This window comes from Lactuca sativa, chromosome 7, assembly GCF_002870075.4.
Source record: "Lactuca sativa cultivar Salinas chromosome 7, Lsat_Salinas_v11, whole genome shotgun sequence".
NCBI classification, from domain to species: Eukaryota; Viridiplantae; Streptophyta; class Magnoliopsida; order Asterales; family Asteraceae; genus Lactuca; species Lactuca sativa.
In genome coordinates, this window is record NC_056629.2 from 161751717 (window position 1) to 161823805 (window position 72089).

The 72089-nt window shown below is 37.0% G+C and overlaps 2 protein-coding genes across 2 annotated transcripts; one reads left to right on the top strand and one right to left on the bottom strand.

Annotated features, from left to right (window-relative positions):
* Window positions 1-31036: 31036 nt before the first annotated feature.
* LOC111895627 (uncharacterized) lies at window positions 31037-31756 on the top strand. The gene has a single exon (XM_023891704.1). It carries the CDS (start codon window positions 31037-31039, stop codon window positions 31754-31756), a length of 720 nt encoding a protein of 239 aa, XP_023747472.1.
* Window positions 31757-46106: 14350 nt separating this feature from the next.
* On the bottom strand, window positions 46107-46979 carry LOC111895629 (uncharacterized). Its single transcript, XM_023891705.1, has one exon. The coding sequence runs from the start codon at window positions 46977-46979 to the stop codon at window positions 46107-46109; it is 873 nt and encodes a 290-aa protein (XP_023747473.1).
* Between the last annotated feature and the right edge of the window lie 25110 nt (window positions 46980-72089).

Here is a 72089-nt window from a genome sequence, read left to right on the forward strand (position 1 = left end):
GAGCGCACTCAAGACTCATCATATTATTATTTTGATTTACGTTATATTTTTGGTGTCTAAAACTGTACAGAACACGCTTGTATTAAAAATATATATTTAATGCAATGGATGATGTTGTTTGCTTATTTACATTTACTGTGTTGTGATTACCTTACATGACGTCCTCCGTCCCAGAACGTTTCCGCCGTTCTTGGTTTTGGGGTGTGACAATATAACTCATAATAATAGCCCAAGTACTTATTATAAGTTCCTAATAACGTTACTATAATTAAATAAAAGCTATATTAAAAATAGCGTAGACGTAGCTCACTTACAGCGGGTTTTATAGAAACCGGGCTTTGCTTGGAGCAGCGTTCCCGAGCCGAAAAGCTTTTCTTCTCGGAGCCGTCGAGCACTCCGGGGCTTCCGCCTCGTGCTAGGGAGGTTCCCTAGGCTTTTCGGGGCTAGAGAAAGGTTCTAGAGAGAGAGTAAAGAGAAGAAAGAATGGGAAATGTATGAAGAAAATGAGGGTGGGGGAGGTTCTATTTATAGGGTGAAAAATGGTTGAACTTGGTGCCACATGTCACCATCTAGTGGCAAGACTTGGGGAGAAAGCAATGGCCAAGATTGTGCCACATCACCCATTTTCGCACAACACACTCCCGACTTCTAAAATCCATAACTTTCACATACAACCTCCGTTTTTGACGTTCTTTATATCCACGCGTAGGTAAAAATAAGATCTACAACTTTCATTTTGACTTCGTCGACTAATTCTCGACTAAAATTTAACAGTACGAGGAGATTATACTGTTAATTATCCGCGTAAAATTCATAACTTCTACATACGGACTCCGTTTTCGTCTATCTTTTTACCGATGAGTTCCTATTAATGAGATCTTCAACTTTCATTTAGGTCGCGTAGGCCAAAAACCGCTCGAACTAAAATTCGAGTTTCGGGTCGTCCACTGCTATGCCAAATCTTAGAAAATTCATAACTTCCTCATACGAAGTCAGATTTTGACGTTCTTTTTTTTGTATGTTCTTGGTTTAACGTATAATAAAACTTTTGTTTATATTTCTAAGGCTAAAAAGTCCTCCATTGTAAATTCACTATTTACGTCTCCTGGTGTCGTGCCGGTTTTGCCGTAAAATTTCGGCGAACCATAACTTCTTCGTTATAACTTGGATTTCGGCATTCTTTATATGTACGGAACCCTTGAGAAAGATTCTACAACTTAGTTAAGATTGTTTATTCTAAATAATCTTTTGTCGAAAAGTCGTTTTCGACCCCTATTATCTCTAAATTGACTAGCCCGGATCTACGGGCGTTACAATATGTATTCGACCCGAGAGTAGCATGGTCTATTTGGGTTGCACTTCACCGGAACAATTTATATGGATAGTCTTTTAAGAATAGTATGTTTATGATTTATATTAATATATTATAAGTTCTAATATATTAATATGGAATCATATTATTTAATCAATAATGATCAAGAATTAATTTAGTGATAAAAATGAACTAATTAAATATGGACTCTTATATATATAGCATGGGACAAGTTCATTTAGGGTGGGCGAAGATTTCATGGATAATCCATGGAGTTTTAACCCATGGATCCTATGGAAATGAAAGGTCATGGGGATTAGGGTTTACATGAATGTAACCCTAATCCTCCATACTATATAAAAAGGTCTTTGGCACATGAAATGGCACTAGTGTGTGAGAAAACAAGAGTGGGCCAATTTCTAGTGTGCTTACTATTCTCTCAATATTTCCAAGGTGTTTTTGGTGATTTGTGATTCCACTTGAGGCTTCTACACTATTGGGGCTAAGCTCTTAAAGACCAAGACTTCAATCTCCATCAAAAAGTATGTTATCTAACTAAGATTTTGTAGTATAGTTGCTTCATATTATGCTAGTTAGGATTAAAATCTTGGAATATTGAATATTTGCATGTATAATAGAGAAAACATAGATCCAAGGTTTATAGGGTTGCATGTATACCATAAGAGTGTTAGAATGCTTATAATCCTTCAATGATATCAAAGCCTTGGCTTGTTTTCATTTATACTTGATGTAAATTGCTAAAAATCGAAGTTTGTATGCTGTCTGGACAGCTGACTCGCCGAGTCCGTTAAGGGACTCAACGAGTCCATGCCTAAATTCATCCAACTCGTCGAGTTGGTTCCTGCACTCGACTGGTTGGACCCCCTGACAACATATCTTCGAGTTTTAAGACTGGAATTGGTCTAGAATATTTACCTTAAACTATTTTGGACTTATAAAACTTGTTTTTAATGTGGTAATGATTATGGTAAACCAATTTCAAGGTTATTATCAAAATTTCAAGTTTATGTGTGTTTATGTAATTCTTGAAATTGTTGATATGATTGTTCATACACTTATGAGTTTTGGTAGATCATTGGAATTATTTACAATTTGGTTGTTAGTTAATTCTTGATCTAAATGTTTTTTAATGGAGTCTATAATTTGTCCTCAAGTTATGGATTACCAAAAGTCATTTCTTTTGAAGATCCATTAAAATTCACAGGTTACACAATTGAAGAGTCTTTTTGTCTTATGAACTCCGTAACTTGTCCTTAATTTATGGATGTTCAAGAGTCTCTTCATTAAAGTTTTTAAAACCTTGATTAAACTCATAAGTTATGAAAATCCAAAAGTTTTTGAATAGTTCAAAACTTTCCCTCAAGTTTTGGAATTTGTAAAGTTTCCCTCATGAATACTTTAATTCCAGGGTAAACCCTTAGAATTTTAAAAGTTAAAATTCAACCCTTATACTTTATAGTATTATAAGTTAATAATATATATATATATATATATATATATATATATATATATATATATATATATATATATATATGTATGTATAAGAACAAAGTCAGTCTTACCGTTAGTAGGCCTCATTCACGAAGCTGGTCTATAAGGGGGGGTATAAGGTTACTGTCTATAAAATGGCAGTTTAATGAGTATCCACTCTCACTCGCCGCTTCCTTGACTGGTGGAGGTTCGTTAGTTGAACGGGTAGGACAGGACTATAGTTCTCCCTTCATTATAAGTATAATGATAAATATAAAGTAACTAAACCTTTTAACCATGCAAATATACTTGGTACCCTTAATATTTATCACTTAATCGATGTGCCCGTTAACCATACGCGCTCCACCGATCCTATGACAATCATTAAGTTACCCTTTGCCAGCTTGTTATATCCAAGCTAGTGTGCCGGTTAACCACACGCGCTCCACTACCGAATTAAGCAAAGTGCAAAGTGTAATTTCATGGGTTAGCACCAAATTTATATTTTCCTAAAGTAACTAAAATTGGGAATTTATAAAAGGTTTAGTTACTTTATATTTATCATTATAAGTATAATGATAAATATAAAGTAACTAAACCTTTTATAAATTCCCAATCTTAGTTACTTTAGTAAAATGTGAATTTGGTGCTAACCCATGAAATTACACTTTGCACTTTGCTTAAGTCGGTAGTGGAGCGCGTGTGGTTAACCGACACACTAGCTTGGATTTAACAAGGTAGGCAAAGGGTACCTTAATGTTTATCATAGGATCGGTCGAGCGTGTGTGGTTAACCGGCACATCGATTAAGAGATAAATATTAAGGGTACCAAGCATATTTGCATGGTTATTCACATCTTGTTTGTGATCCACGGCATCCTAGTCACAAACTTGAGAGGGAACAATCAAGATTGAAACATGCCATTGAAAAATTCAATGAATCTAAAAAGATCTAGGAGTTTCAAATCCAATTAAAACCTAATAAATTATTTCGTTTTTCATGGTGGAAATTGGTGAATCGTCATTCGCCTACCTTCAAATATTTTATAGCCTGGATTACGACATCCCTCTTCCAAGTTATAAAATATTGTGTTGGGTCCTAGCCTTAATATTTCATATTGGGTGTTATATTAAGGACTTAAATCAACTGACTTGAATTTCTCCCATTATAGATGTCTAGTTCAAACAACTATGATATTCCCAAATCTCATGGAAGTCATACTTCTCTTCCTCCACCACCTCCAATTATTCTCCCTGACCCACAAGCTTGAAGACTTGAAAAGTTCAAGATCACTCAAGCCCTGCTTGCAATGAAACATAAAGATGGAAGACCTGTGTGCACTCATGTCTTAGGAATGAAGTCACACATTGATAGGTTGAGAATGTTGGGTGTCATTGTCCCAAGGAAGTTGGCTATTGAATTGGTTCTTCAGTCACTTCCTGAGTCATATAGTGAGTTCATTAAGAACTACTATATGACAAATCACGACATGACCCTAATTGATCTTAGTTATTTGCTTGTTGATACTGAATCAGAAATGATTTGGCGCAATGGTCAAGCAAATATGGGTGGAAGGTCTATTTCTCAAACTTCCATTGACAATGGTAACATTAGAAGTCCAGAAAAGCTTTCTCTTCCCAATGGAAAGGGATTGGCCTTGGTCAACCCGGTTGACCAAAAGGTAAAGGGAAAAGTTAAGTCTGTAATAGTCCCGTGTACCATCCCCAAAGAGTCTATATGTTTTCATTGTCAAGAGAAGTGGAATTGGTTGCGAAGCTGCCAAATTTACCTGAAAGATCATAAGGATGGTAAAGTCAAAAAGCTTGACTCTACTTAAGGGAAGTCCACTATCTAACTCTGTTAAGTTCCTAATTGATGATTCTTAACACAAAATGTGACTCGGTTACATTTTGATGTTTGGCAGGATCAAGCAAAGGGAAGGAAACTTAAAGAAAGAGTATGATGAATCTGATCACGAAGACGGATTTCAATCGTATGGTTCGAAAATCGGATTCTTGAGCTACTACTTAGGAGTTATGATAGATTGCTAGAAAATATGTAATAACATAGTTTTCATTTAAAGTTGCATTGTAAGGAAAAAGTTTTTTTTCCGCATTTATAAATAAATGAAATTTTGTTTTACTTTATTTTATATCTCCTTGCAATGACATTGATGAAAAATTGATGTTTGTATGTTTCTAGCAATAATGGAAATATGAATTTGATTCTTTCATTTGTGGTAGTGTCTAAATTTATCAAATAAGGAAAGATTCTCATCACCCAAGTTTCAATTGGACAGAAACTTAGAATCATGCAAGTTGTATTGTATGATGAATGAGAATTTTCATCTTTGGAAAATTAAGACTAATTCCTTGTTCATATGTATATGTGAGTCAAGTGAAGGAAAAAGGCTTCAGGTACACTTGGTTGTGCGCTGGTTAGGTCCACCATAAAAGATCGATAAGTCTACTCGTCATGATTTGCTAAATTTTAGTATATATGGTTATACTTACAAGTTTAAGTATAATTCTAAAACATTGGAAAAGTTTCGATGTATGGCAGAATGAATGTGAAGAATCAAATTAGGCAGAAAGATAAAAGTTTCTCAAATCTAAAAAGATGGGAGAGTACTTTAGTGTCATGTTTCTTGATCATCTTAATGATTAAGAAATCATATCACAATTCATCCTCTAAGGACGTCTTAGTGCATTCTTATGGCTAAGAAGAGGAGTCATGAATTGTTGAAGTGGTTAAATCAAGAAGATGAGTCATACTTCATTCCAAAACAAGTCTTAGAGTCATACTCCAAGATTGTAACTTGAGTGACACATCTTAATAAAGGTTTATTAACACTTGTCAAATGTAAGAGTAAAATGTGTTCTACTCTTGTACATTTGAAATTGGTAAGTTATGACGTTTTGGAAAAAAACAAAGACCAACTAAGGCCAATTGTGTGAAGTGTTTGTGTTGATAAAGAATCTGCACTATCTATTGAATATTTGGCAAGAGAGTCTTATATGTCAAGAGGACAGTGAGAGTCTTAAAGATCCTGAAAGAATTTCAAGATCTAATCAAGAATAAAACCTGCAGTTTATCACTAGCACATGACTTGAGGTTTATAACCTATCATGTTCACATATTCCTATTTCTATGACCACTCTAGTTAAAGTTGGCTTTGCATATGAGTTCTGAGAGTTCTCAATTGGTTGCATAACAACTTGGAAGCAATGGTAGGCCCTTGTGCTGCCAGGTGGCAAGAAGTTAAGACTACACAAGTTCCGTCCATATGAGTTTGTATTTGTCACTAACCTTGTCTTGTGATTATGGTTTTGACAAATTCACATGGATACGAACACATACACCATAAAATCTAAGTGTCATAAGGTTTCTCTCCGATTCATGAAAATGATGGTGAGGAAACGCTTTCACTAAGTGATTTTAAATAGATAACAATTGTGATATTTGCATTCTCAAAGTCGTTAGTGGAGCGTGTGTGGTTAACTGACACACTAACATGGACTTGTGAGAAATGGCAAAGGTCTAAACAATTGAGACTATGATTACGACATCCCTTTTCATAGTTCTCAAATTGTTTAGACACACATGTGTGCTATCTAAGGAAAGGTGTATGACTTTGATAAAGTTTTATCAAAGCATCTCGTATCAGAAATCTGAACTTTGGTAAGAAAGTCAATAAAGTATTGATTTCTAGAAGTCCAGCTGATTTCTAGATACATGTCAAGGCTAGTGGGAGCATAAGTGTTATGCTATTAATCATCATGATAATTTTGATAAGTGTTGTAAGTTAGCAATGTTAATTATAGAAAAACAAAAGTTTCAATTGGAAAAAGTTGTTTTACTATAATTAAGGGAGAGGAAATTTTACTTCATTTCAAATCTAAAGCTTAGATCGTGAGATTTTAATCAAATTTAGTCAAGTATATATATGAATGTTATGTTGGAATGGTTCAACATAAGGAAATTCTATATATGAGAACATTATTTGCGTTCTAAAATTCGATTGTGATTACGGCATCCCTTTTCATAATATGAATTATGAGAACATGGCAAATAGAAATAGAAATATTATAGCAAAAGACTGGTCTAGTATCATGTCTTTATGTGATACATCATGAATCATGTCCCATATGCTTCAGATATAGGATCGATTGCATGTGCTATAATATTCATCTGTTCTAAATTTTTCCAAATGCCTAGGGCATTAAGAGGGAAAAGTACTAGAACTGGATATGACTAATTTGATTAAGCAATTGTCGAGGAAAATCTAAGGTTTACCAAAGATTGGTTGCTCAGGGACAGTTGGAAGTATTGTGTAAATTTTTGGAGAGGACCATATTGACATATTCTTAAAAGAGGAAATTCTTGTTCAGAAGTGATAGTCAGAATGAGAATATGGACATGTTTCATAGGTGGAAGTTATCCATTAAATCTGTGTAAGGATAGGAAACTTAATGCAATAAGGATGTTCAAAGCAATGTACTTTGAATTTGAGACTTCGGTTCCATGGAATGATCTCCATTTGAATACTCTGTAATGTCTGTTGACAAGTCTTTGTGAGTTTGTGAATAGTCATTACGAGAGGATCAATGCATATAAGTTTAGAATCTAACAGATTTCGGTAAATGGCAGGAATTTGGAATTCTTATATTTACGGTAAGGATTTGGGTTTGTGAAATGAGCATCATTGGAATCATGTTCAATTGGTCTATTTCACAAAGTAAGGATCATAGACAAACATAGTGTGTATACTTGGTGCATGGTATAACTATTGTTTAGAAAAACATAGTGTACATGCTTGGAGCATGAGACAACTATTGTTTTAATTCGAGTATTAAGTTGATAAATTTGAAACATTATACAATGAATAATGAGTAATCAATATGGTGTTTAAGTATAAGGTGTTCTATTTACTCTCAAAGGTGCTTGGGGCCATATTGAATTATTATTATTCTTGTGTTTCACTTTGCATGTTTTGACTTCCAGAATAACTAGGTCATTCTTCCCGAATGACTACATTATTCAAACCATCCACAGTCGGCCATATGTTGGAAGTAGGTATGAATCAAGATTGTCATGAAGTTGGCTTGTAGATGTCTAAGGTGTTGGACATAGCAAGAGTTGCTACAACATTCATGAATGCTCATAAGTTCTGAGTATTGGATTAAACCCACACTCATTTGAATCACTTCATGGATTTTATCATGTGTGATCATGAGACGATAATATCTTATATTCGTCAAACCTAGAGATATGAGTTGGTTATACATTGATTGCACGAAAACACATTGGTAACTCGATGTTATAAAACATGCCTTTGTTTATAATTCAACAAGTATTAGAACAAGCATATGAGTCAAAGTTTATCCATTCCTTCTACCCTTGGAGGGATAAAAGCGATATATGTGGGCCCCTTGATGATTTAGTGATGACACCCCTAAGTGCTTGGCCAATCCTGGACTGATTTGATTTGTTCAATTAGTCAGTTGTCATAAATCGGAAATCGGGAAACAACAAATGGACAGAGAGATAATGATTATAATCCATGTCTCAGTCTATATGATATCTAGAATGAAGGAATATATGATCCCTTATCTAATGGACAAGTCATTTAACTAGGTCAGAGTTCGACAACGGCTTTAAGAGCTACGATTGCTACTTGGGATCTTGGAGTCATATGTAATAATAGTTTTAGACTTATCCAAGTAGGAGACTATTGTATTAGATGTCTAAGCCCATAACTATTATTGGTATGTATTCGACCCGAGAGTAGCATGGTCCATTTGGGTTGCACTTCACCGGAACAATTTATATGGATAGTCTTTTGAGAATAGTATGTTTATGATTTATATTAATATATTATAAGTTCTAACATATTAATATGGAATCATATTATTTAATTAGTATTGATCAAGAATTAATTTAGTGAAAAAAAGGAACTACTTAAATATGGACTATTATATATATATATATATATATATATATATATATATATATATATATATATATATATATAATAGCATGGGCCAAGTCCATGGAGTTTTAACCCATGGATCCTATGGAAATGAAAGGTCATGGGTATTAGGGTTTACATGAATGTAACCCTAATCCTCCATGCTATATAAAGAGGTCTTTGGAACATGAAATGGCACTAGTGTGTGAGAAAACAAGATTGGGCCAATTTCTAGTGTTCTTACTATTCTCTCAAGATTTCCAAGGTGTTTTTGGTGATTTGTGATTCCACTTGAGGCTTCCACACTATTGGGGCTAAGCTCTTAAAGACCAAGACTTCAAGCTCCATCAAAAGGTATGTCATCTAACTAAGCTTTTGTAGTATAGTTGCTTCATATTATGCTAGTTAGTATTGATACCTTGGAATATTGAATATTTGCATGTATAATAGAGAAAACATAGATCCAAGGTTTATAGGGTTGCATGTACACCATAGGAGTGTTAGAATGCTAATAACCCTTCAGTGTTCGCTTGTACTTACTCATCAAATTACACACAATGATATGTTTTACAGCAACCAAGTTACTGGTTGCGTTTTCATATGTCAATGTGCAATTGACGTGCAACTACAACTCACACATCTCCATTTGAAGAATATAAGATATTATTGTCTCATGATTCACTCGTGATAAAATCCATGAAGTGATTCAAATGAGCGTGGGTTGAATCCAATACTCGAATCTCATTCCAAGAGCACTCATGAACACTGTAGCCACTTTGTCCGAGACAAACTACAGACCCTTCATGACAGTCTTGCCTCAATACCTACTTCCAAAGTATGATCGACCGTGGATAGTTTGAATAACCTAGTTATTCGGGAAGTCAAAACATTCAAAGTGAGACACAAGAATAATCGAATCCAATATGGTCTCAGAACTTATGAATATAAATAAAACACCTTTTATTTATCACCATATTGATTACACATTATTCATTGCATAATGTTTCAAATAATCAACTTAATACTTGAATCAAAACAATAGTCATGCCATGCTCCAAGCATGCACACTATGTTTGTCCAAACAATAGTTATGCCATACACCAAGTATGAACACTATGTTTGTCTATGATCCTTACTTTGTGGAATAGATCAATTGAACATAATTCCAATGATTCTCATTTCACAATCCCAAATCCTTATCGTAAGTGTAAGAATTCCAAATTCCTGCCATTTACCGAAATCTTTTAGATTCAAAACTCATATGCATTGATCCTCTTGTAATGACTATGCACAAAGTCACAAAGACTTGGCAACAAGCATTACAAAGTACTCCAATGGAGATCAATTCCATGGAAGCGAAGTCTCAAATTCAAAGTACATTCCTTTTAACATCCTTCTTGCATTAAGTTTTTCTAATCTTACACAGATTGAATAACTTCCACCTATGGAGACATTTCCATATTACCATTTTGACTATCACTTCTGAACAAGAGTTACCTCTTTTTCAGAATATGTCAATATGGTCCTTTCCAAAAATTTACACCATACTTCCAACTGTCCATGAGCAACCAATCTTTGGTAAAACCTCAGATTGTCCTCAACAATTGCTTAATCATTTTAGTCATATCCAATTCTATACCGTTTCCCCTCTTAATGCCCTAGGCATTTGAAAATTTAGAAAGGATAAATATTATAGCACATGTAATCGATCATATACCCAAAGCATATGGGACACGATTCATGATGTCTCACATAAAGACATGATCCTAGATCAGTCTTTTGCTACAATATATTTTTTTTTATTTTCCATGTTTTCATAATTCGACTATGAAGAGGGATACCGTAATCATAATCAAATTTTGAGAACGCAATATATATATATATATATATATATATATATATATATATATATATATATATATATATATACTTGACTAAAAATGATTAAAATCTTAATCTAAGCTTTTAGAATTGAAATGAAGTATAATTTTCTTTCCCTTAATTATAGCAAAACGACTTTTCCCAATTAAAACTTTTGTTTTCTATAATTAACATTGCTAACTTGCAACACTTATCATAATTATCATGCTCCCACTAACATGAAAATTATTAGCATAACACTTATGCTCCCACTAGCTTTGACATGTATCCAGAAATCAGTTGGACTTCTAGAAATCAATACTTTATTGACTTTCTTACGAAAGTTCAGATTTCTGATACGAGATGCTTTGATAAGACTTTATCAAAATCATACACCTTTTCTTAGACAGCTCACATGTGTGTCTAAATAATTTTTAGAACTATGAAAAGGGATGCCGTAATCATAGTCTCAATTGTTTAGACCTTTGCCACTTCTCACAAGTCTATGTTAGTGTGCCGGTTAACCATACACGCTCCACTAACGACTATAAGAATGCAAATATCACAATTGCTATCTACTTAAAATCTACTTGGTGAAAGCGTTTCCTCACCATCATATTCACGAATCAGAGAGAAACCTTATGACACTTATATTTTAGGGTATATGTGTTCATATCCATGTGAATTTGTCAAAACCATAATCAGAAGACAAGGTTAGCGACAAATCCAAACTCATATGGATTGAACTTGTGCAATCTAAACTTCTTGCCACTAGGTAGCTCAAGGCCTACCATTGCTTCCAGGTTGTTATGCAAGCAACCGAGAACTCGTAAAACTCACATGCATAGACAACATTAGCCAGTATGGGCATACAAACAAGAATTATGTCAGCACGATAGGTTAGAAACCTTAAGTCGTGTGCTAGTGATAAACTACAAGTTTTATTCTTGATTAGTTCTTGAAACTCTTTCAGCAACTTTAAGACTCCCACTGTCCTCTTGACATATAAAACTCTCTTGCCAAGAACCATTCCTTGATAGACAAATATTCAAGAGATAGTGCGGATTCTTATAAAGACAAACACTTTACACAATTAGCCTTAGTTGGTCTTGGTTTAATCCAAAACACACAACTTACCAATTTCAAATGTACAAGAGTAGAAAACATTTTACTCTTACATTTGACAAGTGTTATTAACCTTCTTTAAGATATGTCACTCAAGTTACAATCTTGGAGTATGACTCTAAGAACTGTTTTTGAAGTATGACTCATCATCTTGATTTAACCACTTCAACAATTCATGACTCCTCTTCTTAGCCATAAGAATGCACTAAGATGTCCTTAGAGTATCAATTGTGATATGGTCTCATAATCATTAATATGATCATAAAACATGATACTAAAGTACTCTCCTATTTTCTCAGATTTGAGAAACTTTTATCATTCTACCTAATTTAATTCTTCTCATTCATTCTGCCATACATTGAACCTTTTCCAATGTTTCAGAATTATACTTAAACTTGTAAGTATAACCATATTTACTAAACTTTAGCACATCATGACGAATAGTCTTATCGATCTTTGTAGTGGACTTGACCAATGCACAAGAATGTGTACTCGATCCCTTAGTCCTTCACTTGACTCACATATACATGTGAACAAGGAACTAGTCTTAATTTTCCAAAGATGAAAATTCTCATTCATCATACAATACAGCTTGCATGATTCCAAGTTTCTGTCCGATTGAAACTTGGGTGATGAGAATCTTTCGTTATTTGGTAAATTTAGACACTACTACAAAAGAAAAAATCAAATTCATATTTCCAATATTGCTAGAAACATACAAACATCATTTTTTTCATAAATGTCATTGCACGGAGATATAATAAAATAAAACAAAATTTTATTTATTTATAAAATGGGGAAAAAACTCTCTCCTTACAATGCAACTTTAAATGAAAACTATGCTATTACATATTTCCTAGCAATCTATCATAACTCCTAAGCAGCAGCTCAAAAATCCGATCTTCGAACCATGCGATTGAAATCCATCTTCGCGATCAGATTCAACATACTCTTCCTTTAAGTTTCCTTCCCTTTGCTTGATCCTACCAAAAATCAAAATGCAACCTAGTCACATCATGTATTAAGAATCAATAATTAGAAACTTATAGAGTTATATAGTGTACTTACCTGAAGCAGAGTTAAACTTTTTGAATCTTCCTTCTCTCAGATCTTTTAGGTAGTCAGGGCAGCTTCGCAACCAATGCCCCTTCTCTTGACAATAAAAACATATAAACTCTTTGGGAATGGAACACGGGAGTATCACAGACTTAGCCTTTCCCTTTACTTTTTGGTCAACCAGGTTGACCAAGGTCGATCCCTTTCCATTAGGAAGATAAAAAGTTTATGGACTTCCAATGTTACCATTGTCAATGTCCATGGAAGTTTGAGAAGTAAATCTTCCACCCAAATTTACTTTTCCAGTGCACCAAAACATTTTTGATTCAGCAGCAACATGCAAATAAGTAAGATCAATTAGGGTCATGTCGTGGTCTGTCACATGGTATTTCTTAATGAACTCACTATACGACTCAGGAAGTGACTGAAGCACCCAGTCAACAGCCAACTTCCTTGAGAATTCGACACCCAACACTCTCAGCCTGTTGATATGTGACTTCATCTCCAAGACGTGAGAACACACATGCCTTCCATCTTCATGTTTCATTGCAAGTAGGGCTTGAGTGACCTTGAATTTTTCAAGTCTTCGAGCTTGTGGGTCAGGGAGAATAATTGGAGGCGGTGGAGGAAGAGAAGTATTATTCCCATGATCCAATCGCGGGACATCATCTTCATTAGGAATGGTTTTTCCAAGAGATTTGGGAAGACCATAGTTGTCTGAACCAGACATCTACAATGGGAGAAATTCAAGTTAGTTGATTTAAGTCCTTAATAGAACACCCAATATGAAAAATTACGGCTAGGACCCAACACAATATTTTATAACTTGGAAGAGGGATGCCGTAATCCAAGCTACAAAATATTTGAAGGTAGGCGAATGGAGATTCACCAATTTCCACCATGAAAAACGAAGTAGGTATTAGGTTTTAATTGGATTTGAAACTCCTAGATCTTTTGAGATTCATTGAACTTTTCAATGGCATGTTTAAAAATCGATTGTGCCCTCTCAATTTTGTGAATGGGATGCCGAGGATCACAAACAAGGTGTGAGTAACCATGCAAATTAACTTGGTACCCTTAATATTTATCACTTAATCGATGTGCCAGTTACCTACACACGCTCCACCGATTTGTGATAAACATTAAGTTACCCTTTTGCCACTCTTACTAGTCCATGTTAGTGTGCCGGTAACCCACATACGCTCCACCAACGATTTGGTAAGGTACAAAGTGTAATTTCATGGGTTAACACCAAGTTCACATTTTCCTAAAGTAACTAAGATTGGGAATTTATAAAAGGTTAGTTACTCTATATTTATCATTATACTTATAATGAGAATTATAGTCCTTGTCCTACCCGTTCGACTAATGACCCTCCACCAATCAAGGAAGCGGTGGGTGAGAGTGGACACCTATTAAGCTGCCATTTTATAGGCAACAACCTTATACCCCCTTATAGACCGACTTCGTGAATGAAGCCTACTAACGGTAAAACTGACTTGCTCTTATACATACATATATACATATATACATATATTATTATTATTATTATTATTATTATTATTATTATTATTATTATTATTATTAACTTATAATACTATAAGGTATAAGGTCTGAATTTTAACTTTTAAAACTATAGGGTTTGGAATTAAAGTGTGTGTGAGACTTTACAAATTCCAAAACTTGAGGGCAAGTTTTGAACAATTCAAAAAACTTTTGGATTTTCATAACTTGTGAGTTTAATTAAGGTTTTAAAAATCTTAATGAAGAGACTCTTGAACGTCCATAACTTGAGGACAAGTTATGGAGTTCATAAAACAATTTATGATGAAAAAGACTCTTTAATTGTGTAACCTATGAGTTTTTAATGGATCTTTAAAAGAAATGACTTTTGGTAATCCATAACTTGAGGACAAATTATGGACTCCATTAAACACATTTAGATCAAGAATTAACTTACAAACAATTTGCAAATAATTCCTATGATCTACCAAAACTCATAAGTGTATGAACAATCATATCAACAATTTCAAGAATCATATAAACACATATAAAACTTGAAATTTTGATAATAACCTTCAAATTGGTTTACCATATTCATTACCACATCAAAAACAAGATATATAAGTCCAAAACAGTTTACGGTAATGATTTTAGACCAATTCCAGCACCAAAACACGAAAATCTGCACTCAGGCTTGCCAACTCATCGAGTGCATGAACTGACTCGGCGAGTTGGTTGAATATATGCATGGACTCGTCGAGTTCCATGAAGGACTCGACGAGTCAACTAGGAAGTGTGCATAAATTCGACATTTTTTAGCAATTTGCATCAAGTATAAAGAAAACGAGCCTAGTCTCTGATACCACTGATGGGTTTTGAGCATTCTAACACTCCTATGGTGTACATGTAACCCTAGAAACCTTGGATCTATGTTTTCTCTATTATACATGCAAATATGATTTTTCCAAGGTTCTCATCCTAACTAACATACCATGGGGTACTTGTAATACAAAATTTAGTGGGATGACATACTTTTTTTCTTGTGGTTAATTCCTTGGAGCTTCAAGAGCCTAGCACCAATAATGTGGATGTCTCAAGTGGAATAACAAATCACCAAAACACCTTGGAAAACTTGAGAGAATAGTAATCACACTAGAAAGTGGTCCACTCTTGTTCACTCACACACTAGTGTCATTTCATGTGCCAAATACCTCTTTATATAGTATGGAGGATTAGGGTTACATTCATGTAAGCCCTAATACCCATGACCTTTCATTTCCATAGGATCGATGGATTAAAAACTCCATGGACTATCCATGCAAACTTAGCCCATCCTAAATGAACTTGGCCCATTATATATATATATATATATATATATATATATATATATATATATATATATATATATATATATATATATATATATATAAGAGTCCATATTTGATTAGTTCATCTTGATCACTAAATTAACTCTAAATTAATTGTTGATCAATACGAATTAAATAATATTATTTCATATTAATATATTATAACTTAGAATATATTAATAAACCATAGACATACTATTCTCAAAAAACTATCCATACAAATTGTTCTGGTGAAGTGCAACCTAAATGGCCATGCTACTATCAGGTCGAGTACATACCAATAATAGTTATGGGCTTAGACATCTAATCCAACACTTTCTTCCACCGTTGATGAGTCTTTAAGCAATCAAAGAGGATTTTCATTTTCATCAACTTCCTTCCAATCCTTGATCCACTTAGGTTTGAACTCAGATTCTTCCCTGACTAACCTCATGTTCATTACAAATCTAGACCATTCCAGTTTCTGGGGCAACACAATTGTCATATCACCGATGTAATTTGCACTCTTTTGTTGATATGTAGAAGAATTAAACTTTTGCCACCCGATTGAATGAGCAGATGAGTTGCAAGAAGGACCTTAAATTGGAAATCGTTATTTCTTGTTGTTTGGTCTGTTTAAATTCTTTTGATCCTCAAAAGGTTATTCATTAGGATGACTTGAATGAACCAAGAACACAACACACACATACACACACTTTCTATTTGATTCAACTTTGATTTTAGCTCCGATTCTAGTGGTGCAATCGAGTTGTGGGATGGTTTCAACTTCGATTTGATTCAATGTCATCATCTACTTTGATTTCATTAACCCTTAACCTAGAAATGATATGAAAATACAACATAAATAATCAATTTTATAAACCCATAAGATTTTTTTAGATTCAGAAATGATTTTTAGTTCTACAAACAAACATAGAATTCAATTGTTCTTGAAGAGTAAACCCAAAAAATCAATTGTTTGTTTGTGTGTATTAAAGAGAAAACCCAGAAAACCGAATATGTTGATGGAAATCCTGGTGGTGTTTTTCCCCATATTCAAAATCCCTCATTCTTCCCTTAATTGTCAGTGAAGCCGGGTATAGCCGAAGATATGGTGGTGGTGGTGTGGGTTTGATTGGTGGTGGTTCCAACTGGGAAACCGACGTTTGAAGGGAGAGAGAGAGAGAGAGAGAGAGAGAGAGAGAGAGAGAGAGAGAGAGAGAGAGAGAGATACGAATGGCCCCACATTTGTTATTAATAAAACAATAAATGAAATAGGAAAACATAAAAAATATATCATAGGGGAATTTTAGTCTTTTCAATTTTTCGAAGGACCAAAAAACATACAAACATGATCAAAATGACTATCAATCTAAAGAAATTGTGGTTTGGACCAAATCCCGGAAAAAATACCCATCACATGAACTATTTTTGTAGTTTTGTCTAAAATATATCTAATCATATTTAATAAACTAAAATTAAATAAAAATGAAACTTGAAGGACTAAAAGTAACACATGAACTTTGATATTATTTTGGCAACAAATACTATAACACCAATTATAATATTATTTACAATAAATTAATGTAAGAAATGGAGTGAGTTTGGAGAAACATTTATATCTTTTAGATGTAAAAATTGAGATTTGGTTCCCGGATGGTATCCACCCCTGTCAACCCACTTGTCACATCATATACACATAAGTTTTTTCCTCTTTCATCTATTTCATATTTCCCATCTCACAACACATAAAATTCGTCGATCACATCTCTCTCGACCCATTCATTTTTAAAAAAAAAATTAAACTGTAACTAATTTAAGACAAAATACTTATAAAATAAAAAAAATAAAAATAACATTTAATTAAAAAATACACTACAATAAAACATTAAATTAGATTCTAAAGCAACAATTAAAATGAAGATAAATACTTAAAATACTACAAACCATAAACTAAAAGAAAACCGACAAATGAAATCCAACTACAATCATTAAAAAAAGAATGATGTTTTTTTAAATATTTCACCACGCCCTTGTATGAAAATCATTCATGTTGAAATTATAAGAGTTTAATGTTACAAACTTATAATTCATTATATCCTTTTGAGTATCCTTTTACATATTTTTTTAGTTTATTTATTCTATGTATATATTGCTTGTGTTTGTTATGATTTGGTGCAGAAGGGTATATTTTGTATAGTTTGCAGAAGTATTGGACTGATATATGATGTGGTGAAGTTATGAAACGTACGGGTCAAATCCGATCCATATTGTTGATCAGTGACCTCGTTGACTAGTCAGATGTATAAATTAGTGATTATGTGAGAGTTGGAGGATATATGCGTATTCATCTTCCTACTGATAACTTCTTCTTTCTCTAGTCATTTGGGTTCTTGTTCTTATGTTTAACCTTTTGTTCTTGATCATTGATTCACAAAGAGTGTAGATTAGGTGAATGATTTTGTAGCGATGTTATTTTGTAGTGTGAAGAGAGTTTATGTAGTGAGGTTTTGGATTGTAAGTATTCAAGAAAACCTTCTGGTTCTTAATGAATAAGAACTGTTGATGTTGTGATTTCTTGTGTTCGTGTTTCTTTTGAATTCATGTTATGGCGTTCGTGATACTCATTTGTGTTGTGTTTTTTTGTTAGACACTCCGGCCTCCTGCGTATTCATCTTGTAGGTGAAATATTATTAAACTCTTTCACTTTTAGCTGCATATCTTTCCATTTAATAGCAATTTGATGTGTTGAACGATCTGAACCTACCAAGTTATTGTTGAAATTGATCAATAACTATTTGCCAAAAATATGACAAATATGTTGAATAACTTGATTATTTTCGAGAGTGTTAGTGTATTTTATGGCCAACGTCACTTCTTCATGTTCAGACCATCCTATGCATCTTACGATTGGCATATCATCCTTTGTATAACATATTTTTGTGTTTCTAAGTTCAAAGAATAAAAATGAAAATAAATGTTTTATAGGTTTTTCAAGTTGAATCGGAAGAGAAAAAGTAAGCAACAATTTACCATTATGCTCCCAGCGATTTTTTATATCTTACAACTATAGTTTCTATCACACTCCTCCGATTCACATGACATATTAGCATACTATGTTAACTTTAAAGTCATCTCATTTTTTTAATCAAAGTTCTTACCACCAGTTTCTATCACACTCTTCCAATTCACATGACATGTTAGCATACTATGTTAATTTTAAATTCATCTCATTTTCTTTATCGAAGTCATGTCTCGAACGTTATAGGTTTTTATATGTATATTTATATATACATTGAATCTCTAAATTTTTTCTTTTGTACAAATTTAATCAATAATATTTTTTATACAAATTTAACCACTATTTTTTTCATGCACATTTTACAATAATTATTACATAATTTGTTCAAAGATATTATTTCGAAGTATATATATATATATATATATATATATATATATATATATATATATATATATATATATATATATATATATATATATATATATATATATATATATATTTCAAAGAATAAACATAAATTTACATATAAATGTAGTATTTTTTAAAAATAAATATGTTTTTATATATACATATTTTGACATATAATCTGTATTTTTACATTTAAATCTTAATAGTCAAAGGGAGTATCCATAATAATTGTCAAAAGGTAAATCTTAATTTTGATTTTAATTTTGACTATTTTGTTGACTATGTACATATAACATCTTCTACCAGTTGATTTAGGTAACAAATATTAAAAGGTGAGGTCAAAACCTACTTTATACCCTCCAAAAAAAAAGGTTTTAGAACTGAGTATTTAATTATAATAATATAATAATATCAAATGCAATAGAAAAATCACACTCTGATATGATTTATTTTTCTTAAAGATTAAATATAAGTTACGTGAAAAAGACAATAACACGTTTTACTACAACAAAAGACCCTTATGTCGACGACATTTATTACCCATATGCTGACGACATGTTGTCGGGAAAGCCTATAATGACGACAAGTCGTCGGTGGAAGTGGAAAAAGTCGTCGGGATAGGCCCCCCATTACCGACGACAAGTTGTCAGAAAAGGGCCGTCGGAAATGATTTCCGAGAAAAAACTTATTATTTACTTTTACAGACGACTTGTCATCAGTATAGAAGCAATTTATACCGACAACATGTCGATGGGACACATTGACCTATTGTGATAACATGTCGTTGGGATAAGTGGGTAACAATTTTTCCATTTGAGCTATAACGATGACTTGTTGTTGGTATAGGTTAAAACCGTTTTTTATATGTAGTTAAGACTTATGCCAATGACATTTCGTCAGTATATCCTATTTTTTTTTAAAAAAAAAATTTATATAGATTTTGTTATATATACAAAACCTATTTTTTTAAACAAATCCAGACAATATATAGCATAATGTCAAACACTAAATAAGTATAACAAACCATCATAATTCAAATTCAAGACTTAAAGTCTACTACATACCAAAATAACAAAAAATAAAATAAAAATACAAATCTTCAACAAACATTGTTCAAAATAATATGAAAGATCAATCACCACAATTGTCATCCATCTCCTCGGCTTTGTTGGTTGGTTCGGGGGTATTTTATGGAACATATTGGGATTGAATTGAAATTGTGGAGTTTTGAAAGCTAGGACTTACAGTCGTGAATGGGTTATTATACCATTGTTGCATTTATTAGGTTAATGCAACAAATTGGGTATTATCCATATTTTGAGATTGAGATTTAAAAGATTTGGAAGGAGGTTGATTTGAAATTAAATGATTGTTGGTTTTTGGTTTCCTTCCAACTTCACGCGTATGTTTGTGTCTCTCACTAAGGGCACGAGTAAGACAATGAGACTCATTTACATGTTCGTCCTCCCCGACCTCTTCTTGCATCTTTGTATACTTTGCTTGAATCTTTTTCTAAAATACAGAAAACAATATACATACATTAATTGAAACAAATAACTAAACTTAAACACTAAAATAAAACTAATATACCTTAAAAAACCATAACAACAACAACAACAACATATTTAACAACATATTAACTTTGTTTATTACTTACCCAATCTTTTTCTGCTTACGATGTACACCAGCTCCGACGTTCCTTGAAGCACATCTGTCTCCAACCCTCAATATGTTGCGGGCTTAGTCCTTGTTCAAGCTATAATACCCGAAATCAACGAACCTTAATCAGAAAACATGAACAAAATCAGTTTCATAAAATTATACACAAAATTGGTTTCATACAAACATACAAAACATCTAAACATCAGCAAAAATAGATTTCCAACCAAAATTAGAAAAAAAAAAAACAAAAATCGTGATTGGAAATCAGTGAACTTACCTTCGGTGTAGGGATAGACGATGGTGGTCGGTGATGGTTGGTCCAATGATGATGAATGGTTCAGAAAAACCCCAAATGTGAAATCAGACAAAGAAGAATATAGGTGAAATCAGAAACAAAGAAGAAAAGGACCAAGAAACATACCTGATCGTCACCACTCCATTTTTTTTTTTTGCAAAATTAAACCCAAAATCCTCAAAAACACCAAAAACCTTCCTAAAACATTATAAATCAAGAAAACATGAAGGAATGAAGAAGTCACAGGTTAAAAACCGGTGGAATGCGTCGGAGTCGAAAGTTTGTCGAGAGATAATATGGATTAATGTGGCGTCTATGAATGGTATCGATTAGGGTAGCTGAAGAAGATGAAGCCATATGTTGATGACATGTCGTCGACATAGGGTTAATAAATACGATGTTATTTGGTTTTTTCCTGTTTAATCTAAAAAATATTAATAAACGGGTACTGATGACAAGGCGTCTAGATAGAGGTTGAAAAAAAAAACAACTTTGTTTCACTTTTATTTGCAACACTACAAATAAAAAAAAGTAATTATTTTTATAAAATCTATACCGACGACGTGTCGTCAGTATAAATTTTCACGAACCTGAGATTTTCTTTATTATTTCCAAGTGCTACCTGGCAACATGTCGTCGCTAGAAAAGGTGAATTCACTGGCACTTGGTCAACCCTATGCCAATGATATGTCGTCAGTATAGCCTGACTTTTACCGATGACTTGTATCGTCGACACAAAGGTATTTTCTTGAAGTGTTTCTAGTCAACCACAGAGATCTAGAAAATAATTTAATCATAATAGAGATTCTAATCACAATAGGTGAAAATGGTATGATCTTTATTCGATGGGTTCGCATATACCAACTACAAGAATTAAAGGCATTAACGACGACTCTAACAATAGGCACCGCTAATAATGGTTGTCGCCGTTAATGTCTTTAAACCACGATCCGCCTTAAGATGATATGGTAAACCCTATCTGTAACATCCCGGATTCCCAGGTATTATTATATCCTTTTATTTTGGGTGATTTGTGAGGAGACTCGGCGAGTTGGAGTCCAAACTCGCCGAGTAGGATCGCGGTTTTGGGCGTGGGTTCGCGTCTGGACTCGGCGAGTCCAAAAGTGGACTCGGCGAGTCCACGCTGTTTAATGAAACCCTAATTTCCAGGGTTTGAGACCTATTTAAAGGGGCTTATGGCCGTCATTTGCGGCCACCAACCCCTAGAGAGAAACCCTAAAGAGATTTGAGCATTTTGGGAGAGAGAAGAGGCCATTGTTGACCCTTGAAGCTTTGTTTGGCAAGGCAAAGGAGATTCTAGCTAAGAGAAGGCAAGGGAGGTGGACATCTTTCGATTTTGGAGCTCAGAGCATCATCTTGGAGGTATATTTGGCTCCCTTTTTCTGTTGTTATGATGAACATGGGGGTTTAGGGTTTCTTGACCCCTTTGTTGGTTAGATTTGATGTCCATTCCGTCCCTATTTGTGATGAGGCTTGAAATGAGATCCATAAAAGTCCAGAGAAGCTTTATTCCTTAAGCTTTATGAGGGTTCATGAGAGTATTGGCCTATAGTTATGACATATAGGGCTAAAACATCATTTATGAGCAAATAGTTGTTGTTTGAGCACCAAGGTTTGGACTTTACGTGATTATCATGCCTGGGGAGGACAGATATATGATTGTATGGAACATATCTGACCTCAGAAGTGAGTTTGAGTTTATGCATGGCATGGACTCGCCGAGTCTGAAGAACAGACTCGGCGAGTAGCATGGAGTTTGCCCGTAACCACTTATCGAGTGGTCTTGCCGAGTTGAGGGGTCGACTCGGTGAGTCAGGGAGAGTCAAGGGGGGGCTGAGTTAAGCCGGAACTCGCCGAGTTGTTCTTGAGACTCGGCGAGTTGAGTCGTGGTGGCCCCGCGATTCATGCCAGGTGGAACTCGTCGAGTTAGGGAAGTACTCGATGTGTCAAGAGAGGATCCAAGGGAGTCAGTGGACACGTATAGACTCGCCGAGTCGCCCTAGTGCACTCGTCGAGTCCGGTTAAAGTTGAGCGTTGACCTGGTTGACCTTTAGGATTGAGTTCAGTTGTATTTATGGGTGTATTACTTTGTGTGATTAGGCGGAGGCTAGATCACATTCATTCTCAGACAGATATTTACCGAGACACCCGAGGTGAGTCTTCTCACTATACTTTACCTAGTGAGGTAATAGAGTTCAGAGACAGAGTATTATAGAGTTATATGCCAGTGTGATTGCATGTTATTATGTGTTGTGATTTGCTGTGATATGTGATATGCATGATTATAGAGTTACAGAGTTGGGACTTTCGGGTCCCGAGAGTTAGGGCCAGAGGGCCCACAGAGAGTTGGGGCTGGAGGGCCCCACTGAGAAACATTGACCAGAGGGTCAACAGAGTTACAACCTAGAGTGGCTATTATGTGATTAGTGTGGTATTTTGGGGAAACTCACTAAGCTTATGCTTACAGTGTTCAGTGTTATGTGTTTCAGGTACCAGTGATGACCACGGGAAGGCGCCGGCTTGATTCGTACACACATATGGAATTGGATGTATTTTGATCTTGGGAGGCATTGTGATTTGAAAACTTGATGTTATGACATTTTGTGAATGAATGTTTTAATTAAAAATGTATTTTTCAAAAGTGAAAATTTGTTTTAATTTTTATGGTGTTACAAGTTGGTATCAGAGCCTAGGTTTGAGGGATTCGGGTGCACCTTCGGGCGTATCTGAACTCAAACCGAGGATTTGAGAAAATTTTTGATAATAAAACAAGTTTTCAAAAGAAGAACTTGCGAGATAAACAGAGCGAGTCGTGTGTACGAACAGCCATCGCCCGAACGGTGATTTCCCAAAATACCATCATTATAAGTGTTATAATATATGATGTGATATGTTATCTGATGAGCTATGATATGCATGCTAGAGTAGACTATGTATTCTTATTAGGACTAGAGTGGCCTGATATGTGATGCCTGAGTCTAGGAGTCTTGCTGCTATGAATATTTCAGAGTGGTTAGGTAGCAGTGAGGAGATTTTGAGAAATCTGTTGCGAGTATCATATGATTAAAGAGAGTAGAAGTGCTTGGGACTTGGGACTCTGGGAGGAGGACTTGGGGTGGATGCTGATGCGGTGTGGACGGTAGTATTGGGCCCGTACTACTGAAGACACCGGGTCAGTGCATAGTCCAAGTAAGAATCTTTGGAGTACCAAGGAACAAGTAGGATGGAGTACTCGAGTGTGAGTATACTCGAGCGAGTCCCTGATATTATTCTTATGTTGTATTTCAGAGAGAGAGATCATGGTTGGGACTCGCCAGACATTAGGGACCAGTGACACGAGGGATGAGGAGATCCGTAGGATCATCCAGGAGGAGGTGGCTGCGGCCATCATGGCAGAGATACCAGAGATGTTCGGGTCTATCAAGACCACGTTGATAGAGACATTCGATGAGAAGTACGCTGCTCTTTCTGAGGCTGTTGTTGCTGTAGCCACTGCAGCCATAGCTGCGACGAGGCCGCAGGGTGGTGATGTGTTGCTGTTCCGAGAGTTCAGCAACACGAAACCACCGGAGTTTGACGGGACCCAGGACCCGATTGCGGCGATGAGATGGATTTCAGACATAGAGGGGTGTTTCTTCACTTGCTCGTCTCTTGAGCATTTGAGAGTCCGGTTCGCGCTGAACCAGCTTCGCTTGGGGGCGAAGCTCTGGTGGAAATTTGTGACGGCGCACTATACGCCTGCTGAGCTTGCAGCAGTGACCTAGGAGAGGTTCACTGCTATGTTCCGAGATGAGTACTTTCCCCTGGTGGAGAGGGAGCATTTGGCCCAGGAGTTTCTGACCCTCAAGCAGGGTACTGAGTCTTTTACGGTGATTACGAGGATGTTTCATGAGCGGGCGATGTTATGCCCAGAGCACGTGTCCTCCGAGCAGGCACGTATGAGTTGATATTTGAGCATTCTGAGGAGGGACATACGTGAGTTCGTGGCGAACTCGACGTACCGGACATTTGTTGAGCTTCAGGAAAATGCCCGGAAGAGGGAGATAGAGCTGGAGACTCAGGCTAGGGAGGAGGCTGAGTCTCAGGGGAGGGATCGGCAACCGGTGCAGTCTCAGCCGGTAGCCAAGCGGGCCAAGCCTGCCGATTCGAGATCAGGGAGCCAGAGGAGCCGCACTTGTGGCAAGTGCAACAAGAGCCACGACGGAGTGTGTAGAGCAGGGTCTTGCTACAAATGTGGCAAGGAGGGGCATATGGCCAAGGACTACCCCAAGGGGTTTGCAGTATGTTTTCACTGCAACCAGACTGGACACCGGAAGGCAGAGTGTCCGCAGTTACGGGGATCAGCACAGGGAGCACCTCAGGGATCTGCCCCTGCCGCCATCAGAGCTACCGAGAGTCGGCCAGTGAAGGCCGAGGCGCCGAGGGCACGAGGGAGAGCCTTTCAGTTGACCACGGAGGAGGTCCGCAGCGCCCGATGTCGTGGCTAGTATGTATTCTTTCGTGTATTTATTTTGATGTTGAGATAATGTGCTTATATTATGTTATGCGTAGGTACTTTTCTTGTGAATTTTGTACCTGCGTTGGTGTTATTTGACTCGGGTGCGAGTCGGTCTTTTGTATCTCTGGCTTTTAATCAACATATCAGTGTTAGTCGTGAGGCGTTGAGTCGACCTCTGAGAGTTTCCATAGCTGACAAGAGAGTGATATATGCCACGGAGGTGATCTGTGGGTGCGTATTTGAGATTTTCGGTGTTGAGTTCCTGATTGATTTGGTTCCTATTGCGATGGGTGATGTCTGTGTCATTGTGGGCATGGTCTGGTTGAGCAGATTCGGTGCGGTTATCGACTGCGAGCAACAGCTGGTGACCATACGAGACCCTAGTGGGGGAGTTCTTACGGTGTACGGTGAGGGTACACGTTCTGGCTCAGCGTTTTGTTCGGCCGCTAGGGTGAGGCAGTGTCTACAGCAGGGTTGTAAGGGCTTTGTGGCGTATGTGATGGATACGCGGGTTGATTCAGGGAGACCGAGGTCAGTTGAGGAGGTTCTGATAGTACGTGAGTTCCCGGATGTATTTCCAGAGGAGTTGCCGGGTGTGCCTCCCGTGAGGCAAGTGGAGTTCAGTATCGATTTGGTTCCGGGGGCCGCGCCTATCGCCAAGGTGCCCTATCGCCTTGCACCTCCAGAGATGCAAGAGTTATCCTCGCAGCTTCAGGAGCTGTTGGGGAAGGGGTTTATTCGGCCGAGCAGCTCGCCGTGGGGAGCGCCTATCCTTTTTGTCAAGAAGAAGGATGGTTCACACCGGATGTGCATTGATTACCGGGAGTTGAACAAGCTGACGGTCAAGAACCGTTACCCGTTGCCGAGGATCGATGATTTGTTCGATCAGTTGCAGGGAGCATCTTGGTTCTCCAAGATCGATTTGAGGTCGGGGTATCATCAGGTAAGGGTGCGAGATGAGGACATCCAGAAGACAACGTTCAGGACTCGTTATGGGCATTATGAGTTTGTGGTGATGCCTTTCGGACTCACCAATGCCCCGACAGTGTTCATGGATCTCATGAACAGAGTGTCCAGGCCAATGTTGGATCGGTCGGTGATCATGTTCATCGACGAAATTTTGGTGTATTCGAGATCCAGAGAGCAGCATGAGGAGCATTTGAGGGAGATCCTCAGAGTTATGATATCGGAGAGGCTTTACGCCAAATTCTCCAAGTGTGATTTCTGGTTGCAAGAGGTCCAGTTCCTAGGGCACCTCGTTAACCAGAAGGGGATTTTGGTCGACCCGGCCAAAGTGGAGGCAGTGATGAGTTGGGAGGTGCCGAGGTCACCGTCCGAGATCAGGAGTTTCTTGGGGTTGGCAGGCTATTATCGGAGATTTATCAGGGATTTCTCCAAGATCACTGTGCCACTCACTAGATTAACTCGGAAGGGTGTCGTTTTTTCATGGGGACCAAAGCAGTAGACCTCTTTTGAGATGCTTTGCCAGAGGCTATGTGAAGCCCTAGTGTTAGCCCTCCCAGAGGGGATGGAGGACCTTGTGGTGTATTGTGATGCGTCGATCTTGGGATTGGGAGCGGTGCTGATGTAGAGAGGGCATGTGATAGCATACGCATCGAGGCAGCTGAAGCCTCATGAGACGAGGTATCCTACCCACGATCTAGAGTTGGGGGCAGTGGTGTTCGCCCTCAAGATTTGGCGTCACTATCTGTACGGGGTTCGGTGTACGATATACACAGACCACAAGAGCCTAAAGTATTTGATGGATCAGCCCAACCTAAACATGCGACAGAGGAGGTGGTTGGATGTGGTCAAGGATTATGATTATGAGATCCTGTACCACCTGGGCAAGGCTAATGTTGTAGCCGATGCACTGAGCCGCAGGGCAGAGAGCACCCCGTTGTGAGGTGTATGTTTGAGGTTGACTGTGATAGCTCCAATATTGGACGCCATTCGTGGGCACAGGCTGAGGCTGTGCTACCCGAGATGCAAAAAAAAGAGCGAGTTGTTGGGTTGGTTTCGGAGTTCGTTACCGATGGTCGGGGGCTTATGACATTCCAGGGGCGTATCTGGGTACCGTTTGTGGGAGGGACGCGTACCACTTTGATGGAAGAGGCTCATCGGTCGAAATTCTCGATCCATCCTGGGGCCACTAAGATGTATTTAGACCTAAGAAGAGAGTATTGGTGGCCCTGTATGAAGAGGGATGTCGCGTGGTTTGTTGAGAGGTGCTTAACCTGCCGTAGGGTTAAGGCCGAGCACCAGAGACCGCATGGTAAGTTGCAGCCGTTGGAGGTTCCCGAATGGAAATGGGAGCAGATTACCATGGATTTTATCACCAAATTTCCAAGGACTGCTAGGGGAGTTGATGCAATTTGGGTGATTGTGGACAGGTTGACGAAGAGCGCCCACTTCCTTGCTATCAGCGAGAGCTCTTCCGCAGAGAAGTTAGCAGAGGTGTACGTGAGGGAAGTGGAATCACGGCATGGAGTGTCGATCTCGATTGTCTCAGACCGAGATGTGCGTTTCACTTCCAGATTCTGGAAGAAGTTTCACAAGGAGTTGGGTACTAGGCTGCATTTTAGTACCGCATATCACCCCCAGACTGACGGACAGAGTGAGTGGACGATTCAGACGCTCGAGAACATGCTACGGGCATGTGTGCTGGATTTTGGGGGGAGTTGGGACACGTATTTGCCCTTGGCAGAGTTTTCCTACAACAACAGCCATCATTCGAGCATTGGTATGCCACCCTTTGAGCTGTTGTATGGGAGGAGGTGTCGGACTCCCATTTGCTGGGGAGAGGACGGGCAGCGTGCTATGGGAAGTACCGAGATCGTGCTTCAGACGACAGATCAGATCCAACAGGTCAGACAGAGGTTGTTGACCGCTCAGAGTCGTCAGAACAGTTATGCGGACAGACGCCGTTCCGAGCTTGAGTTTCAGGTCGGCGACTTTGTGCTCCTGAAGGTCTCTCCTTGGAAAGGAGTGATTCGATTCAGGAAGAGGGGCAAGTTGGGTCCCCGATATATTGGTCCATTTAGGGTAGTCGCGAGGGTAGGCAGGGTAGCCTATCGTTTGGAGTTGCCAGCAGAGTTGGGTCATATTCACGACACTTTCCACGTGTCGCAATTGCGGAAGTGTATAGCCGATGAGTCGGCAGTGGTACCATTATAGGATATTCAGGTGGATGCGAGCCTGAATTATGCTGAGAGACCGGTGGCAATTAGAGATCGGAAAATCAAGGTTTTGAGAAGCAAGGAGGTACCTTTGGTTTTGGTTCAGTGGCAACATCGGAAGGGGTCCGAGATGACTTGGGAGCCGGAGAGTGAGATGCGTGAGCAGCATCCGGAGTTATTTGCAGAGCGAGACTTCGAGGGCAAAGTCTAATTCTAGTGGGGGAGAATTGTAACATCCCGGATTCCCAGGTATTATTTTATCCTTTTATTTTGGGTGATTTGTGAGGAGACTCGGCGAGTTGGAGTCCAAACTCGCCGAGTAGGATCGCGGTTTTGGGCGTGGGTTCGCGTCTGGACTCGGCGAGTCCACGCTGTTTAATGAAACCCTAATTTCCAGGGTTTGAGACCTATTTAAAGGGGCTTATGGCCGTCATTTGCGGCCACCAACCCATAGAGAGAAACCCTAAAGATATTTGAGCATTTTGGGAGAGAGAAGAGGCCATTGTTGACCCTTGAAGCTTTGTTTGGCAAGGCAAAGGAGATTCTAGCTAAGAGAAGGCAAGGGAGGTGGACATCTTTCGATTTTGGAGCTCAGAGCATCATCTTGGATATATTTGGCTCCCTTTTTCTGTTGTTATGATGAACATGGGGGTTTAGGGTTTCTTGACCCCTTTGTTGGTTAGATTTGATGTCCATTCCGTCCCTATTTGTGATGAGGCTTGAGATGAGATCCATAGAAGTCCAGAAAAGCTTTATTCCTTAAGCTTTATGAGGGTTCATGAGAGTATTGGCCTATAGTTATGACATATGGGGCTAAATCATCATTTATGAGCAAATAGTTATTGTTTGAGCACCAAGGTTTGGACTTTACATGATTATCATGCCTGGGGAGGACAAATATATGATTGTATGGAACAGATCTGACCTCAGAAGTGAGTTTGAGTTTATGCATGGCATGGACTCGCCGAGTCTGAAGAATAGACTCGGCGAGTAGCATGGAGTTTGCCCGTAACCACTTATCGAGTGGTCTTGCCGAGTTGAGGGGTCGACTCGATGAGTCAGGGAGAGTCAAGGGGGGGCTGAGTTAAGCCGGAACTCGCCGAGTTGTTCTTGAGACTCGGCGAGTTGAGTCGTGGTGGCCCCGCGATTCATGCCAGGTGGAACTCGTCGAGTTAGGGAAGTACTCGATGTGTCAAGAGAGGATCCAAGGGAGTCAGTGGACACGTATAGACTCGCCGAGTCGCCCTAGTGCACTCGCCGAGTCCGGTTAAAGTTGAGCGTTGACCTGGTTGACCTTTAGGATTGAGTTCAGTTGTATTTATGGGTGTATTACTTTGTGTGATTAGGCAGAGGCTAGATCACATTCATTCTCAGACAGATATTTACCGAGACACCCGAGGTGAGTCTTCTCACTATACTTTACCTAGTGAGGTAATAGAGTTCAGAGACAGAGTATTATAGAGTTATATGCCAATGTGATTGCATGTTATTATGTGTTGTGATTTGCTGTGATATGTGATATGCATGATTATAGAGTTACAGAGTTGGGACTTTCGGGTCCCTAGAGTTAGGGCCAGAGGGCCCACAGAGAGTTGGGGCTGGAGGGTCCCACTGAGACACATTGACCAGAGGGTCAACAAAGTTACAGCCTAGAGTGGCTATTATGTGATTAGTGTGGTATTTTGGGGAAACTCACTAAGCTTATGCTTACAGTGTTCAGTGTTATGTGTTTCAGGTACCAGTGATGACCGCGGGAAGGAGCCGGCTTGATTCGTACACACATATGGGATTGGATGTATTTTGATCTTGGGAGACATTGTGATTTGAAAACTTGATGTTATGACATTTTGTGAATGAATGTTTTAATTAAAAATGTATTTTTCAAAAGTGAAAAATTGTTTTAATTTTTACGGTGTTACACTATCTGATGACTAAGCTAACTTTTAGTGGCGGTTTTTGTCGTTGCTTATAAACGCTTTTCTTCTAGGGATCATAAACCAACCAATCCTATAACTAATTTCATTATGGTTAATTCATGATTTAACTAAAATATATTATCATTAAGGACATTTATTATCTTTATCTTTCCTATAGTTATCTTTATTTATCTTATAATTATCCTGTTTAAATATTTATTGGATTCTAGGATTTCAGTTTAGTGTTCATATCCTATATAATCTCCTCTGTAAATTGATTGTTGAATAATGAAAAACACATTTTCACTTCTCTAAATTTATTATGGTATCAGAGCAAAGTCTGGGAACTCAAACCTAGCTTTGTTTTAACGATGGCTGTTGGTGAAGGATCAACACCACCACCATTAACAAGGAAGACAATCGATGTATCATCACCTTATTTTCTCACTTCTGCTGATCACCCTGGATTAAACTTCGTTGGAGAGAATCTTCTCCATGACGGTAACTACAGTGATTGGAAGAATGAGATGATGAATGCCTTGTTTGCCAAAAACAAGGTTGAATTCATTGACAACTCCCTTCCCATGCCAGAAGAAGGATCTGCAGATTTGATGAACTGGAAAAGATTTAATGCCATGGTAAGAGGTTGGCTTGTTAGCGCTATGGAAAAGGAGATTAAGAGCAATGTAAAATACGCTTCTACTGCTCGTGATATTTGGCCGGAACTTGAAGAAAGATTTGGAAGAGAGAATGCTCCAAGAGCATATGAACTAAGAAGGACGATAACCACAATCCGCCAGGAAAATATGACAGTATCAGGGTATTACACAAAGCTGAGAGGAATTTGGGATGAAGTACAATCAATTAATCCGTTACCAGCATGCACCTGCCAAGGTTGCAAGTGTGAAATCACAAAAGAGATTGCAAGATCAAGGGAAAAGGAGCGCTTGTATGACTTTTTGATGGGACTTAATGAAGAATTTGGTGCCCTAAGGACACGAATTCTGAGTACTGATCCTCTACCAACACTAAACAATGCATACCATCTACTGAGTCAGGATGAACAACAGAAAAAGATTGGCGCTTCTTGAAGTGTAATGGGAGAATTTGCTGCTTTCTACACCAACAACAAAGCAGCTCCAAAAATTGGGGTCAAAGGAAACTCTTCAAGTAATCTAAACAAGAAGGAAGAAAGAAGCAAGAATGGAAAGAATGAGGATAAATGGTGTTCATATTGCCATAAAATTGGACACACACTTGAAGGGTGTTTTGAATTAATAGGTTATCTTGATTGGTGGTCCGCCAAGTCCACAACAAGCAAGAATCAATCAGGTAAGACTCGACAACAACAACCACGAGCTGCTACTGTTACCGGAGAAACCTCATAACAATTGTCGGTTCTTGCTAAAGAAGACTATGAAAAGCTTCTTCAACTTCTAAAAACAGCAAAACTAAGTGAGCAAAAGATCAATCCCACAACCATTATGACTGGTAAGGTCGAAAGACTAGACAATTGGATCATTGATTCGGGTGCCAGCGACCACATAACTCATCTTACAAAGTGGTCAAAAACCATGAATAATAAGAGAAACAACTATTTTGTTTCCATACCTAATGGAAAGCTAGTAACAGTCAAAGGAATTGGTGGTATACAAATATCACCAGATCTCAAATTAAAAAATGTGTTGAATGTACCAAATTTAAACTGCAATTTACTTTCAGTTAGCAAAATAACTCGTGATTTAGGTTGCTCATTAACATTTTTTCCCGACCTATGGTACATACAAGACTTACATTCAAAGAACCTGATTAGGATGGGTAAGGAACGTGATGGGCTTTACTATTTAGAGTCGATGGAAAAGAAGAAAGCTGCAATGACGATTCTAAGAAAATATGATGTTAGGCATAGAAGAATTGGTCATACTTCAGAGGGAGTACTTCGTAAGATACAACAAATAGGAGATGTATTCTGGAAGCACACTCACGTGTATAAGTTTAGAACTCATCCTTCTTTCATCCCTTTTCACCCTCCCAAGTCTAAAACTCGATTCTCTCTCAACTAGCATCCGATCTTCAGCCTAGATCTTCAAGAATGTAAGTGTTCTTCCCTTGATTTGTTGTTAATCTTTTTAAACTAGTTACATCCTTTGATTTCATCCATTTGAAATCATATTTTGGCTACATCTTCAAATCTCCATCCACTTCACCAAGAACACACACTTGTTCTTGGTGATTGTGAACCCTTTTCAACCTTCTAATCGTAAGTACTCCTTCCTTTTGCTTAGTACATATTAGAATACTGGATTAACACCTTAGAAAATGCCCAGAACATGATCATTAAGAAGTGTACGGCCATACACACCCCATGTGGCCGTACACCCCTTTGTTTGGTGCTATTTGGCTTCAAACTCCTTTTTATGCTAAGCACATGATCAAGAACACTTAGGGGATTCAAGTTAGAGGCTTGGGACCAAATTTTGACCACTTTTTACAATTTGTTAAGGTGTGTACGGCCGTACACCCATGTGTGGCCGTACACCCCTCAAAACACCCATTTAAGGCCTCTAAAATGCAATTCTAGCTTCACCACTTGAAGAGCAATAGTTCCACATGCATTTCTACCATTGGAAATCGTTTTCATGCACTTAGTATCATGACTTTACGGCCGTACACTCCCTGGACGTACACCCATGGCCGCATATGGCCGTACACTCCCTTTTAGTGAATCACATGTGATTCCAACACTTGGTTAAAGTGTTTCCTAGTCCCGTGAGGTGTTTCCTTGCATTTGGTTGCTTCTAAACCCTATATTTAAGTCAATATATGCCATTATATGTCATTTAGGACTCATTAAGTCTCGGGACTTCATTCGTGGAGCTTCTCATCCCTACGCACATATTCGTTTGAATCACCCACATCAGGTGAGTTCATACCCCGTAATGAATCTTTTAACCGTTTTAAATGCTTTTAAGGGGGGGGGGGGAGGGATACAAGTTGAACACAATGATAATTTTGTAAATGTTTGTTATAAAACATCTTTCAAAAGATTACTTATGTCTTTTATAAGTGATCAAAACATTTCAAAAAGTCTTTTAAAGTTATGTTGCTTTATAGTCAAACAAAACTCCGTTTTTAAAGTACAAGCATAACTTAGTAGTAAAATGATTCTTTTCGATAACAGTTCAAGTGAAACATTAGTAAACTATAGTAGGTATAGTTTAGAGGTTCAGTTCATACTAGATACAATACTCGATAACATAAGAGAACAAAAAATAAGGAGAAGCAGGGAGGAACATACTATAACAAGTACAGAGATAGACATACTATAACAAGTTCAGAGAGGAACATACTATAAAAAAGTACCGGGAAAAACACGTTAATATATCTTTCTGGGTTTGCGTTGACACCAGTACAATTTCACGTACCATGGTTAGCAGACACGAGGTGATAAAACTTAATAATATATCTTTCCGGGTTTGTGTTGACACCAGTACGATTTCACGTACCAGGGTTAGCAGATACGAGGTGATAAAACTTAATAATATATCTTTCCGGGTTTGCATTGACACCAGTACGATTTCACGTACTAGGGTTAGCACGCACGAGGTGATAGTTATATCCAACCTAAGTGATTTATTTATAAAGGGTACATCTGTAAAGTACCTGACGATAATAAATAAGATACATAAATTATTTGTATCATGAACATTCAGTAGAAAGGGACCATAATGCTAAGCTTATAATTCCTTAATGTATACGTCAAGGGATATATATAAATAGGATCCGACAAGTAATAGAGTGTGTGCCTTCCGCTTCATTTCCTGTTCCTTGTTTGGTTGTGGGCTTAGAGCAGATTTACCCAGCCTATTATCCATTCGATCTTAGTTATATATATGTTCCGTATACATTAAGTCATCATAAGGGGTACCAGGTATGGGTCAAGTCATAGGACACTAATACAATGCACAACTTTCTAGTACAAAACATACTTTTCAAATCAGAACTGTTGGTATACAAAACTAGAAACTTAACAGTAAAGGGTTTAATCCATTTTATTAAACCAGTGTAACTTAAAGGACCTTAGGTGATTAATTCTATAATACCTCAGTTTATACAGAAGGGTTATATAATTAATATTCGGTAGGTAGTTGGATGTGTGTTTTCCGCCTCATTCCCTGTTCCTTGTTTGGTTGTGGGCTTAGGGCAGATTCACACAATTAACTATCTGTTCGATATTAGATTATATATAGCTAGTATAAACTAAGCGATTATAGAAGGAACCACTGTGGTTACTATTTTATTATAAGAAATAAGGGTTTTCTTAAAGAATCTTTGCATCAAATATAAAAGCACTATTATAGTTAACTCCGTGAGTACCAAGGGAATACACCAGGGTTATATACAACAAGGATCTAACAACCAATGGGATGTGTGTCATCGGCCTCATTTCCTGTTCCTTGTTTGGTTGTGGGCTTAGGGCAGATACACATAATAGATTGTTTGTTTACTCTAAGTTTTATAAAACTTGTATCCATTTAGTACTCATATAAAGGATTGTAGAGTCATTTTACTTATCTTTCATCAAAGCAGGAAATATAGGATTTTCTGGAGGAACAGACATACTTTTCTAAGAAGAACTTACAAACTTACTACAACTTTCTACAACATACTTACATCACTAAAATCTTATGAACTCACCAGCTTAATTGCGGATCAACTCTTTCAAAATAACTTGTATTCTCAGGAAACTAGTAGACATGTACTCGTGCTGGGAATTTAGAAGATAGAGCATAATAGTTTCAAGTCTTGTTTTGTTATTTGCATATGTATTCTATGTTTTGTGAACACATACTTTGTAAACACTTTCTTTCTAATGAAATGGTTGTTCATTACTTTGATTACTATGATACATGTCTTGTGATACTAAACATGATGTCCTCCACCCCTGAACGTTTCCGCCGTTCCGGTTTTGGGGTGTGACAGATTGGTGTCAGAGCATTGTTTATAGTGAACAAAGTTTATCAACTAATAAAAGATATACAACTATAAATACAATGGGGCTTAAGTGCTCTGGATAATAATATATTTTAAGAATATAACAATAAGTTATAAAAATATACCCACTTGCTTATACATGTATACCTACTAGAACAAGTATCACAAGAAGAACAGAACATAAGTATTTAAATGTTGAATACTACGGTCAAACCTGTGCAGTTAGGTAATCGTATCTGGGATTAATATAGCCTGATCATCTATATTCATTTGAGATGCGATCGACATGTGCTTGGGAGTGATGTGGTGTTGTAATGGTGTTAAAACTTACCTAACTCTATACAAGGGATCTCTAGATCAGAACATGAAAGTTAGAATACTATAGGAGTATTCTGTGATACTAAAACACGATAACAAGTTTGAAACATACTAAGTACATTACATTAAAATACTATAGGAGTATTTTAGGCACTATATAAATAACTTATGTGATAATTTAGAAGACCCTTACAGATAGGTCTATAATCTTGCAATGTATACTCCCAAGGTTTTATATAATTGAGATTTTATGGACTTAGAATTTGTGATCTACGCTTCACTACTTGTTGCTTGTTTGGTTGTGGTTTTGGAGTAGGATCACTTATTTGAAGGCCTATTAAATCTTAAATTATATACAACTTGTATACATTGTACAATTATAGGAGGACTCTGTAAGGATCACCCCATAATGTTTCACTTAAATCTCATAGATTCTTTAGTCACATCCATTCTCGCACGACAAACCCAGATAGATGTAACCACTTCCTCATAGCAGTCAACATAAGAGTCAAGGAGGAACAAGAGCAAGTTCATGAGAAGTTTTCGAAGAAGGATCAACCGAAGTAACCACAGCGTCATATGCGTCACACTAATAAATAATAATCTTGGTTAACTTAATGAGTTAGTGGAAACACTACTCACCTTATGTGTTAGGATTATTTTCTTTACATGCAACGGGTAACAGTTATTCAGTTCACAGATATTCATTTGAGGACAACCATTCAAATTCATAAAGCTTATTTGGTATAGAATTTATTATGAATCGTTTCCAAAACGTTGTGGAAGTCAGGACCCGATACACTCAGAACCAGGATAACCTTGTCTTTCAGCTTTCGGATTATATCCTCTGCAATGGACTTATCCCATCTCATCTTTGTATTTTTAGCAAAAGATGCCTTGCGGTAAACCAGTAAGGCACGTATTCAACAGTACGACAGAGAATCCACCACTACAGTTCGACCTAGCTGCTTTTCAAGCAGCGGTAACAGCAGCAACGACAACCGCCCTAACCCAAATTCGCGCAAGTGGTATCAGTGGTTCTGGTAGCGGTGCTCATCTAACCAACCATGAAGATACCTATGAACACCTAAGGGAGTGTTCCTACAAAGACTTCATGAACTGGGAACCCAAATCCTTCAATGGAGATGGAGGAGTCATTGCTCTGATGCAATGGTTCGAGAAAACAGATTCGGTCTTCGAAATCTTTTCGTGCCCAGAAGGGAGCAAAGTCAAGTTTGCTGCCTGCACCTTCTCTGGCAAAGCCCTAACATGGTGGAATGGCCATGTTAAGTCACTGACTCTATCAGTGGCTAACTCTATGGGCTGGGAAAACTTGAAGGAAATGATGATGGGAGAGTACTGCCCAAGGGGTGAAGTACAAAAGCTGGAACAGGAACTACGGGAGGTTAAGATGGTCGGCTCAGACATAGTGTCCTACACTGACAGGTTTAGCGACTTAGCAATGCTTATGCCCCGGGATGGTTACCCCGAAAAGCAAGAAGATAGAAAGATACATCTGGGGTCTAACTGCCCCGACCCAAGGAGATGTGTTGTCTTCTAACCCAGCCACATTCCATAGTGCCAAATGCCTGGCACAGCGACTCATCTACCATGGAGTTCACCATGGTGTAGAAGTCCCAGTTCCCGAGCCATCAAAGGGAGAGGACTATAAATAAAAGTCGGGGAACAAGAGGAAGAAGAAGCGAACAACACAGGAACCCCCGCAAGAGCAAGAAACGAGTACTATGTACGCCGCTACAACGCCTGCTGCTCCAGAACCTGCCAATAGATATGTTGGAACCCTTCCGACGTGTGGAAAGTACAATTATCACCACACCGGAGTATGCCGGGAAATGCAGTGTCTGAAGTGCCACAGAAAGGGACACACAGTCTGTTTCTGTAGGGCACCGGCTCAACCGATCTCCCAAGTCCCTGATGTCGAAGGAAACCAAGCCTGCTATGGCTGTGGTGAGACTGGACACTACCAGAGGGACTGCCAGAAAGCAAAGAACTCAGGAGCGGACGGACGAATTCTGATGATCACCGCAGGAGAATCAACCCTAGAGTCGTCAACGAGCAGCGGTACGTTTTCGAAATAGTAATTACTTTCAAAATTAACTTATATTTATATAAGATTAAAACTTGGGGAAAACACTTAAAAGTAATTTTAATAACTCACGTATTGAACAAGTCACAATATCAGAGAGAACCAAAAGAACCGTTCAGAGAAGCTATGATGGCTTAGTATGTACATAAGGGTTGTGCATAGCTAAGATGTTGCAAACTTAGAGTGAGTGGTTCCGCCTTAATTTCTATTCCTTGTTTGGTTGTGGATTTGAGGCAGAGTTACTCAGTCGACCGTCTTATTCATCTTGATTATTCATAACTTGTATATAACAGGCGATCATACTGGTACCAAGGAGGATCGTAGTATAAAGTATTAACACTAGTTATTAAGACACTTCCATTTGTATGTACTCGCTCATCGCGGTACGATACGTAGAAGTGTTAATATCAAAGGGAAAACAGAAAGCACTAGAACAGTTACAAAGAGTACATTGTCGAACACACTAGGAGTACATTGTCAAACACACTAGCGGTACATCTTTGTAGAACAAATGTTTCTTTCAAATTGGCCAAAGACTCTGTTCAGTAAAGAGTCCGTTTCCATCTTTCGTCATGAGTTGGCGTGGTCCTCACCATACTAAGTTCATATGTTTCTATCGCTTCGACCGTTAAGTTCACAAAACCTTCGTCATTCGTATCGGCAGTCCGACCTAAACCTCAGTTTTGTCTTTTGTATTCTAAATCCCGAAGTACTCGTGCGAAGGGTGCTTTGTCCTTCGAAGCCTTGCCACCATATGTTCCATAGACCGTCACGAAATACCGCTCGTCCAGCAGACCAAGTTTGAGCATAGAGGCTAAGGACGAATACAGCCCACCTATCACTATACAATGTATACACGAGGGTGGTATATGATTATGATTATGCAGATCTAGTATGTGTGTTTCCGCGCTATCTCCTGTTCCTTGTTTGGTTGTGGACCTGGAGCAGAGTCGCACATCCGACCGACTTACTAATCCTAATTATATGCGACTTGTATACATGAGGTAATGATAGATGGACCGAGTATGAGGCCTAACATGAAAACTAGGGAAAAGTTACCAGGTCTACGAGTGGGTATTCTGCAAATCAGAGGAGCACAACCCTAGTAGTACTTCTAAGAAAGCTAATTTCGGGGCGAAATTCCATCTAACAGGGGGATGATGTGACAACCCGAAATTTTTTCCTTGTAAAGCCCAGTCAATCAGCTTAACTGAGTGTCATACTCGTTTCTGCTATCGTTTAGCCTTGTTTAGAGTTCATTTAAAGGTTCAAAGCTCCGTACATTCAAGCATTGAGCATAGGAATGGATCACGTACACTTCTAGCACCAAAATTGAGCCTTACACTCCAACATAAGGAGTGTACGGCTGCACGCCCCTCACCTGGCAGCACACTCATGTGTATCAGTTTAGAACTCAGCCTTCTTTCATCCCTTTTCAGCCACTTAAGTCTAGAACTCGATTCTCTCTCAACTAGCATCCGATTTTCAGCCTAGATCTTCAAGAATGTAAGTGTTCTTCCTTTGATTTGTTGTTAATCTTTTTAAACTAGTTAAATCATTTGATTTCATCCGTTTGAAATTATGTTTTGGCTAGATCTTCAAATCTCCATCCATTTCACCAAGAACACACACTTGTTCTTGGTGATTGTGAACCCTTTTGAACCTTCAAATCGTAAGTACTTCTTCCTTATGCTTAGTACATATTAGAATACTGGATTAACACCTTAGAAAATGCCCAGAACATGATCATTAAGAAGTGTACGGCCATACACACCCCATGTGGCCGTACACCCCTTTGTTTGGTGCTATTTGGCTTCAAACTCCTTTTTATGCTAAGCACATGATCAAGAACACTTAGGGGATTCAAGTTAGAGGCTTGGGACCAACTTTTGACCACTTTTTACAATTTGTTAAGGTGTGTACGGCCGTACACCCATGTGTGGCCGTACACCCCCTCAAAACACCCATTTAAGGCCTCTAAAATGCAATTGTAGCTTCACCACTAGAAGAGCAATTGTCCCACAAGCATTTCTACCCTTGGAAAGGTTTTTGTGCATTTAGTACCATGATTGTACGGCCGTACACTCCCTGGCCATACACCCATGACCGCACACTCTTCATATTGGTGGTACACTCCCTTTTAGTGAATCACATGTGATTCCAACACTTGGTCAAAGTGTTTCCTAGTCCTGTGAGGTGTTTCCTTGCATTTGGTTGCTTCTAAACCCTATATTTAAGTTAATATATGCTATTATATGTCATTTAGGACTCGTTAAGTCTTGGGACTTCGTTCTTGGTGCTTCTCATCCGTACGCACATATTTGTTTGAATCACCCACATCAGGTGAGTTCATACGCCGTAATGAATCTTTTAACTATTTTAAATGCTTTTAAGGGGGGGGGGGATACAAGTTGAACCCAATGATAATTTTGTAAATGTTTGTTATAAAACATCTTTCAAAAGATTACTTATGTCTTTTATAAGTGATCAAAACATTTCAAAAAGTCTTTTAAAGTTATGTTGCTTTATAGTCAAACAAAACTCCGTTTTTAAAGTACAAGCATAACTTAGTAGTAAAATGAGTCTTTTCGATAACAGTTCAAGTGAAACATTAGTAAACTATAATAGGTATAGTTTAGAGGTTCAGTTCATACTAGATACAATACTCGATAACATAAGAGAACAAAAAATAAGGAGAAACAGGGAGGAACATACTATAACAAGTACAGAGATAGACATACTATAACAAGTGCAGAGAGGAACATATTATAACAAAGTACCGGGAAAAACATATTAATATATCTTTCTGGGTTTGTGTTGACACCAGTACGATTTCACGTACCATGGTTAACAGACACGAGGTGATAAAACATATATATTTTCGGGTTTGTGTTGACACCAATACGATTTCACGTACCAGGGTTAGCAGACACGAGGTGATAAAACTTAATAATATATTTTTCCGGGTTTGCATTGACACCAGTACGATTTCACGTACTAGGGTTAGCACGCACGAGGTGATAGTTATATCCAACCTAAGTTATTTATTTATAAAGGGTACATCTATAAAGTACCCGACGATAATAAATAAGATACATAAATTATTCGTATCATGAACATTCAGTAGAAAGGGACCATAATGCTAAGCTTATGATTCCTTAATGTATACATCAAGGGATATATATATATATATATATATATATATATATATATATATATATATATATATATATATAAATAGGATCCGACAAGTAATAGAGTGTGTGCCTTCCGCTTCATTTCCTGTTCCTTGTTTGGTTGTGGGCTTAGAGCAGATTTACCCAGCCTATTATCCATTCGATCTTAGTTATATATATGTTCCATATACATTAAGTCATCATAAGGGGTACCAGGTATGGGTCAAGTCATAGGACACTAATACAATGCACAACTTTCTAGTACAAAACATACTTTTCAAATCTGAACTTTTGGTATACAAAACTAGAAACTTACCAGTATAGGGTTTAATCTATTTTATTAAACCTGTGTAACTTAAAGGACCTTAGGTGATTAATTATATAATTCCTCAGTTTATACAAAAGGGTTATATATAATTAATATCTGGTAGGTAGTTGGATGTGTGTTTTCCGCCTCATTCCCTGTTCCTTGTTTGGTTGTGGGCTTAGGGCAGATTCACACAATTAACTATATGTTCGATATTAGATTATATATATAGCTAGTATAAACTAAGCGATTATAGAAGGAACCACTGTGGTTACTATTTTATTATAAGAAATAAGGGTTTTCTTAAAGAATCTTTTCATCAAATATAAAGGAACTATTACAGTTAACTCCGTGAATACCAAGGGAATACACCAGGGTTATATACAACAAGGATCTAACAACCAATGAGATGTGTGTCATCGGCCTCATTTCCTGTTCCTTGTTTGATTGTGGGCTTAAGGCAGATACGTACAATCGATTGTTTGTTTACTCTGAGTTTTATATAACTTGTATCCATTTAGTACTCATAGAAAGGATTGTAGAGTCATTTTACTTATCTTTCATCAAAGCAGGAAATATAGGATTTTCTAGAGGAACATACATACTTTTCTAAACAGAACTTACAAACTTACTACAACTTTCTACAACATACTTACATCACTAAAATCTTATGAGCTCACCAGCTTAATTGCTGATCAACTCTTTGAAAAAAACTTGTATTCTCAGGAAACTAGTAGACAGGTACTCGCGCTGGGAATTCAGAAGATGGAGCATAATAGCTTCAAGTCTTGTTTTGTTATTTGCATATGTATTCTATGTTTTGTGAACACATACTTTGTAAACACTTTCTTTCTAATGAAATGGTTCTTCAGTACTTTGATTACTATGATACATGTCTTGTGATACTAAACATGACGTCCTCCACCCCAAACGTTTCCGTCGTTCCAGTTTTGGGGTGTGACAGTGCACATTATTTTTTATGAATAGTCGATGATTATAGTCGTGGAGTGTGGGTGTATTTGATGAAAAATAAGTTTGATGCTGCTCAGTTACTAGTCACGATTTATAAGTTGATAGTAACACAATTTAACAAGAACATCAAAAGAATAAGAACGGATAATGGATCAGAATTTAAGTTTAGTTTCATGCTTGAGTTTTACCAGGACAAAGGCATACTACTAGAAACCTCATGTCCATACACACCACAACAAAATGGCGTTATAGAGAGAAAGCACAAACATTTATTAGAAATGGGAAGAGCATTGCGATTCCAAGCCTCACTTCCAATAGAATTTTTGGGGTTATTGTATACTAACCGCAAGATATATAATAAACAAGTTGCCCACTCCAGTCGTAGAAAATAAAACTCTACATGAAATACTTCTTGGGAAATCGCCCACATATGAACACCTGCGGGTCTTTGGCTGCTTAGCTTACGCAAATAACGCATTGGGAAAATACGATAAATTTGGTGACAGAGGGAGACCTTGCATTTTCATAGGGTATCCAATGGGTCAAAAAGGGTACAAACTCTATGACTTGAAAGATCAAGGAATATATGTTACTCGTAGTGTCACTTTCATTGAGAGTAAGTTTCCTTTTGGAGAAAACTATGAAGGACATAAGGTGATAGCAAATGATCACCTGGTTGATGCGTTGGATAATATACAAGAAGATGTTGAAGTTCTAGTTGAAAAATTAGACGAGAATAATGAGACAAGTGACAGTGATAACCCTCAAATCCCTGAACCACGACCATTAAATTCCAATGCACCTACCACCACTAGCAATAATAACACAGAAGTGCAAACAGACCAAGAAACGGGAATTAGACATGGCACTCGCATACAGTCAAAGCCCAAACATTTGGAAGACCAACTTCGTGATCGAGTTACCACCATCACTTGATAGCTCTACGCCCATCCCCTCTTCAGGTTCTTCAGCATCTGCTAACAATATGGTATATCCTCTCTCTCAATTTATTTCTTATGATAAATTTTCAAAAACACATCGAGTGTTCTTAGCAGCAAAAACTTCAAACAATGAACCAAGAGATTTCTCTCAAGCTATGAAAGATCCAAGATGGATAGAGGCAATGAAAAAGGAGATTACTGCACTTGAAGAAAATGGTACTTGGTCCTTAATGGAACTTCCAAAGGGAAAGAAAGCCATTGACTCAAAATGGGTTTATAAGATTAAATATAAACCTAATGGAGAAGTAGAAAGGTTCAAAGCTCGATTGGTAGCAAAAGGATACACTCAAATAAAAGGTGTCGATTTTCATGAAACTTTTTCCCCAGTAGCTAAGCTCATGACTGTTAGATGTGCTTTGGCTGTTACTGCAAAGAAAGAATGGGAAGTACACCAGATTGACTTAAATAACGCCTTCTTGCATGGTGATCTAGAAGAAGATGTTTACATGAAGGTGCCTCAAGGTTTTCGTGAAAAGGTTGAAAATCGGGTATCTAAATTACACAAGTCTATCTATGGTCTTCGTCAAGCTTCAAGGAATTGGTACCAAAAGTTTACAAAAGCTCTTGTGGAGATAGGCTTTCTACAAAGCAAGGCAGACCATTTTATGTTCATATTTAGGATGTGTTATGTCCATATTGTTGCCCTCATTTATGTTGATGACGTCATGTTAATGGGAAATGACATCAATAAAATAAATGAGGTGAAAAAACATTTGCAGAATAGGTTTAGAATTAAAGATTTGGGTCCTCTAAAATATTTTCTTGGTATTGAAATTGCTCGGTCGAAGGAAGGTTTCGTGATAAGTCAAAGAAAATACACCCTTGACATTCTAGAAGATTGTGGTGTTTCTACAAGCAAGCCTAGTAATTTTCCGATGGAACAGAATGTTAAGCTAATAAAAGATGATGAAAGCCCAGAAGTTGATGCCTCACATTATAGAAGATTAGTGGGACATCTACTTTACCTCACATTTACTCGACCTGATATAACATTTGCAGTGAACCAACTAAGTCAATTCTTGAGCAACCCTAGAAAATCACATATGGATGCTGCTCACAGAGTCCTACAGTATTTGAAAGGTACACCAGGTCAAAGGTTTATATCTTCCTTCAGCTGGTTCTTTATATCTTATGGCCTATTATGATGCTAGTTGGTTAAGTTGTCCAACTACTATAAGGTCATGCACGGGATATTTCATTACTCTTGGAGTATCACCAATTTCCTGGAGAACGAAAAAGCAAACAGTAGTGTCTAGATCTTCAGCGGAATCAGAATATAGGTCGATGGCAAGTACTATATGTGAAGTTTTATGGCTCAGGTGGCTTCTTCAAGATTTGGATGTTGTGCAAAGTGGCTCAACTCCTCTTATGTGTGACAATGAAGCAGCTAGACACATTGCAGCTAATCCAGTTTATCACGAACGAACAAAACACGTTGAGATGGACTGTTATTTTATGCGAGAAAGAGTAAACAGTGGGGAGATTAAAACTTTTGTTGTACGTTCTGATTTTTAGGTTGCAGATATTTTCACTAAGGCTCTTGGTGCATATCGGTTCAAATTTCTACGTGGCAAGTTGGGTGTTCGTGACTTACACACTCCAACTTGAGAAGGAGTATTAAGATTAAGGATAGTTATTATCTTTATCTTTCCTATAGTTATCTTTATTTATCTTATAGTTATCCTGTTTAAATGTTTACTGGATTCTAGGATTTCAGTTTAGTGTTCAGATCCTATATAATCTCCTCTGTAAATCGATTGTTGAATAATGAAAAACACGTTTTCACTTCTCTAAATTTATTAAAATATAGTAGTATAATCTAGTTCTAGTCGATGTATAAGTTTTATCTTAAAGAGTGTTTGAATGTTCATCTAAACAAAAAATAAAAATAAAAATATATGGATATAGAAAAAGACATTTTAAAACAATTTTTTGTTTAGTCTTTGAAAAAATGATTTCAAGAAGTCACAGTGTTTAACTTTTTTAAACAACTTGTTACTTGTGACTTATTATGTTTACAAATAGATAAAAGACAAAATTAAACAAAACACTTTTTAACTTATTGAACTTTTAACTTTTATAACTATAAAAACTAATCCAAACATTTAAAAAAAAATATTTTTCTATATTCATAAGTGAATAAACACATTTAGAAAAAATCATTTTCCCATATTTATAAAAATGCTTTTTAACTTTAAAATAAAATCTCAAGCACACTCTTAGTTAACAAACCTATTAACACGATTTAAATAACCGAGCATAGAAACATTTTTACATTAGCAAACAAAACGAATGACACAAACATGGAGTACTATTTTCACCTTCATATATAAAAGACGTTTTACATCGATATTATATGAATAAGTAAGCTAATAAAACCAGCTAGAAACAACAATAAAAAACTGAATCCTAAACACGAGCTATGATAAGATTCATACTAAAACAATATAATACATATGATAGAAGTACTCACTAACATAAGGTTTGTGAGTTAGATATATATAGCAGACACTCTCATGAATCAAAGTAAATACTCTAGTAATTAATCAAGATTGATCAATGTGATCATTCACGCTCAAAGGGTCCATTGGGGTCGACTTGCTTACACAACCCTAAATACGTCAAGAACAGAACCCTATCTTTGGCCCCAGTTCGATGATTCTTAGTATGCTTACAGAAGTACTTCAACTGCTCCAAAGTACAACACCCAAGCATCTGTCCAAGAAGCAAGAACAGCCAGTTAATCTCTTTCTTCTTCTCCGCCATCACCGGCTTCATAACATTATCTTGACCACAGTGATTGCACTTTGGTAGAACCGGATTCATCCATGTCGCCGGAGCTCTTTCACGGAACTTGTATTTGTTCTCCGCAACATAACATGCAATGTCATGAAACTTTTGTTTCAGATCGTATTCGATCTTGTACTGCCTGTCACATCGCTTGCAGTGCATGTTGCCGGAGATGACGTTGATGCCGGCGTCCGTCAGGTGTTTGATGCTGTGGACAGTGGCACGGTGGTTGGTTGCCCATGGGAACGGCGGCGGGATAGTTGGTGATTTACCATGACGTGGAGCTTGTCTTCCATTTCTACGGGTGCGGGGTGCGGCGGCTGGTGGAACTACCGGCAGCGGCAGTGAAATAGTGTAGTTTAGTGGGTCGATTTCAAGGTGAGAAGTAGCTTGTGTTGCCTCCATTGATATTGCTTTAGAAGAACGTTTGAAAGCCCTAGCAGATGGATCGATTTCAAGGCGGGAAGTAGCTTGTGTTGCCTCCATTGATATTGCTTTAGAAGAGCGTTTGAAAGCCATAGCAGATGGATCGATTTCAAGGCGGGAAGTAGCTTGTGTTGCCTCCATTGATATAGCTTTAGAAGAACATTTGAAACCCCTAGCAGATGGATCGATTTCAAGGCGGGAAGTAGCTGGTGTGGCCTCCATGATATTGCTTTAGCAGAACATGCATTTGAAAACCCTAGTAGATTAAATAGGAACAAATGAGAAAAATAAGGATTATATACAAATATTTCGAATTTCAAATTTCAAATTATTTATCTTATCTCTATCTTCTTATGTATTCTTAATTAAAATCTAACTAATCTAGATATGTTTTATCTAAATGGTTTAATTACTAAATTTTTGAAACCTATCTAATAAAATTCAGATTTCACTATTAAATTATAATCTAGTTTTATGCTACAACTTATATCATATTACACAATTCAAGTTAGAAATTACTTTACTTACTTTTGGAACATTATGTTTTACTTCGTCCACGTTAAAAAGATCAACTATGGAAGCTTCATATTAAAAATTTTACCTTTTTATATTTTCATATTGGTATGAATTCAATGAGTCAAGACCGTGAAGCACATATCAACTAATTAATGTAATACAATGAATGTTTGTGTTGTTTCGGAATTCCTGTTGTGTCCGATGTCTAATATTCACGACGATGTTCAAAATGGACACACTAAATTCACATTGAATCGTGTCAAAATCAACATTAATATTATTTATTACTAATCAATGTATATTACATAGACGTGTTCTGTAAAACTAACCGGTAACGGATAGAGGATAGCAAGTATGGGGTACACTACAAGAAAAACCACCATTAGTGGCGACCTACAAGGTTACAACATTCACGTTATATGTCGTTGCTAGGTGGCCGCCAACTCTAATGGTTGTTAACCCCGATATGTGTAAATTCCTTATATTAAACCCCAGCCGTTGATATTGTTCATAATCTAACAGTTGACAATACCCGTCGTACATCGCAATAGCGACGATTGTCGCCGCTGATGCTAAAAAAAAGACCACGATATATACCCTCTAAAACGCATCGATGCTAATTTAATCGTGTCGTCGCTAATTGCTGCTAATGGCTTGACGAGATATACACATCGATCGCAGTTGATTCTTTTTCCTATTCTGCCTTCATTTTCTCTGTCGATTCCATCGGCGTAAACCAAGTCATTTTGTCGATTTCGTCGGCTTTTACTACCATTCCGTCGAAGGTTCCCATCACCGGCAATGAGGAAGCGTATCACTGGCGACAAAGCAGAATCGTCGACCACAAGTGCATTTTATTTTCCTTCTTTGTTGATTTCGTTTTCATTTTCTTCTCTTAGTGACTTATGAGTCGGATTATTGCATCCCTCTGCCGGAATTACTAGACTTGTTGGCGTTTCTTGTTTTCTGTTGGAATTTGGCCGGAAAAGATCCTATTGGCCGAAAAGTTGTCGCAATACCACCACCACATCCCTTCTCCGCTGGATTACACCACCAGGTTCCTTTATAATCTGTGTATTTGTGTGTGTGTGTGTGTATATATATATATATATATATATATATATATATATATATATATATGTGTGTGTGTGTGTGTATTTATATTATGTGTATGTATAAATGCATGTATTTACAGTGAAAACATAAAAATTATGTATGTTTATATATGTTTATTTGTTTGCCATATGTGTATTTGTATTTGTATGTATAAGTGTATATGTTTATATATGTGTATTTGTTTGCCATTTGTGATTCTAATGTATGTATAAGTGTATTTTAATATGCTGATTTGTATGTATAGATGTGTATTATGTTGATTTGTATATGTGTATTTTAATATGTTGATTTGTATGTATATGTTTATCTGATGAGATTTGGAATTTATGTGTATAATGTATGTATATGTTAAGTGTATTTGTATGTATATATATGATCATCTAATTTTTATGGGATTATTTGGAAAGTAAAATGTTAATCAAATTTTCAAAATATAGAATGCTTTACTCAAAAAGATCAATCAAGAAACTTAAGTTTCTTTTGAAGCGAACGGTCTAACATCAGAGGATATAAAAAATTGTTTTGAAAGATTTTTGGGTGCTCAACGCAGCCATATCATAGGCATCAAACTTAAATCTTCTACGGTTGTGTCGATATACGATCAGAAACAACCACTAACACAGCCACCGCCCACCGCGACAATCACAGGTAACAAGACTATTTAATTTCAAAATCTCATATATATATATATATATATATATATATATATATATATATATATATATATATATATATATATATATACACTTTGGTTATAGTTTGATATGAATGCTTTTGTAGTTTGGTAATTGTTAGTTTGATTATATTTTGGTAATTTTTAGTTTGGCTATGTTTTGGTAATTAATTGTTAGTTTGGTAATACTTTGATATACTGGTAATTGTTGGTTTGGTAATAGTTTCAAATATTGGTAATTGTTAGTTTGACAATAGTTTATATATTGGTAATTGTGAGTCTGGTTATTTTTTGATATATTGGTATTTTGTAGTTTGATTATAGTTTGATATATTTGTATTTTATAGTTAGGTTATTGTTAGTTTTATAAAAGTAAACTAGTTTATAACCCGTGAGTACCTTAATTATAAACTTAATTAAACTTTTATATTAAAAACTCAAAATTATTAATCAATTATTTTAAATAAATTATTACTTAAGAGATATTTTTTAGTTATATAAAACTATAATTGTTGATTTAAATAAATGCGTGAAACTATATCACCTTATAATCTGTATTAATTTAATTTTATTTTTAATCTAATGTTATTAATTTAATATAGTTAGAGCGAAAAATTTTGAATTTTGAAATTCAAAAATGAAGAATCAATTATTAATTTAATGTAATTAGAGTGGGAAATTTAAAATTTGAAATTTGAAATTGATAATTAATAAGTTGACAAGTGAGATGATAGGTGACATATAATATTAATGATGAGTTCTAATAGTATGACACTTGTCTATATGAGCATAAACCTATTCATTTATTAGAATAGGAAGAGGAAGATGTTATAATGGAAAAATGAAAAAAAGTACAATGCTATAATGTAACGCAATATGTGTAGGATGCATGTTTAAATGTATTTGGAAAGTACAATGTTATAATGGAAAAAGGAAAAAAAAAAGCAGGATGTTATAATCATCATGACCTTAGTTTGTAAAGTAGAATGTTATAATGATATGATGGTAACATATTTTGTACTTTGCTTATATTTTCGTAAGTTTAGTTATAGTACAGTGCTATAATGGAAAAATGCAAAAAAAGTACAATGCTATAATGTATATGCAATATTTGTATAATGTCTGTTGTTTGTACATCGCTTGTATTTTCCTAAGTTGTTGGTTTAACTAATAATACTATGTTGTTTTTTGTTGTAGTTGGACATGCTTCACACAATATTAAAAGACTAGGTATGTAGTGTCACACTTTAAGAATGGTTTCGTTCGTTGCCACAACGAAATGAAACCAGAGGAAACGAGGAGAGTGATGATGACGAGTAGCTAGTTTTAGGATTTATGTAATGTTTTATTTGTGTTAGTATTTTAGACTAGTATTTTGGATATTAATTTTGCATTATATTTGGATGAGTATTTTGGAAGGATATCGTTTTTTCCCTATATATTTTAAATTTTAATATTTTGGGTTAGATTAGTATCATAACAGTTTTTTTTTATACTTTTAAACAGTTTTTCTAATTTTAATGTTATATATAGAAAAATGGAAAATACAATTATCAGCGAAGCCTTTTGTGGCGACGCTCGTGTATTAGTGGCGACAACCCTTTAGCGGTGACAGACTTGTAGCAACGACGGATAGCATTAGCGACGACTTTGGGAGTATTTGCGGCGAGACATCAACGACGACCTTTTAACGGAGACAACCCATACTTTTAGCGGTGACGCCTGTTGCCACTAACACTCTCTATTCTTGTAGTGGTAGCTGGTAGCATTTTGTTAAACGTTACGTGAGGTAGCTTTTAGATTTGGAGCGTTTTGTTTTAATTAAATGGTAAAAGTGTGTATTGCCAAATGAGGTTTTTTGTTTCAAATGGAGCGTTTTGTAAAATGCTAGAACCTAGAAGCTCCCAAATTCTCCGTGTCGAACACGCCTTTAATAGAATATGTTGGGTTTTTATTCAAAAATTAGTTTCACAAACAAGAGATCTAGCAACGGAAGACTTTGATTTTTGAACAACATAACACAAGTTTATAACCAACCATAGATCTTCTTGCAAATTTTGGACATAAAACAAACACCAAGGAAGAAGATGAAGAAATAAAAACATTTATCTTTCTTTGGGCCATATTAGGAAGCTTAGAAGTCAATAGAGAATGTGGAACCTTTGAGACACAAACAAGTTACCAACTTGATGTAGATGCTAGTCTATAAACACTTATACTCTTGAGCTTGAAGTTCATAACCAAAGTATGAACTTCAAGAGAGTTAAAATGTAAGTAATCTTCAAGTCTTAAATGCAAAACATGAGAGAATGAGCAAGAAGAAAGGGGATATGGTTTTAGCTCTCTAAAAGAACTAGTGATAATGGAAGCCACTAAAGTGGTCTTAAAACTTGAATGAATATTCAAGAGTCCTTATCCTATTAAGCACTTTATGACACAAGACCATCTTGTTCCCGATGCACTCAAGCCATGATTTACTTTCCTTTAAAATAATCAAAACATCATCCCTTGTCTAGCAAGAGGAAGCTATGATGTTGAGCATAAAGAGAAGTCAAATATTTGTAAATTTTATGAACTCTTATATAAAATATAAACCTTAACTTTTTGGTAAATGACAAAAGTTCCTTTCTAGTCCAAAATTTTACACATAACTTAATAAATCATACCATATGATATATATTATGTAACTTGCTAATGAAAATTATTATTTCCAATAAATAAATATTTTCCAATTAATTAAAAGACTTTATTGAATATTTATTAAATCAATTTCTAATAAATAATTAATTGTATCAAGTTGTTGTTAGTATGACCCTTAGGATCATATATTAATTAGTAATATCACTTTAATACGACTTTTAAGCATACTATATCTTTCAATCTCCCACTTGCGTAAGACTCGTATTAGACTGATATAGATAGTGGTTAATGTCTAACAACATTTCATTGCACCAATCAACATACGACTTTGTGCCATTCTATCAACGCCGAATTCCTAGAAACTCAAAGCTATAGTTGGTGTATAAGGTAAGTTTATCTTTTATACCTTGGTCACAAACATCATGTTGAACATGAGATACGGACCGTCGTCAATCTCATCTAGTGTTCAACTTTTTTTAAGGTGCGTTAGATGTCCAACTCTCAACATATAGACGGATAAATCCCATCTTGACTATATAATTTTCTTGCATAGTTCACACTATACCTGAAAATGGTTTTTATAACTGTCCGGTTAAGGATCAATATTTGACCATATTAAATCACATCACTCCCTACACTTAAGTACCACTATGTATCTCAGGTGTTAAAGATACAAATATAGTACCTTTTAATCAAGTGTCACTCATGATAGCAATCTATGATGTGATCTTTATACGAGTCAGTTCAATACTAGTTCTGTGACAAGTACCTATGAAACTTAGTTACAACCACTTGCCTACTTTCATATGATGAAAGTCAACCAATCCAGTTCATATTAGTCTTACTTTATAATTGTTGCCATAATATTAATCGACTATGAACTTTTAGAACAACAAAATTATTCATGGATTAAACATGTTAATATAGAACATAACAAGTATTGATGTTATGATCATATCTTGGTATATCAAAACATTTTAGAATAATTATTGTCACAATGTTCCAATATCAAAATACAAAATCTAAACCAAACTCCCATTTCCAGAAAAATAAATTCTTACAACTGAAGTGTGACCGTTCATACTTAGCTCAGAAGAAGGACTTTATTCATGGACAAACACGACGAGTTGGTGAGGGGGAACTCGACGTGTTGGTGGATGGATGAGAAACCCTAAATTTTAGGGTTTTGCACCCTATATAATCCCCTTAAGTCCCTAGGAATGATCTTTTATCATCCTCCAAACCCTCATATCGGCCCTTGTGAACCCTAAACAACCTTCCCTCTCATATTGTGATCTAGTGTGGTATTTTGGAGCAAAAGAAGAAGAAAGTTGGAAGAAGGAAGCAAGGATCTAGCAAGCAAAGATCTCATCTTCAGCTTGGCACTCTTCTAGACCTTTCTAAGTGTCCAAGATCAAATTTTTATTCCTATATGTTGTTAGATATTGAGTTTTGTCCCGTTTCACCTTATTCTTGGATGTTGTAATGGGTAGATCTCATATAGTTTGCAACTTTATGAATCTCCAGGTCAAGGTAACCTTGAAGTGGTTTGGATCTGGTCTTAAGCCAAGTTTTGATGCCATGCATGGGGTCATATATTCCCCTTTTTTTTACCCATTTTGGGTTCAAGACATTCATGTCTATAAATCACCAACCTTTGGGTCGATTTTGAGGCTAGAATCTCTTCTGGAAAGGTTGGGGTCCAGATTTCAAGGATTTTGTGCTTATTGGTTAAGCCCTTGAATCTTCAAGCCTAGTGGATGGGTTTTTAAGCACTTGGAGTAGCCCCAAAGGATAAAGTTGGAAACTTTATCCTTTTTGATAGCATTTGAGGTTAGATCTGAGTCTTGGAGTCCCTAGAATCATAGGATCAGCCGAATGTATTAAGCTCGGGCAAACTCAACGAGTTTGCAAGCCAACTCGGCGTGTTGGCTAGGATTTTCCCGACCTTCTGATTACGGTAGGAACTCGATGAGTTTATTCGTGCACTCGACGAGTTGGGTCAACATGGACTGTTGACCTTGACCATTGAGTGAATTGGAGGAACACACGTGTGAATCCAGTCTTAAACTAAGGAAAAAGATTTTTCAAACAATTTTCAAATGGTTTTCAAAATTATCAAGGAGGATGCGATGTGTATGACTAGCCAGAGCTTGTAAGTAGACCCCAAATTACCACATAATTATTTGGTATTATGTTATGTTACGATTAGAACAGCATGCTAGTGATAGAATAGGGATCTTCATGAATCTTATGATTGAATTGCCTGATATTTGATGCCTTATCTCTTGTAGAGTACCCTATTGATTGTTGTATCTCTCTTTTGTGTGTGAACTAACTATCGAGTGAATACGCTACGTCACATACTGCATGGGTTACATGGTCTTAGGTGGGGGATTTGGTCCTTCTGCGCAGCTCTTGTCTGATTCCAACCGTTGTAGGATTGAGTCCTTTAGCCTAAGATTTTTTAAGTTGTGTAGTATGTGATAGTGTTCATGCAATAGTTATATGGCACCAATGGAAGGTCGTGTAGCAGTTGGTGGTAGGATGAGTTATTTGGGGTCAGCCAACTAGTGATTTTATGTTTCGTCTTCCTCTAGGAAGTGTGGATAGAGTGTATGTTTATGCTAGCATGCTGGTATGATTTAGCATATGGGAAGTATTTTAGTGCGATTGTTTCGCAGTTGAGCGGGTATTAGGGGTATTATCATGAGGCGGTCTTAGAGGATCCGAGATGATTCATGAGGAAAGTATGGATAGGTATGGAAGGTAGTATTGGGCTCGTACTACTAAAAGCACAGGATCCATACTCGAATCGAGGAGAGTTTTGGGGATTCTAAAGACCGGTCAGGAGAGATTAGCATGGTTGGATACCATGATCTGTTACAGTAGCTTGGTATTTGTCGATCTTGGTCGTGGTTGCTCAGATATGAGGTTGGGTCTGGTAATGGTTTGGCTCCAACAGCGATATTGGTTTAGATTGATTGGTGGAGGCATTGTTGAGCTTGTTGGCTTTGAGGTCTCGAGGGTTCTGCTCAAGACCAAGCATTTGAGACGCGGGGCTCAATGATGGATCAGTCGTTATGATCGGTTTGGGGATTGCAGTGGAAAGTAGAGTGGTTGATTGTTGGTTGGTATGTTGCTATCTATGGTGGGGACTTTGCCCTTTCAGTTTCCGAGTTTATGGAAGAAGTGAGTAGGCTTGTGACCTTCATGGTTGGGAGATAAGCCCAACTTGGGGTCAGTTGATCACTGTGTTTGGAGACATGATGTCAGCGTAATAGTGTGCAGATGGTTGGATGTATTATGGATGCTTTGTGATGTGATTAAGGGTCCGTGTTCTTTGGTTATCGCAGGACAGGCACCGGTCTGGCGGTTGGAAGTGCAGGCTAGGAGTGTATATTTTGGGATCATAAGTCGGTATTGGTTTATGTTCCTGTAAGGGATCCTTAATGTTAAGTGGTCATGATTAGGAAATTTCAGAGGTCTTTAACTGAAATTTAGGATTCTCTTGGAATTTGTTTGATCCTCATATGGAAGATCATCATGCGCGTGTTATTCTTCCAAGGTCAGGGGTGGTTGTACCTGGTTGAGCCGGTTGAGTTATAGGTTTGTTTCAACACCAATAGGTGGTAGTTCAAACCCTAAGTGGGGGAGAACTGGGTATTATGTTTGGAAGATCATCAATCTATTCGAGTTTGTGGTACTGGAAGGATGAATCATAGGGATTTGCAGTACGAATATATGGAATCTCGGTTTTGGATTCGGTTAAGGTAAGGGAATATAGTATGTGGCAATCAGATGTATGGGTCAGGAGATTCCTGGGTTGTCTCTCATCAAAAAGTGTTTTGGTGACTTAAGGTCATGTGTTCACGATTGTTGGTCGCATCATTTTGTCGTGCAACAAAGGATTTGAAGGATTTTGTGTGACAGTTGAAGTTCCATGGATGTGTCAGCTTATCGTCTAATTTAGCATGTTTTATGTTCCTTTGGTCTCTAGGTAGGCTTTCCCTCAAGGATGGTGTGGAGTTTTAGTTCATATCAGGCTTGGGTTTGGTGACATTCTCGAGTTGTCTGGAAATTGGAGGAATCTATTCAATCTCAAGCAAGTATGGGATCTTGCTTCTAATTGGTCATGAGAATGTACTTCGTTAATGATTGAGGTTCGTCGTTCGATAAAACTTTGGCATTTCTACTTTTCTAAATGAGGTTATGGGTTCCTTAAGACTGTTCATGGTGGTGATTCATTTTGTGTATAAGGGTTGGGCAGGATAGCCTTGGGGCTTAGATCGAATTATTCTCTTGGTTCTTTTGGATGATAGCCTTTGATTTGGATCAATGGTGCAACCGTTATCCTATTCCCGGGTCATGGATGACCATGATTGCATTGGCTTTTGCATTGGTAGCAACTTGTTCTCTGGAGGAATTGGGTGTGGTATAGTATGGCATTGTTATGATAGGTTAGCGTTGAAGAGGACGATCTTTAGGTCCCTGCAAGGTAGTGGAAAGAGGATGAAAGCATGTGGCCCGTGATGTGGGTCGGGAGTGCCAGGTGGAATATGTTGTTGGGTTTTGAGCATTCTAACACTCCTAAGTGTACATGCAACCCTAAATACCTTGGATCTATGTTTTCTCTATTATACATGCAAATAAGAACTTCCAAGGTATTATCCTAATCTAGCATACAAAACAATGAATGTAACAAGATAGAATACATACCTCTTTGATGTAGAAAGTCTTCATGAAGCTTGAGTGCCTAGTGCCCCAAGTGTGACACCTCAAATGGAATCACAATCATCAAAACACTTAGAATAGCTTGAGAGAATTCTACACTTCATGAAATCGGCTAGCCCTCTCTAGAATAATACTAGTGCCGATTTTGCCAAGAATAATATCTTTATATAGTGTTACAATTAGGGCAAACCCTAATTGTCATGACTTTCCATTTCCTTGGATCCATGGGTTCAAATACACCATAGAGCATCCATGGAGCATCATATGGGTTTTGGCCCAACTAGATAATCCATGGAGCATTAGCCCACTATACAAGTATGGATGATTTACACAATCAACCCATATATTTAATTAGTCTTCTTTTGATCACTTAATAATCCTAGATTAATTCTTGATCAATACTAATTAAATAATCTCATTATTCTTATTATTAATATACTAGAACTTATAATATATTAATAACCATAAGTGTCTTATTTCTCTCATTATAGTCTATCCAAGTGCATGATGGTATGCAACCCAAATGGACCATGCCGGGTCGGGTCAAGTCTTACCAATTATAGTTATGCACTTAGACATTAATCCAACAGTCTCCCACTTGGATAAGTCTAAAACTATTATTGCGTATGACTTCAGGAACCAACTGGCAATCGTAGCTCTCAAAAGCTTCTGTCGAACTCTGACCTTGTAGATGAACTCTGACCTTTGTCAATGACTTGTCCATTAGATAAGGGATCATATATTCCTCCATTCTAGATATCATATGGACTGAGACATGGATTATAATCATTCTCTCTGTCCATTTGTTGTTTCCCGATTTCCGATTTATGACGACTGACTAATTGAACAAATCAAATCAGTCCTGGCCCGGCCGAGCACTTCCATTTGTCATCATCAAATCATCGAGGGGCCCACAGATATCGCTTTTATCCCGAAGGTAAAAGGAATGGATAAACTTCGACTCATATGGCTTGTTCTACTACTTGTTGAATCATACACAAAGGCACGTTTTATAGCACCGAGTTACCAAATGCGATTTCGTGCAATCAATGTACTACCAACTCATAGTAACAACTCATATCTCTAGGTTTGAAGAATATAAGATATTATCGTCTCATGATCACTCGTGAAAAAATCCATGAAGTGATTCCAATGAGCGCGGGTTGAATCCAATACTCAGAACTTATGAGCACTCATGATTGTTGTAGCCTTGTCCAACACCTTAGACCTCTACAACCCATCATGACAGTCTTAATTCATATCTACTTCCAACATATGACCGACTGTGGATGGTTTGAATAACTTAGTCATTCCGGAAGAATAACCCAGTTTATTCGGGAAGTCAAAACATGCAAAAATGAAACACAATAATAATTGAATCCAATATGGTATCAAACCCTATGAACATAAATAAAGCACCTTTTATTTATCACCACATGATTACACATTATTCATTGTATACTGTTCCAACTATCAACTTTATTCTTGAATTTAAAACAATAGTTGTCCCATGCTCCAAACATGTACACTATGTTTTTTTTTCTAAACACTAGTCATGCCATACACCAAGTATGCATACTATGTTTGTCTATAATCTTTACTTTGTGAACTAGATCCATTGAACATAACTTCAATGATTCTCTTTTCACACTCCCAAATCCTTACCGCAAATGCAAGAATTCCAAATTCATGCCATTTACTGAAATCTGTTAGATTCTAAACTTATATGCATTGATACTCTTGTAACGATTATGCACAAAGTCATAAAGACTTGACAACAAACATTACAGAGCATTCCAAAGGAGATCAGTTCCTTGGAAACATTCTTCTTGCATTAAGTTTCCTTAATCTTACACAGATTGAAAATTCTAACTTTGAAACATTTCCAGATTCCATTTTGACTATCACTTCTGAACAAGAGTTGCCTCCTTACAGATTATGTCAATATGGTCCTTCCAGAATTATCACTATACTTCCAATTTTCCTTGAGTAACCAATCTTTGGTAAACCTTAGATTGTTCTCGACAATTGTTTAATCCTTTTAGTCATATCCAGTTCTAAACCTTTTTCCCTTCTTAATGCCCCAGGCATTTGGAAAATTTTAGAAAGGATGAATATAGCACATGTAATCGATCCTATATACGAAGCATATGGGAATCGATTCATGATGTCTCACATAAAGACTAAACCAGTCTTTTGCTATAACATTTCCATTTCAATTTGCCAAGTTCTCATAATTCAGATTATGAAAAGGGATGCCGTAATCATAATCGAATTTTAGAACGCAAATAATGGACCCATATACAGAATTTCCTTATGTTGAGCCATTCCAACATAAAATTCATATATATGCTTGACTAAATGATTAAAACCTCACGATCTAAGCTTATATATTTGAGATGAAGCATAATTTCCTCTCCCTTAATTATAGCAAAACAGCTTTTTCCCAATTGAAACTTTTGTTTTCTATAATTAACATTGCTAGCTTGCAATACTTAACATAATTATCATGCTCCCACTAACATGATGATTATTAGCATAACACTTATGCTCCCATTAGCTTTGACATGTACTCAGAAATCAGCTGACTTTCTTACCAAAGTTCAGATTTCTGATACTAGATTGTTTTGATAAGACTTTATCAAAATCATACACCTTCCCTTAGATAGCACACTTGTGTATCTAAACAATTATGAAGAGGGATGCCGTAATCATAATGTTTAGACATTTTTGCCACTTCTCACAAGTCCATGTTAGTGTGCCGGTTGACCACACGCGCTCCACTAACGACTTTGAGAATGCAAATATCACAATTGCTATCTAGCTAAAATCTACTTAGTGAAAGTGTTTCCTCACCATCATTTTCATGAATCGGAGAGAAACCTTATGACACTTAGATTTTTATGGTGTATGAGTTCCTACCCATATGAATTTGTCAAAACCATAATCACAAGACACAGATAATGACAAATCCAAAACCATATGGATTGAACTCAATCTTAATTTCTTGCCACCTGGCAGCTCAAGGGCCTGCCATTGCTTCCAAGTAGTTGTGCAACCAATTGAGAACTCTAAGAACTCATATGCAAAGTCAACTTTAACTGGAATGGGCACAGAATATGTCAACACGATAGGTTATGAACCTCAAGTTGTGTGCTAGTGAAGAGCTTTAGGTTTTATTCTTGATTAGTTCTTGAGACTTTCAAGACCTTTAAGACTCCCACTGTCCTCTTGACCTATAAGACTCCCTTGTCAAACATCCAAGAGATAGTGCGGATTGCGGATTCTAATCAAGACAAATACTTCACACAATTGGCCTAAGTTGGTCAAAACATCACAACTTACCAATTTCAAATGTACAACAGTAGAAAACTTTTACTCTTACATTTGACAAGTGTTTTAACCTTTTTTTTTTTTGAGACATGTCACTCAAGTTACAATCTTGGAGTATGACTCTAAGACTTGTATTGGAACGAAGTATGACTCATCTTCTTGATTTAACCACTTCAACAATTCAAGTTCCTCTTCTTAGTCATAAGAATGCACTAAGATTTTCCTTAGAGAACTAATTGTGCTATGGTTTCTTAATCATTAAGATGATCACAAAAATGATACTAAAGTACTCTCCCATCTTTTCAGATTTGAGACACTTTTATCCTTCTGCCTAATTTGATTCTTCTTATTCGCTCTGTCATACATTGGAACCTTTTTCCAATGTCACAGAGTTACACTTAAGCATGTAAGTATAATCATATTTACTGAGCTTTAGTAAACTATGACAAATAGTCTTATCAAAATTTTGTGGTAGACTTAATCAGTGCACAAGAATGTGTACTCGATCCTTTAGTCCTTTACTTGACTCACACATCCATGTGAACAAGTAATTAGTCTTAATTTTTCCAAAACTTGAAAGTTCTCATTCATCATGCTATACAACTTGCATGATTCCAAGTTCCGGTCCACTTGAAACTTGGGTGATGAAAATCTTTCCTTATTTGTAAATCTAGACATTACCACAAATGAAAGAATCAATTTCATATTTCCACTCTTGCTCTTAATGGAATCATATAAGCAACAATTTTTCCTCAAATGCCATTGTAAGGATATTTTTAAATAAGTAAAATCAAAAATTTTCTTTTATTTTAAAACTTTGCGGGAAAACTAATCCTTACAATCCATATGAAAACTTGTTGTTATCTATTCCTAAGCAAAAATATCATAACTCCTAGAAGTAGCTCAAGAATCCGATTTTCAAGCTATGCGATAGAAATCCATCTACGCGATCAGATTCAGCATATTCTTTCTTTAAGTTTCTTCACTTTTCTTTGATTCTTAAACATCACCATGTGACCCAGTCACATCATGTATCAAGAATCTCAGAATAGAAACTTAACAGAGTTAGATAGTGGACTTTACCTGAAGTAGAGTCAAACTTATTGACTTTAACACCCTTAGGTAAATTTTGGCAGCTTCGCAACCAATGCCCCTTTCTTTGGCAATACAAACATATGGACCCTTTGATAATGGTACATGAGACTATCACAGACTTAGCTTTTCTCTTTACCATTTGGTCAACCGAGTTGACTATGGCCGATCCCTTTCCATTGGGAAGAGAATGCTTTACTGGATATCCAATGTCATCATTGTCAATGTCCATAAAGTTTTAGGAAGTTGATCTTAGCAAATAGATAAGATCATTAAGGGTCTTGTCATAGTCTGTTTCATAGGTGTCCCAAAGGAACTCACTATGTGACTTAGAAAGTGATTGAACCACCAACTTTCTCAAGACTTTGACACCCAACTCTCCCGGCTTGTCAATATGTGACTACATCTCCAAGATGTGACCACACCTAGACCTTGCCTTGCCAATAGGGCTTGAGTGACCTTAAACTTTTCAAGAACTTGTGGGTTAGGGAGAATAATTGGAGGAGAAGAAAGAAGTATGATATCCATGGGACATCATCTTCATTAGGAAACCTTGTTTCAAGAGATTTGGGAAGATCATAGGTGCCTAAACCAGACTACTTTTGGGAGATATTCAAGATAGTTGATTTAAAGTCCTTAATATGACACCCAATATGAAATATTAAGGCTAGGACCCAACAATCTATTTTATAACTTAGAAGAGGTATGCCGTAATCCAAGCTATAAAATATTTGAAGGTAGGTGAATGACGATTCACCAATTTCCACCAAGATAAACGAAATGTATTATTAGGTTTTAATTGGTTTTGAAACTCCTAGATCTTTGAGATTCATTGAACTGTTCAAAGGCATGTTTCAATCTCGAGTGTGCCCTTCAGGTTTTGTGACTGGGATGCCGAGGATCACAAAACAAGGTGTGAAGTAACCATGCAAATCAATTGGTACCCTTAATAAATTACCCCTCAATCGATGTGCCGGTTAACCACACACGCTCCATCGATACTATGATAAATATTAAGTCACCCTTTACCTACCTTGTTAAGTCCAAGTTAGTGTGCCGGTTAACCACACACGCTCCACTAACGACTTAGACAAAGTGTAAAGTGTAATTTCATGGGTTAGCACCTTATTCACATTTTTCCTAAGTAACTAAGATTGGGTATTATTAAGATTTTAGTTACTTAGTATTATCATTAATACTTTTAATGAAGGAGAATTATAGTCTTGTCAAACCCGTTCGGCTAACGACCCTCCACCGGTCAAGCAAGCGGTGGGTGAGAGTGGACACCCATTAAGTTGCCATTTTATAGGCAACAACCTTATACCCACCTTATAGACCGGCTTCGTGAATGAGGCGTACTAGCGGTAAGATTGACTTTACTCTTATACATATATATATTATTAACTTATAATATTATAAAGTATAAGGGTTGAATTTTAACTTTTAAAATTCTAAGGGCTAACTTGGAATTAAAGTATTCATAAGGAAAACTTTTCAAATTCCAAAACTTGAAGGCAAGTTTTGAAACTATTCAAAACTAATTAATTCCATAACTTATGTGTTTAAAGTAGTTTTAATCCAAAAACTCTTCAAGTTCCATAATTTGAGGACAAGTTATGGAAGACTTTAAACTAATAAAAGAATTAATTTTTCTTTATTTTATAACTTATGGATTTAATTATGGTTACATATTTTATTACTTAATGAAGTGACTCTTCAACCTCCATAACTTAAGGACAAGACTCTTCATCTTTTGTAACCATTGCCAACTTTTATGAGTTTTATGAGTCTTAAATGTGACTTTTCATGTAACTTGAGGACAAGTTACACAAACACATTTTATACTCAACTCTTAGATTAAAATGGATTGAAAACAACTATTTCAATTAACTTTTCTATTAATCTAAGCAACTCATAAGAACAAGATAATTTAAATCAAACTTTTTCATGTAATTAGTCTAAACCTTAAACTAATACAAAACATGAATCTATTGACAATTATCTTTGAAAATGGATTAGCATGAACATTACCACATCAAAAAACACGTTTATAAGTTCAAAAACAACTTAGGGTAATGTTCCTAGTCCATTTCTAGCCAAAAAACTCGAAAATATGCTGTCTGGGGGTCCAACTCGTCGAGTGCATGAACCAACTCGGCGAGTTGGATCGAATTGATCACATTTTAGGCATGGACTCGCCGAGTCCTCTAATGGACTCGCCGAGTCTGATGATCAGACAGCACCAAATTCGTTTTTTCAGCTTCTATTGCAGGTATAACAAGAAAACAAGCCTAGGCTCTGATACCACTGTTAGGTTTTGAGCATTCTAACACTCCTAAGTGTACATGTAACCCTAAATACCTTGGATCTATGTTTTCTCTATTATACATGCAAATAAGAACTTCCAAGGTATTATCCTAATCTAGCATACAAAACAATGAATGTAACAAGATAGAATACATACCTCTTTGATGTAGAAAGTCTTCATGAAGCTTGAGTGCCTAGTGCCCCAAGTGTGACACCTCAAATGGAATCACAATCATCAAAACACTTAGAATAGCTTGAGAGAATTCTACACTTCATGAAATCGGCTAGCCCTCTCTAGAATAATACTAGTGCCGATTTTGCCAGGAATAATATCTTTATATAGTGTTACAATTAGGGCAAACCCTAATTGTCATGACTTTCCATTTCCTTGGATCCATGGGTTCAAATACACCATGGAGCATCCATGGAGCATCATATGGGTTTTGGCCCAACTAGATAATCCATGGAGCATTAGCCCACTATACAAGTATGGATGATTTACACAATCAACCCATATATTTAATTAGTCTTCTTTTGATCACTTAATTAATCCTAGATTAATTCTTGATCAATACTAATTAAATAATCTCATTATTCTTATTATTAATATACTAGAACTTATAATATATTAATAACCATAAGTGTCTTATTTCTCTCATTATAGTCTATCCAAGTGCATGATGGTATGCAACCCAAATGGACCATGCCGGGTCGGGTCAAGTCTTACCAATTATAGTTATGGACTTAGACATTAATCCAACATATGTATATCGACAAGATCGGCGTGATAGTGGGGGCATTCCAGACTCATGTTGTGGGCTCAGTGGCAATCTAGATCTATTACTCAATTGGCCACATATTTCTTCAAATGGTTTAGACCTGGGTGGGTCAGTTCGTAAGCTTATGATAGGGCCACAAGATGTTAGCATCAGAAATTGGTAGGTCGTTGGGGATTAGGTATGATATGAGACTGCGATTGGTCAAGCAACATTCTTTTAGCATTGGATTTGATGGCAAGGTGGCTTAGGCAATATTTTTTTTCCAGATAAATTTTCTCTCTGGAGTCGCGTGGGGCGACTGTATATGTGCGTCCTTTGACGCAACAATCGGGCAGGAGTCCGGTGTTGCAGGTAGTTGTCAAACAAATTGGTACCATCGAGGTCCCGACTACTTTTGAAAGCAGCTAGAGGTCCGCGAGATGAGTCAGATTGGTTTCAATGATTTGGGGATTCATGAGTGGGGTCGCTTGTTATTCAGGGCATATGTTAAGTCGCTTACAGTGGATTAAATAATCTAAGAATTATTGATTTGACCCTGTTGCGCAGCTCTCGTCTGAGTCTAACCATTGCAGGGATGAATCGTCTACTCGAAGGATTATTTGAGCCTTCTGTCAAGTATAAGTGTTCTGCAGCTGTTTATGGTAAGTGATTTTGCTCTCTTTGGAGGCATAAATAATCAGGATTGGAATTGTTTAGGTTTATCATGGTATTCAATAAGGATTCGATAAGGTAATGATTCAGTATGGGCGGTCTGTCAGGGAGTCAGACCCATTTGAGAATTTGAGATTTTAGGTTTCAGGTAATGTAGAGTTAATTGTTTGCAAGAGATTAGGGAATCGTCTTCTTTGGTTTTGGAGAGTTTGTTATAGTTGGGTTCGGTAACCTTGGGAAGGCCGTTGTTTGAACGGTATTGTGGTTCTGTGTTGTTCATGCTGTCTGGCGATCATAGGAATGGTAAGGAATTATTTTGAGGACGAAATCTAGTCCAAGTGAGGGAGAGTTGTAACATCCTGATTCCCATGTATGAGATTTAATTATTTAAGCATGTTTTTCCATTAGAACACGACGAGTTGGAAGCCTCAACACGAGGTGTTGAAGGACATTTGGGACGTGTATTTTCATGGACCAACAAGGAAAGTTGGTGAGGGGGAACTCGACGTGTTGGTAGCTGGATGAGAAACCCTAAATTTTAAGGTTTTGTACCTTATATAATCCCCTTAAGTCCATAGGGCTTATCTTTTATCAGCCTCCAAACCCTCATATCGACCCTTGTGGACCCTAAACAACCTTCCTTCTCATATTGTGATCTAGTGTGGTATTTTGGAGCAAAAGAAGAAGAAAGTTGGAAGAAAGAAGCAAGGATCTAGCAAGCAAAGGTCTCATCTTCAGCTTGGCACTCTTCTGGACCTTTGTAAGTGTCCAAGATCTGATTTTTATTCCTCTATGTTGTTAGATCTTGAGTTTTGTCCCTTTTTCTCCTTATACTTGGATGTTGCAATGGGTGGATCTCATAAAGTTTGCAACTTTATGAATCTCTAAGCCAAGGTGACCTTGTATTGGTTTGGAACTGGTCTTTAGACAAGTTTTGATGCCATGCATGGGGTTTAGGTCATACTTTCCCCTTTTTGGCCCATTTGGGTTCAAGCTATGCATTGGACATGCATTTCTATAAAGCATCAAACTGTGGGTCGATTTTCAGGCTAGAATCTCTTATAAAAAGGTTGGGGTCCAGATTTCAAGGATTTTGTGCTTATTAGTTAAGCCCTTGAATCTTCAAGCCTTGTGGATGGGTTTTTTAGCACTTGGAGTAGCCCTAAAGGATAAAGTTGGAAACTTTATCCTTTTTAATAGCATTTGAGGTTAGATCTGAGTCTTGGAGTCCCTGGAATCATAGGATCAGCTAAATGTATTAAGCTCGGGCAAATTCGGTGAGTTTGCAAGCCAACTCGGCGTGCTAGATGGGATTTTCCCGAACTTCTGATTACAGTAGGAACTCGAAGAGTTTATTGGTGCACTCGACGAGTTGGGTCAACATGGAATGTTGACCTTGATCGTTGACTTTGACTTTGACCAGGTTTGACTTCTAAGGGCATTTTGGGTATATATTGGGTTTTGATGGAATCGGCCACATGGTGGTTGTAGGCATTTCAGTCGAGAGCTGAGATTCGAAGTCAGAGCTTCTCAGTTCCGCACTACTTGAGAGGTGAGTGTTCCTCACTGTACTTGTTGGGTCGAAGGCACCAAGGCCGACCCTTTTGGATTGTTATCCTGATTATTTCATGACCGAGTATTATTGTGAACTGTTAGATCAGTATCCTAGTAGATAGGATGTTGCCATGATGTTATTATCTGTTAGATCGGTATCCTGGTAGATAGGATGTTGCTATGTTGTTATGATCTGTTAGATTGGTATCCTAGTAGATAGAATGTTGTTATGCTTAGTGATCTGTAACATCTGCCTGCTTTTCTGCTGCCTGGTTATATGATTATGTGTAATGTATATGTCAACATGCTATGTGTGGTTGGGTTGAGGCGGTCCTGCTTTGTGCTGAAGGCCAACACACCCAGGGCGTCCCATATAGACTAAAGGCTAGTGGGGCATACCAGTCAGGCCAAAGGCTCGGAGAACGTTCCAGATAGGCTGAAGCCCCGAGGTGGCATACCTGTCATGCTGTAGGTTCTATGAGCATACCAAAGTTTGTGGTGATTTGTGATTTCCATTTGAGGCATCCACATTATTGGTGCTAGGCTCTAAAACTCCAAGCAATCAATTACAACTACAAGGTAAGTAATTCTACTAGCTTTATTTTATTCAAGTTCCCCATGCCATGCTAGATAGGATAAGAACCTTGGAAAAATAATTATTTGCATGTATCTTAGTCAAACATAGATCCAAGGTTTCTAGGGGTGCATGTACACCATAAGAGTGTTATAATGCTCAAAACCCATCAGTGGTATCAGAGCCAGGTTTGTTTGTTTTGATACTTGATGCAAAATATTGGAAAAAGTCGATTTTTTGCTGTCTTCTTGCTGAACTCGCCGAGTCCATGGGGGGACTCGCCGAGTTCATGTGTAACTTCATCCTACTCGCCGAGTAGGTTCGTGCACTCGACGAGTAGGAGCCTCTGAATGCAGATTTTCGACTTTTGTTGCTGGAAATGGACTAGAAACATTACCCTAAACTGTTTTGGTGTTATAAAACTGTTTTAGATGGTGTAATGTTTATGCTAATCCGTTTACAATGGCTGTAATAAAAAATTACAAGTTTTATGAGTAATTTATGATTCTTGAAATGTCCATATTCATGTTCTTGAACTTATGAAGATTAGATGATCATAGGAATTGTTTGTAACCTACTTGGTAGTTTTATTCTTAATCATAATGTGTTTTAATGGAGTCCATAACTGTCCTCAAGTTATGGAAAACCAAGAGTCACACTTGAATTAAAACCATTAAAAGAACACAAGAGTTAGAAAAATGAAAAGTCTTCATTTTAATACTCAATTAACTTCATAAGTTATAAGAAATGAATTTTTTTGAAAGTTTACTAAACTTGCCCTCAAGTTTTGGAACAAGTAAAGTCATGATTAAAACTTTAGTTCCAACCCTTAGAATTTTAAAAGTTAAAATTCAACCCTTATACTTTATAATATTATAAGTTAATAATTATATATATATATATATATATATATATATATATATATATATATATATATATATATATATATATATATATATATATATATATATATATATATATATAAGATCAAGTCGTCTTACCGCTAGTACGCCTCATTCACGAAGCCAGTCTATAAGGGGGGGTATAAGGTTGTTGCCTATAAAATGGCAACTTAATGGGTGTCCACTCTCACCAACCGCTTCCTTGATCGGTGGAGGGTTGTTAGCCGAACGGGTAGGACAAGGACTTATAAATTCTCATTAAAAGTATAATGATAATACTAAAGTAACTAAACTTTATTGAATTCCCAATCTTAGTTATTTTAGGAAAATGTGAATAAGGTGCTAATCCATGAAATTACACTTTACACTTTGTTTAAGTCGTTAGTGGAGCGGGTGTGGTTAATCGGCACACTAACTTGAACTTAACAAGGTAGGTAAAGGGTGACTTAATGTTTATCATAGTATCTATGGAGCGTGTGTGGTTAACCGGCACATCGATTGAGGGGTAATACATTGAGGGTACCAAGTAATTTGCATGGTTACTTCACACCTTGTTTGGTGATCCTCGACATCCCAGTCACAAAACTTGAAGGGCACACTCGAGATTGAAACATGCCATTGAAGAAAGTTCAATGAATCTCAAAGAATCTAGGAGTTTCTAAACCAATTAAAACCTAATTAAAAATTTCGTTTTTAATGGTGGAAATTGGTGAATCGTCATTCACCTACCTTCAAATATCTTATAGCTTAGATTACGGCATCCCTCTTCTAAGTTATAAAATATTGTGTTGGGTCCTAGCCTTAATACTACATTTGGGTGTTTTATTAAGGACTATCTCTAAATCTAATCTAATCTATTCCCTTTTCTTTTCAGATGTCTTCCAATAACAATGCTTCTGGCTCTAACCCTACTAGCTCTTTCTCTCTCATGAATCTTTGTGGGAGAGTCATCTTTGATGGATCCAACTTTACTGATTGGATCAGAAACATCAGGATGGTCATTCGGTATGAGAACAAAGAATATGTTCTCGACAAGGAGCTAAAGGTACCCAAGCCAACTGCTACTCCTGAAGAGCTTGCTGAATATGAGGTACATGAAAGAGATGCTACAAAAGTGGCATGCATCATGATGGCCACCATGACAGCCGAGCTCCAAAAGTCCTATGAGGAATATTATCCTTTTGAGATGCACTAGGACTTGATGGACCGCTACCATCAAAGTGCTCTTCAAGAGCGATATGAAATAATCTCCTCCATGATAACAAGCCGAATGAAGGATAATGAACCCATCATGGGCCACATGCAGAAAATGCAAAGGTATGTGGACCGTTTACTGAAGCTGAATGTGAACTTCCCAGAGGAGTTAGCAATAAACATCCTTTTGCACTCCTTACCATCGTGTTATGATCAATTCCACATGACATATCACATGAACAAGGAAGAAGTCACCCTAAGCAAACTTCAAGGACTCTTCAAGACCGCCGAAAGTGGTCTAAAGGGTAAGTCGGTTGTTACTACTCCTACTCCTATTCCAACTACGGCCAATGTCTTAGCAATCGGGCATGAAAAAGGGAAGAAGAGAAAGAACCCTTCTAAGGGTACCAAGGGTAAGACCCTTGAAGGCTCCTCTTCAAGCAAAACCAAGAAAGGTTATGTCACTCCTTCTACTAACCCTAATGAGGCTGAATGCTTCTATTGCCATGAAAAGTCGCAATGGAAGCGAAACTGTCCAAAGTACCAACAAGATTAGAAGGATGGAAAAGTATAACCCAACCATGCAGGTATATACACTATATTGTCTAATAACTCACCTCATTCTAAGTCTTGGGTCCTTGATACAAGTTGTGGTATTCACATATGTTCTGATTTGTAGGGACTAAGAAAAAGTGAGAATGTGGAGCAGGGAAAGATAAACTTGATCATGGGAAATAGGAAAGCTTCACCTGTCACCAAGATAGAAGTTTATTCCTTAGTTCTAAATAGTGGGTTTACATTAGATTTGAATAAATGTTATTATTCGCCAGAAATGGCAAGAAATGTTATTTCCTTTCATGCATTGTATAAACAAGGTTTTACCTTTTATTTTGATAATAATAATGGTCGTACTGATGCTTTCTTTAATAATGTTTTTTATTTTAAAGCATTACCTTGTGATGGCGTGTATGAAACTGTATCTGTTGTAGATAATCTATGAAATAATGTATTGTATCTTGACTCTTCCACTAGCTTAGATAAAGCATCTTTATGGCATTGTCGTCTTGGACATGTAAGCAAGAAACGCATAGGCCAACTCCAAAAGGAGGGAGTCTTGGAGTCATTTGACTTAAAGTCAGATGATAGTTGTGAATCTTGTTTTCTTGGTAAAATGACAAAGTCACCTTTTACTGGCACTTGTGATAGGGGTGAAGGTTTGTTGGCTCTCATACACACGGATGTGTGTGGACCCTTTAGAACCGCTACAAGAGATGCTAATCGCTTCTATGTGACTTTTATGGATGATTTTAGTAGATATGAATATGTCTACCTAATCAAGCATAAGTCAGAAACCTTTGATAAATTCAAAGAGTTTAAGCAAGAAGTGGAGAATCAGTTGGGCAGGAACATTAAGATGCTTCGATCTGATCGTGGTGGCGAGTATCTTAGTACTGAGTTCCTTGACTATCTTAAGGAATGTGGGATTATCTCACAATTGACACCTCCTAGGACACCACAGTTGAATGGTGTAGCTAAGAGGCGCAATCGGACCTTGTTGGACATGGTTCATTCCATGATGAGTCGAGCTTCGCCACCAATCTCATTTTGGGGGTATGTGTGACATCCCCAAAATCACGGCCAGAAAAGACCGGTTTGTTTATGCTTTGTTTAAAAATCAGAGTAACATTTTAAATAAAAGTGTTGCGGAATTTGTCCCAAAAGAAAATATGATAAAGATTTATCAAAAGCATTTCCATAGAAATGTATTTCATTAAAAGACTTGGGATGTCATGTTCGTACAGATCAAAAGCATAAACAGTACAATATAAGCCTTACTACATTATTTCATATCTACAAGCCTATATCCGTAATCCCTCGTCCAAATATCATAACTATGCTCAAGCGCCACTACCTATAATACATAAAACTGAGTGGGTCAGGCTTAGGAGCCTGGTGAGCACATAGGGTTTTCAACCCACAATAAATAAGTTTATTAACTTCATTAAATTAAACAAACCCGATTACCCGTTCCCGTTATCCTCACATTACGTCCCTAAGCATCTATCATAAGGGACCTATCCTAGGATTATCATCAGGACGGACACTACTGCTAAGGGGATTCCTCAGCAATAAATGTCCTTAAGGCAACCATGTGGGGGATGGAGTACATCTGGTGAGCACACAGTTCAAATAAACACACAGTTCGAATAAACACCTACAGGTTGCGAGCCTGTTAGTGTTCCACTGGACTGTCTAGAATAGTTCGTGGTCGTCATCTATACTCTGCTAGATGACTGGATCATCAATAACATCTATAACGAGGCCTCTCATCGTTTTATCTTGTCACACAGCAACTATTACATCTACCCATGTTTTACCCAACACATTTTGTAGATATAAAATACATATACATTTTAAATCATTGAAAACATGTATAAAACGTTCATCCAGCATAGATAGCAAGTATTCAGATAATATGCACACATAGCACGTAATTTATATAAAATACTTCATATCTATGTGTAAGCTGAAAGTAACTATGCACTCACTTGTTAAAGTGATGATTCCAAAGTCGGGCAACACTTGCTTCTAACGATTCTATTTTCCTTCAACGAAACCTAGCGTTATTATCGCTAAATTTTAGTCTAATATTTACCGTGACCAACTATTAGTCTTAGTATTATTATTATTATTATTATATAAGCGTTAAACAATATTTTCCAACCACTATGTACAGACAGGGGCCAGACATAAAACACCGGAGGGCAGGACCATTTTGGCATATAGCACTTCTGAAATCCAACAACCCTATGCGGCCCTTTAAACCAGATTCCCCATACCGCGGGTAGTTAAAAAAAATATTATAACGACACTTATATAAGTTATAGTAATAGCTCAAATATTTATTATAAGTTCATAATAACAATACTAATTTTAAATATAAGCTATATTAAAATAAGGTAAGCATAACTTACTTACAAGGGGGTTTTAGCTAGGAGTCGGGCTCTGCAGGGGCAGAACTTCGTCGCTGAATCTTTCTAAGAAAGATTCGTGCAGCGCTTCAGCGCTCACCTTACTATACTAAACTATAGAAAGAGAAGTCGAATCACGAGGGACCGAAATGCTCGCGGGATAAGGAGAGAAAGACTCTTGAATCAAGAGAATGGTGCAAGAAACATGAGAGCCCAAGGCTCTTATTTATACTAATTGAATTTTCAAAAACTACCCTCCATAATTACTTAATGACCTTTTAGTTATATAAACAAC

Coding starts and splice junctions, on each gene's coding strand:
- LOC111895629 (XM_023891705.1), bottom strand. CDS start 46,979: ATGGAGGCCACACCAGCTACTTCCCGCCTTGAAATCGATCCATCTGCT.
- LOC111895627 (XM_023891704.1), top strand. CDS start 31,037: ATGGCTGTTGGTGAAGGATCAACACCACCACCATTAACAAGGAAGACA.